General features: G+C 47.2%; 1 pseudogene; it reads left to right on the top strand.

Annotated features, from left to right (window-relative positions):
* The first annotated feature begins 34,745 nt into the window (after window positions 1-34,745).
* Window positions 34,746-60,378, top strand: LOC147673913 (uncharacterized; annotated as a pseudogene).
* Window positions 60,379-72,089: the final 11,711 nt, after the last annotated feature.

Raw genomic sequence — 72,089 nt, 5'->3', positions numbered from 1 at the left:
GGCGCTGTGAAAATATTTTGTAAGGGAGGGGTGAGTTTACGGAGTGACACTGACAAGCGCAGCTTCTCTGCAGCGGCAGTGTACGTCACAGGGTTCGCCCTGTGATTGGCTAACACACGTCACAGCGAGCACACTGATTGGTTCACATGATCAAGTTGAACTGTTAGCTGATTGGTCATTTCTGAAAACTGGTTTCTCATTGGTTGAGCAAGGTGGTGACGTAGCTTAACCTCATTGGCTTGTTGGTGAGTTTCGCGCACGGATTGGTCAGAATAGCGGAACAACAGAAAAATTATTTACGATCTTTTCTAAGCTTTACGAATTCATTTTTAAACCATGAGTTATTGGTATAAAGAAGAGAAAAAGCCTTCATGGGTTCAGAAAATTAAAAATGTATTTAATCCTGACAAGAAAATTAAAGCGCGTGGTGGAAAATTGCTTCATAAGTATAAAACACCCGCGGCATACATGGAAGGAGAATATGGATATCATACTGTTCTTTGGTTTGAGAATTGGATGCAATATACCAGAGGAGATGGTGTTTTAGCCTGGCCGGAGGATGGGTCATTTAATGTTAAAGTTTTAAGAAATTTGAGAGATAAAATGATGGCTCTTTCACCAAGACCCAGACCCACTCAATTTGAAGCATTAGTTGAATGGGAAATTGAAATGATGGAGCTTGAGCAAGAGAATTGGGGAACACCAAGGAGTTTATATAAAGAAACTCATCAGAAAAAAGTACGTCGTTGGAGGAAAGGAGATATGCAGGAAGGATTATGTCCAGTATTAGAAATGGTTTTAGAATCTGATCAAAAGAGTTCTCAAGAGAAAGGTAAATTAGATCAAGAATTTGATGCAGTTTTAGAGAATATGTTAAACAGTCCTCCGCCGTATCAACAACCAGGTTGTTAACATTCAACTCCAAGAAGTTTTTCAGGTGTTTCTCCTTCTGCACCTAGGGAGGAAATTGAGGAATCACCTAGATTCATGAGATTACCTGATAGAGAAAGGTCGAGAAGCAAAACAAGGTCCCCAAGAGAAAATCGGAATTCTAGAAATAATGTTCAGAAAAATGATAAGAAGACTCTGCCTGATAATCCAAATATAACAGATTATGTGAAGGCAAAAGGAGAATTAATTCAACAATTGACAAAAGGCATGGAAGCAGTGACAGTACCAGTTACAATTGGTCCTGTTGTACCAGTTTTTGATCAAAATGAGAGCAGGCAGTCGCTAATAGCAAATCCCTTGAATACAGAATTTCAGAAGGTGGCTGAAAATTTTCATTCTGAGTTAACAGAGATTCATAAAGATAAAACAATGCCAAATTTAACTTCAAATCAAAGTTTGTCAAATGTCACACCATCGGTTGCAGAATCAGATTCTGGCTCTGTAAATAGAACAGAATTAACACAAATTCCTGAATCGAGACAGCTTGATGTTGCTAAATTAAAAGCAGATTTAGAAGAATTAATTATTGGCACAATTGGTACTGATTGTTTGAAGCAATATCAGGATGATGAGTTGCTTTATATATGCAAGAGCATACAATGGAAAACTAAGAATAAATATGAACGGTTTGAAGAGGTGGCTGCTGAATTGGAAATAGATTTAACTCGTCAGAAATAATTACAAAAGCATTACAGATTGGATTTTTCTGAAAGGGATATAGAAAATCTTAATACTACAGGTAGAATAACTCATTTAAAAGAACTAATTATGTTTCTAAAAAGATTAGGTGACTTAAGTAAGTGGAGAGTTAAATGGACAAAGAAGAGAGAAGAAGAAAAGAGGGACATGGGAGAAGTTTTTGGTGAATTTCCAATGAGAGAAATAGCTGGTGGAGGTTATGTTCATGTTCTATGGACAAGACAGGATATATTATTATTTACGAATGATTTTCCCAGACTCAGAGAAAAGCCAGTGGAATGGTATCGCCAGGTAGACCGGTTTATTAAGGTTTCCAAAGTTCTGTGGATTGATCTTGATGTTTTCTTTGACATTGTTGTCCCGTCAGCTCTCTGGACAGAATGCAAAATTTCTGTGGGTTGGCCGAAGGAAGAACCACAAAGGCATAGAGTAACAGGTGCTCCTTCAGACACTGTTATGGATTATTATGATAAAGTAATTGTCTGGTTAAAAGACAAAATTCCTGCAAAAGAAGTGGATTGGGTTAAAATTGACAGAACTAACCAGGAACCAAAAGAATCAGTTCATTCTTATTATGAAATATTGCTGTTGGTATATAAACAATACAGTGGCTATGAGAAAGTAAGTGAAAGTGACATGAGCCACTTCATTTATAGATTTGTTTATGGCCTGAGACCTGAAATAGGGGACATGATTAGGACAGGAATTGTAGGCTGGCAAGCTCTTTCAGTTGATGACATCCTGAGAAAGGCAAAATATTGCAGTGATGAAATAGATGCTAAACAGAAGAAACTCAAGGAAAAGGCAATGTGGGCACAAGTGAAGGTAGCTGAGCAACAGATAGCAGCTTTAGAAAATAAAAGTTTTCAGCAGAATCAGAATCCTGGTAAGTTTAAAGGTAATTTTACAAATAAGCCAAAATTTAATATAAACATTGAAGAATTGAAACAAAAGCTACCCTGTTTTAATTGCGGGGAAATTGGACACTGGAAGCGAGAGTGTAAAAATCCGCCCAGAAATTTAAAGAATTCATCATTAAATTCACAGATGCAGAATGAGATAAATCAGCAGCAACAGCAACAGCTTCAGCGACAGTTAAATGAAATAAGTCAGCAGCAACAGCTACAGCGACAGTTAGTAAATCAGCAGCAGCAGAATCAATTCATTCAGCAAGGCCAAATTCCACAGCCACCTTTGCCAAATTGCAGCAATTCACAGAGATACAATCCGGAAACAGGTTTCTGCGGAGCTGAACAGGTAAAAAGATCACAAAATGTGTCAAATGTTTCTCAACAATTTTGGATTAAAGAGAATGAGAGCAGTGATTCGGAAGATTACTCATGACGGTGCCTGAGAGGGGAAGAAGAGTGTATAATTGGAGCCACTCTTGAGGTAGATCAGTCAGGTCCATTTGTAAATGGTAAAGTGAATGATAAAGATATCACTTTTCTTGTGGACACTGGTGCTACCCGTTCTACTGTTAGATCAGTGGAAATTGAAAATCTTCCTCTCTCGGGTGATGCAATCCAGGTTGTTGGTGTAGCTAACCAGCATATTAAAACTAGTCTGACAAATCCTGTAGATGTTGAAATAGGAAACTACAAAGACAAACACAGATTTATCGTCTGTAATAGCAGTCCTGTTAACCTATTAGGTCGGGATCTGTTATGTAAGATGAACTGTAAAATATACTGTTCACCTGAAGGTATTGAGCTTCAAACCTTGGAAGAAGATGGGTTGTACAAATTGACACTGTTAATGGTTGATGAAGAAAATAAAATGTTTCCTGCTTTTGATAAAAATAATTTACCAGAACTAAAAGAAACAGTGAATCCAAAAATTTGGCATCTGACAGGTGAAGAAATGGGTTTAATGAAACATGTAGACCCAGTTAAAATTACTGTAAGGCAGGGAATAGATTTTCCAAATGTTCCTCAGTACAAAATGAAACCTGAAACAATTGAAGGTGTAATTCCTGTTATTGAAAAATTCATTAACCCCTTCAGCGCGGCGCGAATTTTCGCGCTGTGCTGAAGGTTCTAATGAACCTATCGGCTCACGACGGAATGGTTCCGTCATGAGCACAGCTCAACCGACGCTCATGACGGAACCGTTCCGTCATGAGCATGGAAGGGGTTAAGCAAGGAGTTTTAAAAGAAATTGAGAGCAGCCTATGTAATTCACCGATTATGGGTATTAAAAAGCCAAATGGAACGTACAGAATAGTTCAGGCCCTGAGAAGAATTAATAAAATAGTTGTTCCTTGCTGTCCAGTTGTACCAAATCCAGCAGTTATTCTATATCAGATTCCACATGATGCAGAATGGTACACGGTCATTGACCTGTGCAATGCTTTCTTTACAGTTCCTTTACACCCAGATAGCCAGCAAATTTTTGCATTTCGGTTCCAGGATCGAATATTAGCATGGTGACTTATCCCTCAAGGGTATACAGAGAGTCCATCCATTTTTAATCAGCTGTTGAAAAAGTCCCTGGAAGATCTAAAATTGCCTGGAGAATCAACATTAGTTCAGTATATTGATGACCTTCTTGTCGCAGGAAAAACAAGAGAAAATTGTGTGACTGACACAATTACACTTCTGAATCGTTTGGCAGATGAAGGGCATAAAGTGTCGCCTGCAAAACTACAGTTTTGCAAGAGGTTAAATACCTAGTTCACAGGATTGCAAAGGGAATCAGACAAGTGACGATTGAGAGAATAAAAATGATTCGAGCAATACAGCCACCAACAACTCAGAGACAGATCAGAATGTTTCTAGGAATGGTTGGTTATTGTCGCCAATGGATTTGTGGGTTTTCAGTTATTGCAAAACCATTACAAAGATTAACAAAAGCAGACATTAAAGATCCAATTGTTTTGACAAAAACAGAATTAGAAGCTTTTGAAAAGCTAAAGAAAAGTCTTTGTGAAGCACCTGCATTGGGTATGCCAGATTATGACAAAGAATTTGAACTGTATTGCAGTGAAAGAGAAGGTTGTGCTTTGTCAGTTCTTATTCAGAATAATGGAAACATGAGAAAACCTATAGCTTACTTTTCAGCTGTCCTTGATCCTGCTGCAAAAGCTTTGCCAGGTTGCCTAAAAGCAGTGGCTGCAACAAGTGTAAGTCTTGAGCAAAGTGAAGGAATCATAATGGGGTTTCCTGTAAAAGTATATGTACCTCATTCAGTTGAAACACTTCTTACTAGAAGTAAAACACAACACCTGTCTAGCAATAGATTAACGAAATATGAAAAGGTTATTCTGGGATCAGATAATGTATCTATTGCGAGATGTCTGAATCTCAATCCAGCCACACTTTTACCAGATGTGACTCCTGATAATGATGATGATGTAGAACACAAATGCATGGATGTTCTAGAATACTGCACCAAACCTAGGGAGGACATTAAAGATGTGCCTTTACCAGAGTCAAATATTCTTTACTTTGTGGATGGCTCTTGTTTGAGAACAGATGAGGGTATCCTAAGAGCAGCATATGCAATCTGTACAGTTTCAGAAATAGTTGAAGGTTCAACTCTTGAAGGAATTCGTTCAGCACAAATAGCAGAATTGGTTGCTTTAATTCGTGCCTGTGAAAGAGCTAAAGGGAAAAAAGTTACCATAGTGACTGATAGTCAGTATGGATATGGAGTAGTCCATGATTATGGACAACTCTGGTCTCAAAGAGGTTATTTAACATCAGCAGGGACTCCGGTCAGAAATCCAAAATTGATTAAAAGATTAATTGATGGAATTCAATTACCAGAGAAAATAGCAGTAGTTAAATGTGGAGCGCATAAAAAAGGTCAGGATTACATCACTAAAGGAAATGCTTTCGCAGATGAGACTGCACGTTACTGTGCAAAGAACAATCTTTCACTTAATCGGGAAAAGAATAATGAACATGTAATGAATTCTCTCATGCTAATATCTGTGGTAGAAACATGGCAGGGAGTAAAAGATTTAGAAGATGAGGCTGAAGATGAGGAGAAAAATACTTGGCTCAAGGAAGATTGCAGACAGCGTGAGGAAGATGGAATTTGGGTTTACAAAGATGGAAGGCCTGCTATGCCTAATTGTATGATTGCTGACATGGCACGGATGTACCATGGACCAGGTCATTTAGGAAGAGACACAATGATCAGGCAGTTCAGAGAGACTTGGTATGATCCAAAATTCAGGGTTATTGCAGAGTCACTTTGCCAGCGATGTTTGATCTGTCAGCAAATCAATCCAAATAGAAAAACAGTGGTAAGCATGGGAACTATAGGTCTGGAGGGTGGTCCTTTTACCAGATTGCAAATGGATTTCATTGACATGCCTCAACACAATAAGCTCAGATACGTGCTTGTAATTGTCAGTTTGTTTTCAAGATGGGTAGAAGCTTTCCCAACTCGTCACAATGATTCAATCACTGTGGCAAAATTGCTTTTGAGGGAGATCATACCTAGATATGGTTTTCCAGTAACTATTGAAAGTGATCGTGGAAGACATTTTGAAAACAGATTAATTGAACTGATTTGTGAAGCATTTGGTATTAAGCAAAAACTACATTGTGCATACAGACCAGAAGCATCAGGTGTTGTAGAGCAGATAAATGGAACAATTAAAAACAGAATTTCAAAAATGTGTCTGGCTACAGGGATCAAGTGGACAGATGCTCTTCCACTTGTTTTGATGTCATTAAGAAGTACTCCAGACAAGAAAACAGGTCTTAGCCCTCATGATATACTTATGGGAAGAGTAATGAGACAGGCTTATGTCCCAGTTGGAAAGTTGCTAGCAATAAATGACAGTGCAATTTTGGACTACTGTAAGCAACTCTCTGACGTGGTAACCTCTGTATTCCATCAGGTGGGAACAGATGTGATTTCAAAAGAAAAGGAGCAAGCTCATGATCTTTTGCCAGGAAATTGGGTCAGAACAAAGGTTCATCGAAGAAGGAACTGTTTGGTACCCAGGTGGCAGAAAGAAAGGCAAGTAATTTTGGTGACAACCAATGCTGTCAAGTGCAAGGGATTGAAAAGGTGGGTGCATGCTAGTCATACTATTTGTGTACCAGCACCAGATAATCCTGAAGAAGACAGTGACGAGACTACATCAGATTCAGATTCTGAAGAAGAAGAAAATCCTGAAAATCCAGATTCTGAAGATCGACACGGAAGTCGACATCTGGAGAAATCAGATGCAAGACAAGCATCTAATGAAAAGGATCTAGACATCATTGTCGTTGATGCAGATAATGATGAAGATGTTCTAGAGAAAAGAACTGAAAAAGAAACTGTGTCAGAAGAGATTCAAGATCAGGAGAGTATTGAAAAGCAGATTGAAAGCTCTGAAAGCAGGAACGGTAATTCTGAAACTGGGAAGCTAGAAGTAATTCCGGAAGAAGACGAAGACGAATTACCAAGTACCAGCTACAGAGATGTTGTTCCTAACGGAGTGAAACTGCCGAGTAAAGAAGTTCCTAGATACAGTATTGAAATCTCTGAAACTGACTCAGAAGACAGTGATGAAGAATCAGAAATAAGAAAATTCAGAAAAAGAGCTTGGAAAGCTGAAAGTAATGAAATAGAGACGAAAAAGAAACTCTTGAGAAAGGGTGATGTTTGGCCTAAAGAAGATCTAAAATTCAAATTGGTCAACAAATCGAAAGAGCAAATAAATGAGATTACAAGTCAAAAGGGTGAAACAGACAAACAAGATCAAGTTGGAAGGGAAATTGAAGTAATAAACAGGAAAAGTAAAAGACCATTTAAGCCTAATCAAAAGTATAAATCTCCAGAGTGGGCCTATATAATTATCCCACCGATACTTGAAGTAAGCAGCAGTAGTCAGGAAGATTTGGAAGAAAACAGTGACAATGATTGAAGTTTAAATTTTAGTTAAGAATAGGTTGATTTTCCTTTCTGGCATAAGGCTGAAGAAATTGTGTTAGGTGACACAAGGTCGAAGAAATTTTGTTAGCTGAATACTTTTATGGACGCATGGTCGAAGAAAAGCTGTTAGAGGGTTACTAAAAAAAAAATTAAAAAATGTAAAAAGGGGAGGGTGTGTTATTTAGTTTAGTTATACAGTTTAGTTATACTTCTCAGTTATACATAAAAATTTAAAATTTTTGTTTTCTTATGTGAGCAAAAATGCCTAATGCTGATAACTCTAAGTGTGCGATTCTTAGAAGATGTTGCAAGATATCTTCTATTTGTGTTATTTTGATTATTTTAGTTTGGTTAATTTTAGCAGTCATTTTCCCTTTTGGAATTGACAAAGAGCATTTTAGAGCACATATAACAAGTACAGCTGAAGCAAAACAAGTTGATCATGATGTTGCAGGCAAAACTAATAGAATCATCGAGCATAAACCAGATGTCCATCAGGACAGATCAGTTGGGGATTTTTCTACTAACTCATTTTCCAGACTTCTTTCAGAATATGTTAGAGTCATGGATGTTAAAGACTGTTATGTGTGTTAAGCTTCCTACTTCTGTTTCTGAAGGGGTTAAGTACAATATGCTTCCTCTTACTTATGGAATTACCTGTAGTGTTATATCAAGCTTGTTCTATCAAACTGGTCATCTGGAATATTATTATTCAGACTATGACGAGACTTTTGCAAATTTGAAGGTTGTGAGCAGTCTGAACAAAGTTAAGCCTGCCAAACAAATGAGGGAATTCTTTCTGGTTACTAATGAACTAACGTATGAATATGCATTTAAGAATAACTTAACTTGCAAAATGAGGGATGAAGAAAAATCATTCCTTGATCAGGTTGAGGAGAGGAGGGCAATTTATAAGAGGAATAAAATGCTGAAACAGACTAAGTAAGTTTTGGCAGATAGAGGATGAAAAACCTAATGGTGAAAACAGATTTGCTGCCATCCATATTGATGAACCAGTTAGTGGAAAGCTTTGTATCAGAAGAGATAATACGCTCTATGATAACTATTTTGTTGGTGCTAGTCAATGTGAAGACACTTATCGAATTATTGGGGGCTGGGGATTTAAGGGTGGTAAAGAGCCAATTTTCCCAGGGATTTATTTTGTCTGTGAAAATAAAGCATATTTCAGTCTTCCTGACCATTGGTATGGCACATGTTACCTTGGTCTTGTTTTTCCAAAAATTGTTCATGTTGATAGAAATAATGAAGGATCATTCGAAATTGGCAAACACCTGAATAGGATGAAAAGGGAAAGTTTTTCAGAAATCATGGGAGATATATTTGGAGCAATAATTCCTATGGTGGGAATCTCCCTGAATGCAATAAAGATCAGAAAAGTTTCCACAATTGTTGATAGATTGTCCACTGATACAGCAAGTGGTTTCCAATTGGTCAATACAGAGCTTATTGCTACCAGAAGCATGGTTATGCAAAACCGGCTTGCCCATGATATCCTTTTAGCAAAAGAGGGAGGAGTCTGTGGGATTTTGCATGTTCAGCACTGCTGCACATATATCCCAGATAAAAGCCAGAACATTGAATCTTTAATTAAGAATATTACAGAATTTCACACTGAAATAGAACCTATGGAAGATGACAGTTTTTCTGAACGTTTGGCAAAAAGATTTGGGGCAATTAAGGAATGGTTTGCTGACATTGGCAGTTCAATCATTGGCAAAGTACTCTATCCTGTTATAGTTATTGTTATGGTGACACTTCTGTTGAAAATCAGTTGCATGATTCACAAAAGAAAAAAGCATGTGAGGGAAAAGAAGAGGATTTATAAGCTCAAAAAGGCTCAAGAGAAGGAGATTGAAATGGAGTTCCGTAGGACTCAAAATGATAGACCCAGACAGAGACAGACTGATGAGACAGGAGTTTTGAATTACTAATACTGAGAGAACTCATTATATGACATTTATAAAAGTAAAAATTTTAGTATACATTTTTGTGAGTTTTGTTTGGTGATTTTTAAATCACCAGAGGAGGGAGTTGATGGAGCGGACTTTCAGATTTATTTCTAAAAAGTTCGTGACAAATGAAACTCTTATGATTTTTATTTTTACTAATGTGTGTTGCATGATTTGCATGTTTTTTTACTCAACCTAGATTAATATACACCATCATGAACACGTGGGTTTAATCATTTGTGCTCTTGTTATGTTTGTCGTTTTGCTTTGAATAATACATTTACTTTGTCTTTTGTTTGTTATTTACTAACTGCAGCTGTTTTGGAAATAATAGCATGTGCATTCTTTTAAATGTGCTTTTGTTTATGTATTGTCATCTCATGTGTATGTCTTTGTTTTTTTGTTTGTGTGCAAAACTAGGTAACATAGCTAACGGGTTAGTATTAGTAGAGAGGATGGGTAACAGAATAATTATCATTACTTGAATTAATTATTGTCTTGGGTTTCTTTGCATACTAGACACCCTCATTGCATTGCATGCAAAAAGGCTTGAGGCCTACTTCTAAAATGGATGACAGAAAAGCCTGACCAGAGTGAGCCTTGCACAGCTACGCAGGAATGAAAAAAAATTATATCTTTCTACATTAATTCTTGGAGAGAGGCTTGCGAACAAAGGCTGTGTGAAAGCTTAGGACATTTGGTTCAATTTGTTCCTTGGTCAAGGCCGTACTTGTCGTTCGGCAGCGGAAAGACGGAAAAGCATGAGCGGACGAAGGAAGTTTTTGCCTTACTTAAATGTTACTTTCCTCGGAAGCTGCCGGTGTCATACTCATGAACAATAGTACTTTTGAAAAGTGACTCTGGCTATGTGAGAGACAGATGATGACCGCATCGAAAGACATTCAACAACCAATGAAATCCCGTTCTGCTCAAATATTTGTATTCATTTAGTTAACTTTAGATAGGAAAATACTATAAGAATTGCCCCCTTGCTAAGAGCACTGTTCGATCGATCCTGTGCTCCAGAGACGCTGCCAGTTTTCCCTTTCACGTAAGACTTATTATTTTTTTTTTAAAGACCTTTATTTTGATTGTCCATGGTACACAGATTCCAGCCTATAACCCCTTGGGCTGGCCACGCAGTACGTAACACGTGCATTGCTTCAGATATTACACAGCCCAAAGCCGTCATCCCGGGGGCACGGCGGCGTGGTAAAGTGCAGGTGTGTTCACTGTTCAGAGAAGGATAGTGTAGGTCTGATTTTCCATTTCTTATAGCCATAAACATGAGCGCACATTTCAAGAATACCGTAAAATGAACCCCAACAATCGAACAAACCCCCCACAACCCCACACGGTCATCTCGTCGAGCACGGTAAGTTCACCTCTGCACAGGCGATGCAATTGTACTTCCCAACTCTAAGCACCTGGAACCACAAGGTCGTTAGGATTCTTACAGATCTTCTGCGCGCGCCTGCGTGGTAGACGGAGGCTCGCAGATACCCCCCCTGTAATCGTTCCAGTTGGACCATACTTCCACCCATTTTCGGGGACACTCCCTCGCCACATACACAGTCTTTTCCTGTAGCATACACCAGTCCTTATCGCTATGCCATTCTGTTAGTGTAGGTGGATCCGGACTGCCCCAGAGTCTGGCAATGTTCCTTTTTGCTACCATTTGTCCGAGCATAACCCAGAGCCTCCCTTTCGGTGGCAGGTCTGTTGGCTCCCAGATATTAAGAAGACACCTCTTTGCCTCTGGGTGAATCTCCACCTCCCATACCTCCTGCATACACTGCACCACCCTTCTCCAATACCGTTGAATCTTGGGGCAGCCCCACAACACGTGAAAAAAGGTACCCGTGCCACCACATCCCCTCCTGCAGAGTACAGTATCAGCCCTCCCCATGAGGTGTAACCTTGTACAGGAGATATACACTCTATGGAGTACCTTCAGTTGGATTAGTCGCAGGCGGGCCGATATCGCTACCTCACGTGGTGAGGCCAAGGCATACATCCATTCCTCCTCGTCTATTTCAAGCCCATCAGCAACCCATTTCTCTCTAAGGGGTAGGAGCATGTCAGGGGGGTGATTAATAATTTTTTTGTATGTGAGTGATATGGCGTGTTCTGTCATGTGCCCATCGAGTATCCTATCCTCAAGTGGGGAGGATTGTGGTAGTGTAGTCTCTGGTGGGATATTTGCCTGTAAGGAGTGTCTCACCTGCAAGTATCGATAGTATTCAGTTTGCGCCAACTCGTATGCGTCCAGTAGGTGGGCGAACGCGTGGATCCCTTTGGCCCCCCAGATATCTTTGATTTGGGAGATTCCTATCAGGTCCCATTCGCGGAAGCCCTTAGTACGTCCGAGGTTGCCGAGTTGTTCAGAGGCCCAAAGTGGCGTGGCCATGGTGAGGACTCCTGACCATCCGAGCTTCTTCTGGGCAGCGTGCCACACCTGTACCGCATGTAGTGTAGGTCCAGTGAGTTGGCGTGCACCCCGTTTAGAGTAGAGTGCGATCTCGTAGTTCCCCCCGGGGAGCAACCATCTGTCCATACCGTAGGCGGGATCATTCCCCGTGCCGTACGTCCCCTGGTTGATTGCTGAGAGGTGGGCTGCCCAGTAATACTTGCGAATGTCTGGGAGGGCTATACCGCCATCATACCACCCCAGCGTCAATTTGGTCAGCGCGATTCTGGGTGACCCGGCCCAGAGGAGGTCGCGCTGTGCCGCCTCTATTGCTGCAAAGTATGTGTTAGGGACTAGGTCTGGATAGTTTTGTAGCGCGTAGAGGAAGAGCGGCAACGCTAGCATCTTAAATAGGGCTGCCCGGCCCAGTAGAGACAGTGGTAAGTGCTGCCAGGATTTGGCGTCCCTTTGGAGCCGACTTAACGGCGGTTTGAGGTTTAGATCGTATAGTAGGGTTTTGTTCGTGGTTATGTACACTCCCAGGTACTTGAATCCGTCCTCTGCTACCGTGATAGGGCAGGTGTCAGGGAGCCTCGGGGGGTCACCATGCAGGACGTAGAAATATGATTTGCTCCAGTTGACCCGGAAGCCAGAGTTGCGACCGAAGCTCGCAAATATATCAAGGGCTGCCACTATCGACCTGCGCGGTCTATATAGGTACAAGAGGATGTCGTCGGTGTAGAGGGATATTTTGTCCTCCCACCCTTCCGTCCAGACTATGCCTTTCAAGTAAACGTCTTGTCGTATCCAGGCTGCCAGCGGCTCAAGGGACAGGGCGAAGAGAAGAGGGGAGAGGGGGCAACCCTGTCTAGTCCCTCTCTCGAGTGTGAAAACCTCAGACACCTTGTTGTTTACACGTACCTGCGCCAGGGGTTCTGCATATAGGAGTCGCACCCATGCTATAAATTGAGGACCAAAGCCCAGTTTGCGCAGGACTGCGAACATATATGGCCACTCTAGGGTGTCGAATGCCATGGTGGCGTCCAGAGAAACCACCACTGCATCCTCCTGCAGCCTGTGGCGCTGCCCCAGAACGCCATGTAACCGTCTGATGTTGAGAGCCGTGTTGTGGTGGGGCATAAATCCCGATTGGTCAGGGTGGACCAACGTGGGAAGCATCGGCTGGAGCCTATTAGCGAGTGTTTTGGCCAGTATTTTGGGCTCCGCGTTGAGGAGCGAGATCGGCCTATATGAAGCACATAAGTCTGGGGGTTTCCCCTCCTTCGGTATCGCCACTATGGTCGCTATGCGCTGATCGCGAGGCAACACCCCTTTCTCCTTACTCTCGTCGAACATGGGTTTTAGGTACTTACTGGTGACATCGGGTTTAAGCTTGTAAAGCTCTATGGGAAGGCCATTGGGGCCTAGAGCCTTCCCAGGGTGGAGGTCTCCTATTGCACGTTGTAGTTCGGCCTCGGTAAGCGGGCTATCCAAGGCCTCCCGATCTTCATCCGATAAGGAAGGCATCAGAATATCGGTTAGGAGGTCTATAGAGTCCTTCTCCGGGCGATCTGATTCTTGCCGGTAGACCCTTTGGTAATGTCTAGCAAACTCTCTCACTATCTCCCGAGGTTCTGTGATTACGACCCCTGACTCAGTGCGTATTTCCGGCACCACCCTACTGGCCTGCTGTTTTTTTTCAAGCCAGGCTATAAGCTTCCCGGCTTTGTCGCCTTGATCATAGAGTCTACCCATCTTGTGCCGGGCCACATTTTGAGCTTCTTGGGTAACCAGTGCTCTGTATTCCGCTGTTTTCAACTGCAAGTTGTGACTAACTTCCCTGGTCTCAGTTTCTAGCGCCTCCCTTTGCAGGTCTTCGAGATCTGCCTCAAGTGTTGTGACCTGTCTGCGTTGCTCCTTCCGTCTAATCGAGATGGTTGAGAGCGCCTCCCCCCTGATCACGGGTTTAAATGCTTCCCACAAAGTGACGGGGGAGTCAACTGATCCCACATTGTTGTCAAAGTACTGTGTGATGGAGTTTGATATGTCCTTCCTGGTGTCCTCGTGTTTTAACTGCCATGCAGGTATTGGAGCTACGCAGCCCTCACAACTGTTCCCGATTGTTACGTGTGTTAGGACCGGTGAGTGGTCTGAGATGCCCCTGGGCAAAAGTGTCGCCTCCCGTAATGTCATGCCATGTTGTAGCACAGTAAGGATGTAATCTAAGCGCGAAAAGGAATGGTGCGACCCGGAGAAGAATGTAAAGTCTCTGCCTGCAGGATGGAGCAGGCGCCAGACGTCCGTGAGCCCGAAGGCCTCGAGGAAGTTCGGTAGCCACCCCTGTCCCTGGGGCAGATCTCTAGGGGGCTGCCGATCTAGGGTCTCTGACACCACTGCGTTAAAGTCCCCACCTAGCACCAATAGGCCATCAGGAAGGGAGAGGAGTAGTGTGCCCAGGTCCGTGAAGGCCTGAGTCTGGAGGCCTGGCGGGATGTAGACAGAAAGTAGGTTAAGTGTGCGGCCCTCCCACCGTCCAGACATAGCTGTGAAGCGTCCCTGTGGGTCAGATTTAGTGAGGTCTATTTGGAGGGGCAGTGAGCGACGCAGGAGGATCCCCACCCCACGGGAGCCGGAGGTGAAGCCGGAGTGAGCTGCTAGAGTGTATCCCCACCTGTTTAAGGCCTGACAAGGGTTCCCCAGCAGATGAGTTTCTTGAACTAGTACCACGTCCGGCTGGTGTCGTTTGATGAACTGTAGGACAATGGTGCGTTTGAGTTTGTCTCCTAACCCGTTTACATTCCAGCTAAGGACTTTAAGACTCTTTTCCCACCTCCTAGCCATAGCCGTTATTGTGTAGGGTGCCACGTCCCACCACCCCGGCGCTGCGGCTGACTACCCAGCAACATCTTCCGTGGGAACGTAAAGGACCCCCAACTCTCCACCCCTCCCCGGTTCCCCTTTGGTAGGTGTATGCAGTGCAGTTGATCAAGGATCTGCTAGACAATTGACTCCACTTTAGCGAGGCATTGTTCGCCTGTACTTTGGTGCCAGATCTGTACCTGACAGTGCGGACTACTCGTGACCGTGAAACTTCTTCAACACCCCTACCCTCCCAACATCCCCCCCAACATGAGCAATTCAGGCAAACGGTGCATAGCATTACAGTTGTAGAATCCACTAGCCCCTCCCTCCCCCCAAAGGCTCTAACAGTGCAGACAGTAACCTGAACATCCGACAGTTCCCCTGTCCTCCTCCCTGTATGGACCCCCACCATCCCGCCCACCTCTTCAAAAACAAACCCCTCCCTCCCTGCCCCCTGCTCCGTGGGTTTCAAACTACCCACCACCCCAATTAGCAGAGCGCCTGTCGCCCAACCCTACCCCGGTGAGACACCGAGGAACTTCTAACTCAGGATTACGTGGCCAGCTCAGTCCCGGCCGCCCTCCCGCAGCGTCCCAGGTCCCTCAGTCCCTCAGGCCATGGGTGTGCGAGTACTGTAGGGGAGCCCGGCCCTTAATCCATAGGCAGGCCTCGCTCTGTCCCCTCGGAGCGTCCAGGCATACAGATAATCACGCTTTATACATTACTGTCCGGCTTCTTCCGAGTCCTGTGCGCGTCGCTTCATCGCACTGTGTTTCCACCGGGTGAGTCCCAACGGGGACTGTTTGACCTCGAACGCCAGGATCGTTGACTCTGCCCACCAGCCTCAGCTCCCCCCGTCGCCGATCCCGGAGAGGGGTGCCCAGTGTCTCTCCACTGTCCGCCATTTTGAAGAGGGTGGGCCACTGCCAACGTTGCGTCAATCCACTCCTGTACCGTTGCTGGCGAGGTGAAGAAATGGGACTTGCCATCATGTATAATCTTTAGTTTTGCGGAAAAGAACATCATGTATCGAACTCCATGGTCACGGAGCGCCGCCTTGACCCCCTGGAAAGAGCGCCGCTCCTGTTGCACTTGGAGCGTAAAGTCAGGGAAAAAACGTACTATGGACCCCTCGTATTGCAGGTCCCCGTGTTGTCTGGCAGCCTGTAGTATCGCATCCCGGTCTCTGTAATTAAGAATTTTGGCGATAATTGTGCGCGGTGGGGCTCCAGGCTTGGGTTTCGGAATCGGGGCCCGGTGGGCCCGCTCAACCGTAAATATCTTGGAAAGCCTCTTGGGTTTAAGGTGGCGGAGTATCAGGTCCTCGAGAAATAGCTCCGTGCTGTCACCCTACAGTCCTTCCTCTACGCCCACCACGCGTATGGTGCTCCTTCGAGCCCTACCTTCCTGGTCATCGAGCCAAAGTGCCATCTGTCGGTGTTGGTGGACAAGCTCGCTGACCCTGCTTTCGAGCTTCTTTTCCGACTCCTGGAGGACCTTAATGTCCACCTCGTTGGTTTTCGAGCGGTCCGTGGTCTTCCCCAAGTCGGTGCGGAGCAGATTCACTTCGATAGTAATCTTGTCCATCTTCGTTTCAAGGCTAGTGCAGAGGGTCTGGATTGCCGCCATGATGGACGTTAGAGAGGGTTCCGCCTTCCCTGTGACTTCCCTCATCTCACCCCCGGACTGCGTCTGAGTCTTAGGCACTGTATATTGATCCAGTTTATTTGTTTGGGACACTAAACCCCCTTTAGGTCTCATGGTCGATCTGGTGCCCCTGGGGTCAGACTGTCCGTCGCCCACCTTCTTCCGGGCCGCAGCCAGTTCAGATCAGCTCCCCGGCTCCAACTGACCTCACCCAGAGACAGAGACTCTATCTTACTGCAACTACCGTCCAGGCGCTATAATAGCACGGGGCCCGCCGCCAGGGGTGTGCCCCGAGACTCTCCGTCGCGATCCGCGGCTTCCCAGGTCCGCTATCACTCCCAGCCGGTCCACCTGTCGCCAATGTCCCGGGACCAGCCTCTTCAACAGCCGTGGGTATGTGTCCGGCCTCCAGGGGGTGTTTGAATGTAGCGCTCAGGGGCAGCTGCTCCCTGGAAGGCTGTGAGCAGCAAAGGCCGGTCGTTTTTCCCTCACTCCCTGTGGTAGCAACGCTGTGTGTGGCAGCCCCCCTTACCGCTTGGGTAGGTGTTCACAGGAGTCCTCAAGTCCCTCTAGGTCCGGGGGGGTCTCGCTGGCCGCCCTGCCAGCCGACCCCGGCGCCTCGATGTTTTCGCGCCGGTGCGGAGGCCACGCCCCCGCCTTCGCGCCTCTCAGCCGCGGGCCGCGGCAGGCCGAAAGCCGGGACCTCAGGTGGCAGAGGTGGCCGCTCCCGGGCTCCAGGGGTGAGACGCAGGGTCGCCGCAGCCAGTCGCGGCCGTATTACGGAGCCTCCGAGGGTCCGCCCAGCCCGGGATTCGCACCGAGGGGTCACTCGACCTGAGGGAGCTGGGGACTGCCTTCTGAGAGCCTCACAGCCAGGATTTCGTGCGGATTTAGATGGGGACACTGACGGTCCCGGCGGAGCTAGGGATTCAGGCGGCCATTTCCTTCGGCGCCTGGCCACGCCCCCCCTCCACGTAAGACTTATTAATTTTTCTTTTCTTTCAGGTTTTCCTTAGTTAAGTTAGGGAAATAGGTTATGGAGAATTATAAATAACTGTTTGAGTTTAACTCATTGCTGATGTTGGTTCAAATTTACTGGTCGTTTGTGCCATTGATTAACTAAACTGCTTAAATAAAATTGCTAATAAAAAGAAATGCTTTGGCTTTGAAATAAAAATTAATAAAATAGATTTTGAAATGACAAGCTGGACTTGATCGTTTCTTTGTGTTACCTTAGTTGATTCATTGCCTTTAATGTGACTTAATTAAAGAGTATTTTAGTTTGGATTTAATTAGGTCATTTGATTCAGTAGGTCAAAATAAAAGTCTCAGTCAAGAATGGGCCTAGTGATAATTTTATAAATAATGGTGAGTATCCAGGTGTAGAGTTTACATATGAGACTGAATTTCTTTAGACCCGCTGGATCAGTATAAACAGGCGGAGAGATTTGTTAAAGTATCAAAGGTTTTGTTGAAGGATTTGGATGGTTTGTCTGATATAGTGGTACCCACAGATTTATGGACGGGGTGTAAGATTACAGTTGATTGGCCCACTAAGGAATATCCTAGAGATGCAAGAACAGGAGCACCTTCCGAGGAAGTAATGAAAAAGTATAATCAGGTTATTACTTTCCTGAAAGTGAAAATTCCCACTAAGGAAACAGATTGGGTTAAAATAGACAGAACAACGCAAGAACCTAAAGAGTCAGTGCATGCCTATTATGAAAGGTTACTGCAGGTGTTTAAACAGTATAGTGGATTTGAGAATATTGGTGATAAAGATATGGGACCTTTTTTATATATATTTGTCTATGGATTAGGATCAGAAATAAGTCAGATGATTCAGCAGCATATGCTTTGTTGGCAGAGCAAGCCGATCGATGACATTCTGACGAATGCCAAATACTGCAGTGATGACATTGATGCAATGCATAAAAAATTAAAGGAAAAAATGATGTTCAAGTGAAAATGGCAGAACATCAAGAAACAAATTCAAATTCCCAGATTGGCAATCAGATCAGTGGACAGAATCAGAGTGGTCAAGCGTTGAAAGAGAATAAAGGAAGTGGAAGAACTAGTAGAGAGGAGGTGAGAAAGAAATATCCTTTTCATGGTTGTGGAAAGCTTTGACATTGGAAGAATGAGTGTAGAAACCTTCAACAGAATAATGGGGAAAACCACATTTTAAATCCACAGATGCAAAATGGGGTGGTTGTGAACCAACAGCAACATCAGCAGATAGTTACTCCTCAGTTACAGGTGCCTCAAGCCCCTGTGCCCAACAATGTGAATGCTCAGGGGCAGAGATACAGTGTGAACACCAGATTCCCAGGAGAAAGTGGTAAGAATACACAGACTGTTCAACAATTTTGGATGCAGAGTGATGCAGATGAATTGGAGATGGCACAATGACGGTGCCTTAGGGGGGAAGGAGGAGTGCGTGCTTGGCGCATCCTTGGCGGTAGATCAGTCAGGTCCATTTATTGATGGGAAAGTCGAAGGCAATGATATTGCTTTCTTAGTGGACACTGGTGATACCTGTTCTACTGTGAGAACAGCAGAAATCCCAAACCTGCTTCTCTCTGGAGAAACTATCCAAGTTGTAAGAGTATCAAATAAGTAGATTAGGACCCCAATCACGAAACCAATAGAAGTAAATATTGGAAATTTCAAAGATATGCATTGATTTGTGGTATGTGATGCGAGTCCAGTAAACCTGTTAGGTAGGGACTTATTGTGTAAAATTAATTGCACCATATTCTGTACTCCCAATGGTGATCTTTTCAAGCCCCAGATGAAGATGTAGCATTGAAAATGATGCTAGCTAAACAAGGAAAAAAGTGGATGAGATGTTTTTCCTTCTTACTGAAAGAGACTTGCCTGATGAGGTAAGAGATACAATCAGATCAGATGTATGGGATTTTACGGGTAAAGAAATGAGTCTAATGGCTGAAGGAGACCCAGCCAAAGTTATGGTAAAGGAAGGTGCAGTATATCCAACACCCCACAATACAAAATGAGCCCTGAAGTGAAAGCAGGAGTAACCCAAGTGTGACAAGGGCGGACTGGCCATGAGCGGGACACAAAGAGGTAAGGCCGGATGTCATGAAAACAACACATTCTCTCCTTTTCTTTTCAAACATCAGGATAACTGGACTGACCCGGGTTTTCCACCCTATTCCAAGGACGGCGAAAAAGAACACTGTTTCTTTAATTGGGGAGAGCTCACTCTGAACCCCGCCCTGAACGATGGCGAGGAAGGAGCTGGGCCGTCAAAACCAGGAAGCCCGGAGAGAACAGGGTGTGTGTACACCGGAGGAGTTGGAGTAGGCAAGAGTGTGGAGAGCAGACCAAAACAGCCGGAATAAGGAGGAGAAGAGGAGCTTGGTGACGCGTCAGAGCCAGGAGGCCAACGTCCTCGTGGGTCGCCCAGCCACATTCTTGGAGGAGCGTGGCTAGCGCAGGGATGCGAATGTTTCATAGGTTGGGTGGGCAAAAGGGGAAGACCTCTGTGATAGACAACCCCGTTCCTTCTATCCCGGTATCCCCGCCCCGAGCACACACCTCACTTGTAGATACGGATGGCGCACTGAGTGTTTCCTCACTTACCCTCCCTCACCATAGTTTTAGCGTTGAGCACCATACTCAAACCGAGCCCTTTTGTTTTGTTTTCTTACATGCCTCCCCAAGACAGATCCTCGACCTGATGACACTGCACGGGATTGCAGAAGGAGAGGACGGATCTCGCCGAAGGACAGGGAGCCGCCCGAGAAGACATCTTAGGCCCCTCTACCCTATTACAGACCAGTGCCTTACTGAAAAAAGGGTGTTTAGGCCAATAAAAAACTTGTTAACCCCAAGTAAAGTCTCTGTGCTTTCTCCCGCCTTACCACAACTGGTGGAGAATGCCGGCAATCTGACCGCCATCTGCGACACCAAGATGGACACCCTAATACAACACCTGGTGAAGGGCCAGGAACAGCTCGGATGGGCAGTAGAGCAACAACTTACCTCTGACCAGGCAGATAGAGACAAGTTCAAAAATACCATCTCTACCCAAATCGAGGGCTTACATAAGATGATGCGAGACTCCTCCTACCCTGCACCTCCGGAACAGTGAAACCCCACCTCAGGGCCCTCTGGGTTTTCACTACAGAAATACGTGTCAGGGGAAGACCCTGACTCTTTCTTGTAAAATTTTGAACAAGCTGCCTGGGCCTGTGGATGGCCGTTGGAGAAATGGCCGTTCTTTCTAGCTCCCTTGTTAACGGGAGAGGCACAAGCCACATACCAGGTGGCCAACGCAAACGGAAACACCCCATATAACGAGATCAAAACGGTGATACTTGATCACCTAGGACTGGACGCAGAAGCATATCGGGTGCGTTTCTGCAGGGAGCGGGGCTTGACCGGGGAAAACCCCCAAACCCTCTTTATCTGCTTGAAGATGGCGGCGGATAAGTGGCTAACGCCAAACACAAGCAGCAAGGAAGAAATCATGAATAAAATCTAGCTTCAGCAGTATTTAGACGCTCTTCCTTTTAACACTCAGAAATGGTTGCGTCAGCACTCGCATCTTACCCCAGAACAATCCATTGACATGACCGCTACCTTTTCTTGAGCCCAGCCAAAACTATATGGAAGAGAACTTGAAAAACCAAATAAACCCCTAACCAGCAAATTTGAGAAGAATCCTAGCATGGCGACGGAAGTCATCAAACCAAGGGCAAACAGACCAGAAATCCCCTCGTTTAGAGGGCCCCAATGCTTTGAATGTGGGGCATGGGGACATATCGCCAGACTCTGCCCCCAGAGAAAACCAGCTGAAGAGCCAATGGAAGTGGGATACATACCCAAACCAATTCTTTACACCGGTGAGCTGGGGAACGCATACCACGTGAGTGTACGGGTGAATGGGAAAGAGATAAAAGCCCTTCTCGACTCAGGATGCTGGCAATCTGTAATACAGGGCGTGTTTATAAAACCCAGCCAGGTGGTCCCCGATTCCATGGTACATATTAGATGTGTTCATGGCGATGTCAAGCCCTATCCGGTTGCGTCCATTCCCCTAGACCTGTCAGATGGTAGGACTTATATCATACGGGTGGGGGTGATGGATATGTTGCCCGAAGAATTGATTATAGGGATGGACAATCCTAGATTTCTAGACCTATTCATACATACCTTACAGGGCCAGACTAAATCTCATCCCCGGGTTCCCTTGAGACAGAAATCCAACACCCCCATGCCAGCGCTTATAACCCCTGAACCCTGGACCCTTGACAAAAGTTTCAGATTCGCCCAAGCGAATGATGCTTCCTTATTCAAAGCATGGGAACAGGCCCATAGTACACAGACATGCACTAATCCTTTTTATCCCCGGTTTCTCATCAAGGATGGTCTCTTGTACTGTCAGGGCAATAAAGAGGAACCCATTCAGGTCCTAGTACCCTTGACATTCAGGGAACAAATCATGCTCTTTGCTCATTCACACTTAACAGCAGGACATGTGGGGAGAGAAAAAACTACTCAAAATGTCTTAAGACATTTTTTTGGGCCTGGGATATATAGGACTATAAAGACCCATTTCCAAGCATGTGACATCTGTCAGAAGAGAAACCCTCATGGCCCCCCAGCGGTACCTCTACAGCCTCTCCCCATAATAGGAACCCCATTCGAGAGAGTAGTGATGTACCTGATAGGACCCCTACCGAAGACAGGACGAGAAAACAAATATGCTCTGGTAATCATAGATTATGCCACTAGATTTCCAGAAGCATTTCCGCAGTGAGCACCAACTACGCAACTGATTTTCGAAAAAATCCTGGAGCTGTTCTCTCGAGTGGGGTTCCCCAAAGAGATCCTTACTGACCAGGGCACCCCTTTCGTGTCAAAACTAATGAGGGAAGTTTGTGTGTTGCTAAATCTTTGGCAGATAAGAATATCAGTCTACCACCCACAAACCGACGGCCTCGTCGAAAGATATAATGGGACCCTCAAGTCCACCCTTAGGAAAATGCTTGAAGTAAACGGGAGAGAGTGGGACCAACTGTTACCTCTCACCCTATATGTCATAAGAGGTCAAAAACAGAGTAGCTTAGTATGTTCGTCCTTTGAAATGCAGTATGGGCGCCAACCACGATCATTATTGGAAATGACTAAAGAAGCCTGGGAATGAGAGGAGAGAGAGGAGGAATGTGGTATGTTAGAATATACCCAGGTGCTTAAAGCAAAACTAGGAAAACTGAGAGACTTAGCATATTCCAATTTGGAGAAGAATCAAGGAAAACAGGAAACGTATAATGACCGAGGGAAGAAATGGAGAAAGTTGGGATTCAATGATTGGGTCCTGGTATTGTTACCATCAAGCAACAAGAAGTTCCAAGCTGAATGGATGGGACCCTACAAAGTCATCGGAACCATAGGGAAAACCAGTTATAAGATACAAGTGTCGGCACAGAAGATTCAGACACACCACGTAAACCTATTGAAAATGTGGTTGGGACCCCTTCCAAAAGCAAACCATCTCACCCTACCAACACTCCCACTCTCTTCATCTACCCTAGGCGACATAGTGATCAATGAAGACCTCGGAGAACATGAAAAGGAGGACCTACAGAATACCTTAAGACCATTTGCCTCATTGTTTATCAATACACCGGGAAAAACCACCATGATCGAACATCGGATTGAAACAGCCCCGGGAAAAATCATAAAACAACGCCCCTACCACATACCCGAGGCAAAGAGGGCAGCCATCAAGAAAGAGGTACAAGAGATGTTACACTTGGGTGTCATAAGACCATCAAGGAGCGAGTGGTCTTTCTGATCGTTATGGTGCCAAAACCAGACGGAAGCACCAGATTCTGTATGGACGTCCGCGCCCTGAATGACATATCCTCCTTTGACGCCTATCCTATCCTGAGGATAGATGAGCTCACAGAAAAACTAGGAGAAGCAAATTACATAACCACCTTGGACCTGACCAAAGGTTATTGGCAGGTACCCCTGAAAGAGGAAGACCGCTTTCGCCACCCCGGATGGGCTATTTGAATTTAATGTGCTCCCCTTCGGACTTCATGGGGCTCCGGCAACGTTTCAACGACTCATGAACACAATCATCCGGGAACATCAGTCATTCACATCAGCCTACTTGGACGACATAGTCGTGTTCAGCCCAGATTGGGAGACCCATATACGCCACCTCCAAACCATCTTGGGTGTATTAGAACAGGCCGGGTTACAGGTAAACTCAAAAAAATCGAGAGTTGCCTATCAAAAAGTTAAATACCTAGGCTACGTGTTAGGACACTGTATGATAGAGCCCCAGATTGAGAAAATCAGAGCCATTGCAGAAACCCCCTTCCCTGGCAGTAAAAGAGAAATGAGAGCATTTCTAGGTTTGATTGGGTACTATCGCCGTTTAATTCCCCAATTTTCAGAAGTAGCCGCCCCTCTGACAGACACTCTCAAACAAAACGTGAAAGCCCAGGTCCTCTTACATCCCACTCCGGAAATGTGGAAAGCATTTAATGTGTTAAAAAAGGTCATAACCACCAGTCCTGTGCTGTCCTCCCCTGACTTCAACCGGCCCTTCATACTCCACACTGACGCCTCAGACTATGGGATAGGGGCCATCCTGTCACAGCTTTCTCCTGAGGGTATAGACCATCCCATCCTATACATAAGCAGGAAGCTTTTTCCCCGAGAATTGAAATATCCTACGGTCGAGAAGGAGTGCCTGGCTATAAAATGGGCTGTAGACAAGCTACAATATTATCTCGAGGGTCACCCATTCACTCTATACACTGATCATGCGCCCCTCCAGTGGATGAGTAGAAACATCTCTCTGAATCCAAGAGTCCTTCGCTGGTTTCTTTCCCTTCAACCCTTCTCCTTCACGGTGAAACACCACAAAGGTACAGAAAACGGTAGTGCAGACTACCTCTCTAGGTTTCCTCTCCCCAATCGGGAGAATCCGGGGGGGGGGGGTGGTGTGTGACAAGGGCGGACTGGCCATGAGCGGGACACAAAGCGGTATGGCCGGATGTCATGAAAACAACACAGTCTCGCCTTTCCTTTTCCAACAGGATAACTGGACTGACCCGGGTTTTCCACCCTATTCCGAGGACGGCAAAAAAGAACACTGTTTCTTGAAGTGGGGAGACCTCACTCTGAATCCCGCCCTGAACGATGACAAGGACGGGGCTGGGCCAACAAAACCAGGAAGCCCGGAGAGAACAGGGTGTGTGTACACCGGAGGAGTTGGGGTAGGCGAGAGCGTGGAGAGCAGACCGAAACAGACGGAATACGGTGGAGGAGGAGAAGAGCTTGGAGACGTGTTGGAGCCAGGAGGCCAACGTCCCGTGGGTCGCCCAGCCACGTTCCAGGAGGAGCGTGGCTATCGCAGGTATGCGAACATTTCACGGGTTGGGTGGGCAAAGGGAAGACCTCCGCGATAGACAACCCCGTTCCTTCTATCCCGGTATCCCCGCCCCGAGCACACACCTCACTTGTAGATACGGACAGCGCACCAAGTGTTTCCTCACTTACCCTCCCTCACCATAGTTTGAGCGTTGAGCATCATAATCAAATCGAGTCCTTTTGTTTTGTTTTCTTACACGCCTCCCCAAGACGGATCCTCGACCTGACGACACTGCACGGGAGTGCAGAAGGAGAAGACGGATCTCGCCGAGGGACAGGGAGCCGCCCGAGAAGACATCGGAGCCCCCTCTACCCTATTACAGACCAGTGACTTACCGAAAAAGGGTGCTTAGGCCAATAAAACACTTGTTAACCCCAAGTAAAGTCCCTGTGCTTTCTCCCGCCTTACCACACCAAGTAATTGATCAAATGATTGATCAAGGAATATTAAAAGAAATATTAGGCAGTCCTTGTAAATCACCAATCATGGGAATCAAGAAGCCTAGTGGAAAATATAGAATAGTACAAGATTTGAGGAAAATTAATAAAATAGTGATACCCTGTTTTCCTGTAGTACCAAACCCAGCAGTGATTCTTTATCAGATACCATGGGATGCTCATTGGTATACTGTGATTGATTTGTGTCACGCATTCTTTTCAATTCCATTGCACCCGGATAGCCAGTATCGTTTTGCTTTCCGGTTTGAGGATCGTGTTTTGGCATGTGCTAACTTCCTCAAGAGTATACAGAAAGTCTATCGATATTCAATCACATTTTGAAAAAATGATTAGAGACTTGGTGATGCTAGGTAATTCTGTGTTGGTTCAGTACATTAATGAACTATTGGTGGCATCAAAGACAAGGGAAGTTTGTGTCACTGACAAAATAGCTTTACTGAACCATTTGGCAGAAGAAGGACACAAGGTAACCCCAGATACATTACAATTTTGCAAACAAGAAATTCAATATCTTGGACATAGGATAGAGAAGGGAGTCAGAAAAGTGACACCAGAGAGAATAAAAGTGGTTTGACAAATGAGTATGCCTAAAACTAAGAAAGAAGTACAAATGTTTTTGGGAGTGGTTGGATATGGTCGCCAATGGATAAGTGGATTTTTATTACTGACCAAACCTTTAATAAGGTTGACACGAAAAGAGATGACAGTTCCGGTTGAGTGAGATGATGAAAGTGAAAAGGTATTCATAAGCTAAAAAGTTGTTTGTTCCAGGCCCCAGACTTAGGAATCCCAGATTACACAAAAGAATTTGCATTATTTTGCTGTGAAAAAGAAGAGTGCGCACTCTCAGTCTCAACCCAGAGACATGGATTGTCTTGATGTCCTATAGCATACCTTTCTGCTACCATTGACCCAGTGGTTGCAACATTACCTGGGGGGTGGCCTGATCGAGCACCAAGATGGTGGCTTGATTACAGAACTCTTGAGCAGCCACGTTGAATGAGCTGCCTCAAGACGCACCAGCGCGGCGATCCGTGCCCCTGAGAGCAGCTGTAGTGGCCTGAGTTCCTCAGGCTGTGTGGAGGGCAGCGGAACCGGTAGATGTGCTCTGGACCTCCAGGCGCGACTTCATAGCGGCGGCGGCCTGACGTGGTCATCGGAGGCCCCGCAAAGTCAGGGGTTGCGGGTGAGCCTGAGGGCGGGGTCGCCTCCGCTGAGTGTTGACGCGGTACAAAATCGAGCCCAGGACTTGGAGGTCTACAGGGCGTGGCCGAGGGGTGCAGATTCTTATCTGGCTCAAAACTGGTGGTGGTGGTGAGTTTTGAAGCTGGCCGTAGACCCCCCTCACGTTGAACACTGAGTGAGCCTAGTGCGGAGGGCGGCTGTTTGCTAAAGCCAATCGTCATGTCTTTCCCTGGGGAGCACCTGATGGCTGTAACAAAGCTGCAGGAAGGACATGATGCCCATGATTTCCCTCTCTGCCCTTAATTGCAAATCACAGAGGGGTGATTTGCCTGGAGCCACAGCCAAGGCAGGATGGGAGCGGCCTGACTTATTTATTAGCGACATGGTTGAAGATGCAGTGAGCCGAATGCTCTTCCTACCACCTTCTGGGCGACCGGTCGGTGGGGCAGTTGAGCCTTCCCTGCTCCCTCCTTATTCTTCTAAACAGTGGCATGTTTGGAAACTTCTCCTCTTTAATATGCCTCCACACCTACTTAACCAACATGGGTCTGGGGGACCCTAAACAACGGCAACTTACCTTCGAGGCCGCAAAGACCCCCAGAAGGGGGACTTGGGCGGGGCAGGCGACCGCACGGAGGCCCCCCCCCCCCCGGGCGGTTTGGGAGGGCTGTGAGGGGTGGGCTTGCAGCCGTTGGGCTGGTTTTTATAATTGGGCTCCTTTTCCGCCCAAATGAAGCCCAGGCATAAATGCCTCGGGCTCCGCCTCCCGGCCACCATTTTAGGTTTGGTGACCTGGTGGCCGGGAGGTCTTGCAGTCAGGGAAATTTTTTCAAGGGAAACATTTTTTCTAGTTGTGTGTATTATAGTAGTCATGGCAGCCAAAGATTTTCGAGTATTAGAGGCTATCAGGCTGCTTAGTGAAGCGGGTAGATTGGACTTAGTATTAGGGGATGTCGCGGGCCCATCACGGCCCCACCGTCAAGCCTCTGCAGGAGTGGCGGCGGTGGTAGGGGCATGTCTCACACTGAAGCATGCTCGTTCCGAAATGGTAAGTGAGCGAGGCCGCTCGCGGGTTCGAAAGGCAGCCCCGACTGTCAAAGCGTGGCGTTTGGAGGTTGTGGAGATGGCGCGAGACGGGGGTTATGCTGCAGAGTCTCTGGGACAGTCTGAGGAGTTGATAGTGGACGTAATTGACCCGACGGAATTCTTGCCGGGTCAGGCGCTAACTGCGCGAGCTGTGTCAGCCCCCACACCGCGGGGGAAGCGCGGAGGAAAGCGCAGTGGTAAGAGGCGCTCTGCCTCGGTTTCAGCAGTGAGAACGTTTGAGGCGAGGTCGGGTGGGGGGCGGGGCCGGAGCATGTGTTGCGCTCGCAGGCCCTGTCTCTGTCTGAGGCTGTGTTTTTTGATAAGGAAACAACGGTTGTTTCTACTTCTGCCAAGCAGTTTGTTGGTGGTGTTATGTTAGGAGCAGGGGAGGGGGCTGCTTGTATTTCACCGTTTCCCCCTTCGAAGTCCATTAATCAGGGCACCAGGTTGGATTTGGAGTTTCAGGGGGTAGGGGAAGCTGCTGGTCGGGGGGTACCTGTTCCCTGTAGCCCGCTTCTGTTTTCTCCTCAGAGTTCCCATGGGGGTGATGTGGTGTCCGTACACAATGGTTCTGTGGGTGAGGGAGAGTGGGCTTAGACGGGGGGATGGGGGGTTTACCTTTGGAGGTTTCGGGTCATGAAGCAGTCTGCCTGCCCCCCCATCTCATACTTTGGCACCTGCTAGGTTTGTACAGGAGAATGCTGTTAGAAATTTTTCATTTTCTTCCTTTAGGGGTGATAATATTTCTCAGGGGGTGCGTACTAGGTCTTGGAAGGGGTTGGATGTATTTCCTTCCTGGTCTGAGGGGGTTCGTGAGGCTGGTTTCAATAAAGGTGTTACAGGGTTTGGTCCACAGGGTACTTTTCATGGCGCTTTGGAGTTTCCAGGTTTTAAAGTTAGGGGTGCTCGTAAGGAGAAGGGGGCTCAAGAAGGGGCCAGTACAGTAGGTGGGGAGGGGGACCGTCAGGAGTCTGGTCAGGCGTCTGTGGTGGTGCAAGCAAGGTTGGATTGGAGCAGTGGGGAGGAGTTGGGTGAGCCCTCCCCCCCACCTTGTAGTGTTTCTTTTAAGGCAAATGTTGTGGATTCTCGGAGGGGCTTGCAGGAGAAGGGTCTTTGGTCTGGGGGTAGAGTAGCAGGTGGGAGTGAGCAGTTCAACGTTCTTCATAGTAAGGGACCCGGCACATCAGTCCAGCCTTTTTCTTTTCAGGTTAGGGGTCGCCCTGGAGCAGCTGACTCGGTAGGGCAAAGTGCGGCCCATTGGCGCCGAGGAGAAGGGAGGGTGGAGCCTAGCGCGGCACAATCCGTACCGATGGGGGATCCCGGCACGGTCAGCAAATGGAGGTCTGGCGCGACCTCGCTGGCCCCAACATTTCCTCAACATCCACGGAAGGATCGGTCAACTGAACATCTGCATTTGAGTGGTCAACAGTGTGGGGAGTACCAGCGGGTACAGTCGTCTCCCCCGTCAAGTGGTGTAAAAAGGGTTGGTAAGGCCCATGTAGGTCTTGATGGTTCTGTGCTGGCTCAGGTGAGCCCTCCCCAGTTGGAAGAGTCTTGATTTTGGATTATGATGATGAGAGTCCGGAGGAAGGGGATCTACGTGATAATGAGACGGGGGGGGGGGGCAATCTCATGCTTCTCGTACTCTTTTACAGACACCAGTGGTTGTGCGTCCAAAGAAGGTGGTATCAGGACCAGGTCGAGAGCGCGGCCCCACAGTGAGGGTTCCTCGGACGGTCGATAATGTTGAACAGTTGGAATGGAAATCGGGGCCGGGGCAAGCCCCCTTGTTACAACCAGATGAGCGTCCTGTTCCACGGGCCAAACCAAAAATGGTGTCTGTGGGGACGGGGGGGGGGAACACCTGTTGAAGGAGTTGAAGGCAAATTGTATAAAGGACGTTATGTTAAAGATCAGGGTGTAGGCACAGGGGATGGTGATGGAACGCTGGGCGCCAAAATTGAAAGTAGCATGAACACTGACACAGTTGAATTAGTAACAGGTACTTTACACAGCAAAGAGCTGAAAATTAAGAAATTGCCCTATATGGGTGTCACAAAGCCTTTAGGTGCTCATTTAATGCTGTCCACAAAGGAGAGAATTTGAAAGGGTGAGTATGTCGAAATTTTGAAGTTATTGCATAGGGAGGTGCGTTCTAAGGAAGGATCAAAAGAGTAGGAGTATGAGTTAGCCAAGCGCCCAAAAGTCCCTCTCACAATCGAAAATTGGACGGCGGCCTTTTTAATATACGCTAGTGTATATTGTGAAAGGTTCCCAGAGCGCTGCGTTGCTATATTTAAGTATATGAATGTTATCAGAAAAGAGCAGATAACAGGTAGTGGTTTTGCGTGGGCCCATATATGATGAGGAGTTTAGGGCCCGGATGGCTTGGGATCCCGAGGCCAAGTGGGGGGAATTAGACATGGACTTATGGCAACACACAATGGGGGCATCGGCCGGTGGTAAGACAATCTTTACTACTAGTGGCTTACCGTTGGTTTACCGGCCCTTTCAGGGAAAGCCCACCAGGGGAGGGGTGGGAAGTACATCAGTCACACAGACTGGGGTGGGCACCTGCTGGGACTTTAACAAAGGTTTGTGTACCAGGGAGTTCTGTAAATATCGTCATGAGTGCTCACAATGTGGCAGGAGACACCCCATGGTTAAGTGTTGGGGGCCCCGAACTTCTGGTGGCCAGCAGTGGACCCAACAGAGTACCAGCGCTTCAGGTACACCCCAGCAGTCACAGACTACTAAGGGAGGGAAACACAATTCAGGGGTTGGGCCCAAAGGCTCATACTCCGGTTAAATCGGATCACTTAATGGAAGGTTTGCTGGTGTATGATGATTCTAGGGCAAGACAAATTTTGCTGACTGGTTTTCAAGAAGGGTTTCGGCTTGGTTACTCAGGGCTGCGGCGCTGGTCTAGGAATCTAAAATCGGCAGATGAGCACAGGGCAATAGTACAAGATAAATTGGACAAGGAAGTACGGGAGGGAAGGATGGCTGGTCCGTTTGATGACTGGTCTCTGGATAATTTGATCATTTCCCCAATTGGTGTTGTCCCTAAAAAGGAAGCAGGGCAGTTCTTAATAATCCAACCATTGTCTTGGCCGGAAGGGTCCTCAGTTAATGACTTTATTGATGAGGAGGCAGCTTCTGTGTCTTATTCTTCCGTTGATGTGGCTATGTCATGGTGGTGACTGCTGGCAATTCGGCTGAAATGGCAAAATGTGATATAAAATCTGCATTTCGATTGCTTCCAGTCCATCCTGAAGATTGGAATCTTCTGGGCATCCATGTCAATGGAAAATGGTACGTGGACAAGGCACTGCCCATGGGTTGCTCGATTTCTTGCTCTCTTTTTGGAACGTTCAGTACTTTTCTGCAATGGTTTTTTACACACAAGTCTGGACACCAGTTAGTGACACACTATTTAGATGACTTCTTTTTTGTCGGTTCTCAGGACTCATCAGAATGCCAGGCAGCTTTGGATACATTTCAGACCCTTATGGATTTTTGGGGAGTACCGTTAGCACCGGAAAAGACAATGGGTCCTTGCGCGACCATGTCTTTTTTGGGCATTGAGATTGATTCACAGGCAATGCAGGCTCGCTTGCCGTGGATAAGAAGGTGAAAATGCTGGAGCTATTGCAACTAATGTTGGCAAAAACAAAGGTCACAGTTAAGGAAGTGCAGGTGCTGTTGGGCCATCTGAATTTTGCTTGTAGGGTGGTCAGAGCTGGAAGAACGTTTTGCAGGCGTTTAGGTAGGTCCCTGTCCGGTTATCACTTGCCCCATCACCATGTGCGCTTGTCAGCAGGGGTCAAAGAAGACCTGCGCATGTGGGAAGCCTTTTTGCATTCCTTCAATGGTGTTCCTTTACACAGGGAGGATGATTGGGTTTGGGACAGATTTTCTTGGATGCAGCGGGCAGTGAGGGTTTTGGTCTGTACTGGCTAGGGAAGTGGTGTGCAGAAAAGTGGCCTGCGAGGTGGATGGAGGGTGGTAGGAGTATTGCCTTCCTGGAAATGTTTCCTGTGGTTGTGGCCTTGACATTGTGGGGACAGGAGTTGGCGCACAAGAAAGTTCTCTTTCGGATTGACAATTTGGCTGTGGTTAACATCATTAATAGGCAATCCGCCAGGGACACGCAGATTTGGAAATTGCTCCGAGTTTTTGTGTTAGGCTGCCTTAAGTATGACATTAGCTTTAAGGCCTTGCACATTCCTGGTGTGGACAATGACATTGCGGATGCTTTGTCTCGTTCGCAGTGGGAGAGATTCCATGGGCTGGCCTCAGAGGCGGACAGGACACCGACCCCCATGACGGAGCACCTCTGGGATGTAGGCGACACAGGGTCATACAGCTGGTGGTAGGTTTGTTGTCTTCGTCTACTCGGTCAGCATATGAACTGGCTTGGAGAGAATTTTTGGGGTCAGGGGCCTGCAGGCGTGATCCTGGATTGGTTGGAGACGGATAGAAGATGTTGTGCAGTTTATTCTTGATTTGATGGACAGGCAGTTATCCAAGGTTACCATCGCAGGCAAGTTAGCTGGCATTTCCTTTATGGGCAAGCTACTCTGGGGTTATTCTCCTTCTGCTGGGGAGTTGGGTAAGAGAATGATAGAAGGTTGGTCCCGGGAGCGGGGAGGGGAACAGGAGGTTCGGAGCCCCTTGTCCTGGCAAAATGTAGCTAGAGTTGTAGAAGTTTTGCCCCAGGTGTGCAGAGATGAGTTTGAAGCTTGCCTTTTTTCCACCCTTATGGTGTGGATATTTATCGGTGCTTTCAGAGTTTCGGAATTGTTAGGTTCTAAGTTACATGGGGGGGGTTGTTTGGGGGGATGTTCATTTGTCAGAAAGAGGTGTTCATTTATGGTTGGCCCACTCAAAGACTGACCAGAGAGGTAAAGGTAAAGGTGTTTGGCTGGAAGCGTCTTCCCCTCCTGGGACTTGCCCATTACATTGGGCGCGACGTTGGTGGTCTGTTTCTGGGGGGGCAATAGAGGTTTTTGTTTTTCAGCATGCTGACGGATCCAGGTTTACGGACTATCAATTGCGCATGGTGCTTTTTAAGGCCTTGCGGTACATTGGTTTAGATGATGAGAAATATGGCACTCATTCTTTTAGGATTGGGGCAGCTACGGAGGCACATAACAGGGGTTGGTCTGGCCAGGACATCATGCGCTTGGGGCGTTGGTCTTCAAAATGCTTTCAGCGCTATGTGCGAAATGAAACAGGAGAGGTGCTTGAGTCATCAGCTTTTTCTTCCATTTGATACTGCCTTTCTCGTTTCAGGTTCCGTGGCTGGCCCCCGGTCAGCAGTTCTGACCATTTGGATTGTGGGACATTCATTCGTGAAGCGGGCATCTGTGAAAGCTCGAGATAGATATTTTGGTCACATGCTGGGTTTCAATGAGCGTTTTTTCTCTGTAATCTGGAAGGGCAGGGGAGGGATGCTTTGGAAGGGTCTAATTCCTGCTCTTAATTCTTGGTTAGCCGGGGGCCACTGCCCAGATGTTCTTGTCATCTACTTGGGGAAAAATGATTTGTGCTCTGTTAAAGGTGTTGTCTTGTTGCGAGCCATGAAAAAAGACCTTTCTTTGTTGAAGCAGCAGTGGTCGGGATGCCATGTTTTTTAGACTGAATTGGTTCTGCGGAGGTCCTGGAGAGCTGCGATCAAGCCCAAAGCAATTGATAAGGAACGTAAGAAGATCAATCTAGAGGTTTCCAGATTTTGTAGAGGTTTGGGTTTCGGTCGAGTGACTCATGGTGACATTAGGTATGACACAGTAGAGTTTTTTCGTGGTGATGGTGTTCATCTGTCCAGGATTGGAATGGATTTATATCTTCTTGAGTTGAGAGAAGTGTTGTCTCGTTGTTTGAAGATTCTGCAGTTTGCGACGTCGATTTGAGTTCTTTTGCTGAGTTTGTTCTGCCGTTTTGGGGGGCAGAAAGGGGTGGTGTATTTCTCTCCCCCCCCTGTTTCTGGGTGGCGGGGTTTTCGGTGGTTTTGTCAGGATTGTCAAGATTTGGGTTGGCATGTGTTTAAGTTATGGCATTGTCAGGGGGATTTGGGCAGGATGATTTTTGGGTAGGTTCCATAGGTTGGGGGACATAGATTGGTTGGGGGGCAAATTGGGGAGTTGTGTTATGGTTTGGGGGTTTTTGATAAGTTGAAATGTTTATGCAGGGGGTTTGCATTGTTTGGAATTTGTAATTATGTAATGTGCGGGTGGGGGTGGGGTTGATGACGAAGAAAGGGGTGAATGAGTATTAATTGCGCTGGAGTATGATAATTGTAAGAATTTTCAATCTATCAGAAGCTCAAAGAATAGGGTTGCGTTCACCCACCAACAACCAAACTGGGTAATGTTAAACACAAAACCACATATAGACCATAAACAAAATATATCCTGAGCTAAGCAACAGTATATCAATACAGGTGAAGAAATTCCAAAAGAAGAGTAATCTTCAAATCTTCTGTTTATTAATTCCGTCTTTCTTCATAAATCACACTAGCCGCCAACACGTGTTTCGTCTTGGTATAGTCAACCATAGACTTCTTCAGGGCTATATCTAGAGTCAAATAGAACTCTCCATAGTTCATGAGAGCATATAAGAGTGATACTTTATTTCACTAAGGCTCCTAATTCTGAGTGGTCATCGCACTCAGAGGAGAGGACACGCTGTTGAGACCGTCCATGAACAACGCACCACATCCTAGCGCCAGCATCGTCTGGTATAAGCAACATATATCGAGAAGAAGTCTTCTAACTGTAATACCAACCATATTCATACCAGGAGCGCCCTCTTGTGTATCCTGTCTCGTGCCTCTCCTCAAGCATTTCCATACTGAATACATCACAGATCTACGGACCGATATTAATACACTTTTGGGGTGGGGGTGGTAATTGGGGGTTGAGGATATATCATATTTAGTGAGGATTAGTTTTGTAAGGCGTTGGCCGAGGTTTTAATTTGTTAATGTGCACCTGTTTCAATAAAGCGGCCTTTTTCACACACAACAGTTGTCTTTGGTCTGCTCACCCCCCCCCCAACCCTCCCTCCCAAGGGAGGGCGGTGACGATGCCCTACATGGCGATCCCCCGGAGCACGCTCATCCCCCGGATTCCAGCTGTCTGGCATTGGAGGGCCCTGCTGCCATAATGGCAGAGCTGCAAGATAGCTTCAAGGCCATAGATGAGGGCTTTGATGAACTGGGTGCACGGATGGACGTCATGCATGGCCGGCTGGAACAGCACGAGACCCACATAGACACTGCTGAAAAGCGCATTTTTGACATCGAGGATGCACAGGCAGCCATGTTTAAGTGCTTAGATCATGCAGAAGAGATTGTTTTTCTACCACTTTTGCAGTGGAACGGGCTCACAGATCCTTGGCCCCCAGGATTGGGTCCAGGCGCACCTCCGCGTCTTATTATAGCACAGTTATTTAACTATCATGCAAGAGACCCATTATGCCTCGACAGCGGACAACCATTTTGCTGCCGCCTTGGGTGGTACCTGATTTTTTGCTAGTTATAGTACCTACTCCCATTGAGTTTGTATTTTGATTCGTAAATCACTCCCCTTCATGACTCAGACGGTGATTAGGAATCCCAAGGGCCGCTACTTACTAGCGGTGGGAAACTTAGGCGCACAGCGTATACTTTTTATTAATGTGTACGCTCCTAATATGGTGCTTCGTATGATTCGCTGGGAACTTGACGCCACTGAGCTGGAGCTACGTAACCTGGGTGCCAGACATCGAAGGGTGTTGCCCCCTCTCTGTTGCATCAACGTGCTAAGATATTGGGAGAATTTCAGGAGCTGGCGCATCATGAAACCACTCATGTGGGGAAATATGCGCGCGTCCGTGTGTATGGGGAGGGAAAGAAGCCGGGACGCACTTTGGCCCGTTTGCTTACCCCTAGACACCAAGCCATCTATTTTACCCAGCTCCAGACAATAGACAGCACCTACACCACAGATGATGCTGATATTCAGTTGATCTTCTTGTCCTACTATACCTGCCTCCACACTATGTGTTCCCCACCGACTGGTGAAGCCCTTTCTGATTATTTAATCAAAATAGCGAAGGTGTGGATGGATAAAGGACAGCAACAATTCCTAGCCTCGCACATTGGCACGGACGAGATCATGAAGCTATTGACAGTCTGGATGGTTCACAGGCCCCTGGCACAGATGGCCTTACTGGCATGTTCTATAAAACTTATAAAGTGCGATTAGTCCCACATCTCCTGGAAGTTTATGCAGAGGCATTGGAGTCAGGTGATTGCCCCCACCATGCGAGAGGCGAATATACCATTGCTTCTTAAGCCGGGCAAGCTGCATGACAGATGTGCCTTATATAGGCCGCTGTCGCTTTTAAACCAAGATTACAAAATATTAGCAAAGGTACTGGCAACGCGTATTACGCTTTTAATTGGACAGATCATTTCCCCTCTCCAGGCGGGCTTTATGCCGTATAGTTCGACCTCTGTCAATTTACATGCATTTTTCGTGGTCATCGACCAAATCAACCCTGCTCTCCCGGCTGCGGCGATATTATTGGATGCGGAAAAAGTATTCTATTCTTTGGAGTGGACCTTTTTGCAAACGGCGCTCTGTAAACTTGGATTCCCCCAAATCTCTGCTCCTTAGTCTGCCTCCTTTACACCAACCCAGACACGCAGCTTCAGAAAAATGGGGCGTTGTCTAATATATTTGTATTTCCATGGGGCACGGGGCAAGGCTGCCCACTCTCACCTCTGTGTTTTATTATAGCGATTGACCCACTGGAGCGGCAACTGCAGGAAAGGCACCTCCAGCGAGAACTAGGGTTCCATCAGGGTCCCCTCCTGGTGTCCTTATATGCGGACGATATCCTTTTTTTCGTTCGAGAACCGGCCCTAAATCTCTCCCTGATAATGCGGGAGTTGGTGCGGTTTGGCGTTTTTTCTGAGTTGGTCATCAATTGGAACAAATCTGAAATATTCCCCCTAACAGACACTACCACACCATTCACACTGGATTTCCCCGTGCGGTGGTGTGAGGATCTCCCCAGATATCTCGGTGGAACTCTACACCGCGCAGCCTCAGAAGTTATCCAGCTTAATTATGGACCGGCCATAGACCGTCTCTCTGGACAGATAGACCGCTGGATAGCACTCTGATTGTCGGTGACCGGCGGCATTGCAATTATTAAGATGGTTGTCTTACCCAGGTTTTTTTTGATAAGCAGTTTTTATTGTTTTTAAAAAGACAAACAATTCAGCCAGTACACGGAAATCACAATCTTGAGTCCATGCGCAAAACCAATGGTCTTACCCAAGTTTTTAGGTTTTGCCTGGCGAAAAGATGCGCTCTGCGCATCTTTTTCGCGCAGGGGAAAACCTGATGAGAATAGTACGGGAGACAGGAACGCCCCCGTCTTTCATTGGCTAGCTCCATAAATGGAGGCTAGCCATTGGAAGACGGGCCTGTCCGTCAATGCCGGACCAGATTTGGGGGCGTTCCCGAGATTTTTTGGCTTTTGGCTACGTCACACTACGTCAGCCAAAAGCCCTCGGGAACGCCCCCGAATCTGGTCCGGCATTGAGCCGGCACCCGCCTTCCTGTGCCCCGTTCCCGCCCCCCTACCGCTGCCTCGGCTCCCGTTCCCGCCCCCCTACCGCTGCCTCGCTCTCCGTGTCTAGTTGCTAATTAAGCCGCTCTGTTCCCATAGACCGTGATAATATCTGTCACAGACATCTGCTCCGAGCACCTAGAGGACCTCCCATGCCAGGTACCACTACTGCGTCCCTGCTCCCATAGACCCTGGTCGTTTTACTCGCAGACATCTGCTCCGTGCGCCTAGAAGTCCATTCTTTCTAAATACCGGTACCCGTCTCTGTTCCTATAGGCCCGATTAGATGCACTTGCAAATGCCTGTTCCGTGCGCCTAGAAGTACATTCCTTTCAGGGACAGATACTAACTGCACCTCTGCTCCAAAAACCCTGTTATCTTGACTGGTGGACGCCCACTATCTTCTACCTCGAAGTCACTCTCTTCGAGGCACTTGCATAAGGTCCATGCTTCTGTAGATAGTCCTACTTATACTGACAGACACCTCTTCCGAGCGCCACGAAGTCCATCCCTTTAGGTCTGCTCCCATAGACTTTTCCAGCTGCGCTCGCAGACACCTGCTGCGCGCGCCTCACTTCCTTAGGGTGCCTTGACGTCACTATAATATCCTGACCAGTCCGCAGCCTTTTTTTTAGCCGGATCACCCCCCCTCCCACCTCACTCCGGAACGCTCTAAACCCCTGCGCTCACCCTTCTAACCCCAGAATGCCTAAATCCCCTCTCTTACCTATACCAGTCCAGCTGCACCCGCTCACTCTCGCTCCTGTAGCGCCCAGAAGCCTCTCGATTTCTTGAACCGTTTAATGCCACTTGATCACCCTCCAGCCGCAAAGCCTCATGCTCCTCTAACTTGCACCAGTCCAGTCTCAACTGCTTACCAACAACCGGCAGCGCCTGGAAGACCCTCGCTTCGCTTACCTGGACCAGTCCACCTCCTACGTGTTCACAGTCCTGTCCATCCCCAGCGGCTCGATCTCCTACCCGCACCAGTCCCGTTCCTCTCCCGCTCACCCACCACCTGTAGTACATGTAAGACACTCACCCGCGCCCCCACCCCAGCCGCAGCGCCTAGAAGCCCCTCGCTTCGCTTACCTGTCCCAGTCTAGTCCCGCTTGCTGACAGTCCATCCCCAACGCCTCGAGCTCACCTTACCCGCACAAATCCCGTTCCTCTCCCGCTCACCCATCCGCTGCAGTCCCTGGAAGACATTCTCCAGCGTCGCATCCCACCCACAGGGCCTAGAAGCCCCTCGCTTCTCTTACCTGTCCCAGTCCAGTCCCACTTGCTCACAGTCATCCCCAACGCCTCGAGCTCCTCTAACCCGCACCATCCCGTTCCTCCCCCGCTCACCCACCCCACCACCTGCAGTCCCTGGAAGATGCTCTCCCTCGCACCACCCGCAGCGCCTAGAAGCCTCTCTTACCTGTACCAGTCCAACCCCTTCTCGTAGCCGCGGTCGAAGAAGTGGGGTTCGGCCCCCAGCGCCCGCACCTCCGGGTGGATCCGCAGGAACTCGAGCAGCGCGCACGTGCCCCCCTTCTTTACCCCCACAATGATGGCCTGGGGGTAGCGCCTGGTGCCGGGGCCGCTGAACACCGGCAGCGGGGCGCTTTCCTCAGAGTCCTCCTCGTCGTCCTCCGTCCCGGGCGCTCCTCCCCCGAGGGGCCCTCCCCCAGGGGCCCGGGGGTCGCAGCAGGGGCCACTGAGGCAATAGAAGAAGTAGCTGCAGAGAATGATCATGCTGAGCAGGAGGGGCCCCCGAGGAGGGGCCCTCAGCAGCACCCCCAGCTGGGGGGCTCCTCCCATGAGGGCCGAGGACAGGTCCCCGGGAGCTGGGGCCGCATGCTCCCCCCTGAGGAGGACGCTGCCTCCTCTTGTGCTCCTGTGCCAACCTCCTCTGCGCGGCTGCGCCTCAGGTGCCGGCAGAGCCCTGCCACCCGGGGTGCCCCGTACCAGGAGTAGGACCGGCAGCGCTCCCGCGAGGGTTACCAGCCGGTGCCAACCTGTCCAACTCGCCCACTCGGACCAGCTCTGAAGTGCACACACTTTAATTCCTGGCCAATTATGCCCACAGTCTTGAAATGGGACAGGCTCTGTCCACAAACCTTGAAATTGGACAGTCTCCGCCGATACTCCTGAAAACGGGCCAGTCTTTGCCCACAGTCCTTCAAATGGGACAGTGTCCGCCGACAATCCTTGACATTGGACACTCCCTGTCCTGTCCTTAAAGTTGCCACTTCTCGACCCACGTGCTTCCACACGAATCGACTCTGTCTTGGAAACAAAGCCTCGTGGCACTGGGTCCACTCTGTCCACAGCCCTTACTGTTGGAGCACTCTGTCCACTTTTCTGATAGAAGGACAAGGTCTGCCCCCTGCCCTTAAAGCGGGGTCAACTTAGTCCGCACTTTCTCCGGGAGTCAGCTCTGTTTACTGTCCTGAAAATGGAACATGCTGCGTCCTCTCTGCGTCGCCACTCTGTCCACATTCCTCATCTGGGATCGATTCTGTCCTCCTGTGAGATCCGCTCTGTCCTCTGAGATCAGCTCTGTCCACACTCCTCTGAGATCAGCTCTGTCCACACTCTTCTGAGATCAGCTCTGTCCACACTCTGAGATCAGCTCTGTCCACAGTCGGCCTCCGAGGTCAGCTCTGTCCTCACTCCTCCACCTTGATGAGCTCTATCCACTGCTGAAAGCGGGGCGCGCGTTGTCCACCCTTCACCAGTGGATCTGTCCTGTGCACTCCTCTGGGATCCGGTGGTACAGTCCTCCGCCCCTCCGTGTAAAGTTGGTGCCTTCTTGCTTATTGGTGGAATTTTGTTCTCCTTCTCCTTCTTCGTGGGTCTCCTTCTTCGTGGCTAAGGAGTTTCAGGTAAGCGATGTTGCACCCTAGCAGCTCTTCTCCATCTTGCGCGACGTCCTTTCCTGAGCCCTGATACCGATTCGCTCTGCTAGGAGCCCCCTAATGGCCACCAAGTTCCACGTTGACACAATCTATGCCTACCTCCTTTAGTGCCTATTCACCACGAGTGCTGTTGCTACATGTATGACTCCTTATTTTTTGTTCTCTTTGCATCGGAGGCCTAATCTCCGCATGGTACCGCAGTTATTCTTTCCTTCCCCTTATTGTTGAGGGCCACTGTCTGGGCGGCACCCCACGTCCTCACCCTCGTGTCGGCAGTTCCGCCCACAAGCCCTCGTCCGCCCCCCTACCCAACACCCTTGCCCCCTGTCCTGCCAAGCTACCCTCGCGCTCCCGACCACGCATCCACTATCCTCCCCTGCGCCCCCCCCATGGGCGTAGGAACTGTGGGGGACGAGGGGGATATATCCCCCCCAGATTTTGGAGTGGGGGGGACACGGGGGACAAGACATTAGCACGCGAAGGCGAGAACAAAGGCCCTGCACAGGCTGTACTTGACCTTTGACTTGCTCCCAGTTACCTGTGATCAGGCTGCACGCCTGATGAGGCGAAAAGGGATTTAGCCACCCCCACCCTCCGTCATCGTGTCAGCCCGGGCTGCTTGACTTGCTGGGGCAGGGCAGTGTCTGGAGTCTTTTCTCCAGAGGGCTCGAGCTTTTCACAAGTCTTTTAAAGGCCATTTACATCCCGCTTGCAACTCGTTAAGGAGGTTTTGTTGTTTTGTTCACTGGTTCGTACCCCCTGTGTCTCCACTCAGCCTATTCCTGTACTTTGTATTTAGTTTTTACTGCCACAGTGGGAGAATGCATTCAGTGAAAAGGCATCTCACAAGTAGGGATGCCACCTTTCCCCCCAAAAAACGGCCATTTGTTGTGTTCTCCTTTACAGAGTCTGCAAGAGAACTTTAATAATATATTGTTACTTCATTTTTAAAATACACAACTCTCATGAATCAACACATTTGTACAAAGGCACCCACAGAATACTGGCTCTTTCGGTAGTATTAGATGCCTACTTTATTCCATCTGCAGCAATGGGGCTGGGGCAAGAGGGGAGAGTTGACTGAGAATGTGGAATGGCACGAGGAGGGAGACTAGGGCGGAGGCTTTAGGGTATGGTGCTGGATTGAAGAACATGTGACAGCTTCAGTCATTCCTGGCTTTCCATTCACCACAATGCTTCATCTTGAGACATGCAGTTTTATTTCTTACATTGCAAGTTGGGTCTCAAAAACCCCAAAATGTAAAGTGCTATTTGATGAAATCCATAGTTGCCAAAGAAGTCAAACATTTCATAAGGTCAGCTGGATGCTGTGATACCACATGTTAGAATGTGGATTCATTAATTTCCAATACTGAAACTGCTTGATCAATTAGTGAAACCAAACATAAGCCCCACACAGCTATTTTAAGAAGTGCATTTTTCATTCACATCATACTTGTAACAAACATTGTCAAGGCAATATAATATTATTTTGAATAACATATAGAGAATCTGTTTTTTATTAAATTTCACTAAAAGGCAAGGCAGGTAAAGCAGAAACAACAGGGCAAGCTTTTCTAACACAATAAAAGCAAATTTACTAAATGAATTGTGAGTGGCAGTGTGTGTGTGAGTGTCACGGAGTACAAAGGTACAAAAGAGTGCAAGAGATATAGTGAGAATGTGTGTGTGGGTGTATGTTTGTTATGCATGCAAGTGTGCTGCTGGTCTGGCATACTGGAGGTTATTCTTGCCTTATGGACATGGGTACTAACAGCATATGGATGGGAGGTGTGCCCTATGGCCATCTGCAGGCCTTGACATGCTTCTATGAAGGCACCGTCAGTGGCTGTGGGGTCTCAAACTGTCTAACTGAGAAAGCTGATAACCCATTCATACCCATCAGCAGGGACACAGAACACCCACCACCACCACACCTGGCTGAAGGTCCTGATATGATGCACATAATTTTTAGCACATGGGCTGGATCCATAGCAAAATGTTGGAACTGATATTTGAGATAACTGTTGTCATAAGATGTCCAGTACTCATTTTATAAATGGGTTGTTGATGGCAAAATTCTGACTCTTGTATACAGAGGGAATTTTTAAAGGTACCCATGACTGTGGCTGCAGTAACCATGGGTACATTCTGGCACTGTCATATGGAATGTAGTCATTGGCCTAAGTGTCTCACCCATGAAAAATGTGGATCTTGGTATAGTGGAAGTTATTTCTGTCTTAAGACATTTAAAAAAATCAGATTTAATCCTAGGAAACCAGGCTTCCAAGGTGCACCATGAATACTGGAATATTTCATGAATGCCCTCTGAGGGTCTACTGCGTTTTCGAAATTTGATCCCAAAATGTTTTAACAATTCTCCCTAGTTGATGTCTATTATCCCTTAAATCATGTACAAGAAATGTGTTAAATCATTTTGCTTGCTGCAATTACATAGATCTTTTTCCTCCTATAATGGCTATGAGGTTAGCTCTGACCCCACTTCTGTAATTGTTTGTCCTACCCCATTGCTGGGAGTAGGACTGGCTTTAAGGCGGTGCAAACGGTACAACAGCATCTGGCATGGACTTTGGTGGGGGCACTGTGTTTAAAAATAATTTTTGGTTTAGAAGTAAATTAACTTCCTTGGGCATCAGGCAGTTTTCAGGCAACAATAAAAATGTCAAGTTAACTCTGGAGATTAATGTTCCTACTAATAAGCGTTCGAAATTTTGTCTAATGGAAATGTTGGCTCATCGTAAAGTAGTGTGGGGGGTTAATGTGCCTGCTTCAAAGAACGTGTACCTTGCAGATCATAGAACTGAGTGAACTATGAGTAGCACTAAAAAAGTATACATGATTTTTCCACATTTGTCTAATTACAGTGTGAATAGAAATAACAATAAAGCATGCTTACAAACTGTGACTACATGCCTGTCTTTCTCAATGTTTCACTTTAAAACTATCTGATTGTATAAACGGGCGTACGGTCTCATGCAACAGGCAATTTCTATAGGGTCACTGGAAAGACCACACGGTTGTCCCTGTCCCCCCCAGAAATGTAGTGTCTCCTACGCCCCTGGCCCCCCCAACACTTTACAAGCAGGCACCCTTTCCCGGGCGACACTCCCTGCGCACCTGTCCCGAGGCCCACTTCTCCCATCCTTCACACCTACTCTCATGCACTCGGTCTCGCCCCTCTGCTGTTATTATTGTTACCCGAGCACCAATAGCAATCCTGCCCCATTCCGACGTGCGCCACTCCAAATGCCGACCTTTTCCCAAAAGTAATGACACCAATCTTGTCAATTCCAATCCATCCATGAAACCTGGGCACCCCCATTATCAGGGTGACGCAACACTTAATTAACCAACCCGCACCCTCTGAGCAACCCTCATTTGTATCCATGCGGTGGAATCCAGGACGCTATACCTGTTCTTTGTATGGGCAGTAGAGGCCTTCTTACATCGTGTTCTGTTGCTGGCTTTTCCCTGCCTTTCCTTCTCATTGACATCGCGCGTGCTTCCCGCTCAGAAGCCCTTTCGTAACCAAAACCCCACGAGCCCGCCAGCCGGGGTGGCCTGTGCGCGGATGAGGTAGGTAGCAGAGGATCTCCCTTTCGGCTAATTAAGCTGGAATATGCATCCAAGCAGCCTATTAGCATGGCACGCTCAAAGATGTATCAAGGCCTTTAGAGTAGTATGTCGGGGAGGGCATGTGATGAGCCCCCCGCCGTCACCACCGCCCCCCAATCCCTCGGTGCCATTGGCCTTTATTTTTAATTTATTTATTTCTTTATTTTTTGATGTGACGATGTTTTTCTCGCTGCCTAGTAACCCTCAACCTTTATGTAACTCATGTAATCCCTAGTCCTTATGTTTGCAACTAGTTCTTATGTAAAGTGCTCTGACACTTCGGGTAAAGTTCGCGCTATAGAAAATCGCATCAAATAAGTAAATTATGGCCAGGCAGTTCTGTCTGTTGTCTCATTCATTAACCTCCGCAAGCACAGGAGGGGTGGGGCAGCTCCCTGGTGTCGACCCACCATGCTCTCGTCCCAGCCGCACCCTCCTCCTCCCCTCCTTCTGTTGTCCTGCCCCTCCCCAACGCATTCACTGCATCGGGCAATTTCTGAATGGCGCCAACTGGTCATCCCTCGCCCGCTCGGATATCCTTATCTCTATCCATTCATTCTCCTGGACAGCCCCCCTACCCCCAGCCTAGTTCCTCCCTCCTTTACCCTGCAATCCGACCCGACGCTGCCTCTTCCTTGGTCCCTACTTAGTGCCTTTGGCAGGCTTTTTAGGTTTTGACTGGCGATGCGTACTTCACCAGCGACTTTCCCGCATACTTGTAGCGCCATCCAGAACACTGCCCATTACAAAACGCAGAACGTCAACACACCCTGGACACGTCAAATCTGGGTCAGATTCTTGAGAACCATAAAGGGGCGCGAAAGTGCACCCCAAACATTCTTCTGTCAGTCAGTCAGTCAGTTTATCATTATTGACAACCCAGATGCACGTGCGTCTCTAGATTAACTTTTAACTGTGGCCCAGCAAGGCAACGGACCACTCACTGCTCCTGGGGAGTAAACGAGATTGCGCTGCTTGAGAGTATCCACAGGCGAGCCCAAGGAAATAACATGCGTCGGCTCTCTCTAGTGCCTCCAAGGCAGTCGTCCTCAAACTTCTTAATGCTGCTGCACCCCGGGGAAAAAAATCCCCACCCCCCTCAATGTTTTCAGTTATTCTGCTAATTGTGCAATGTTCAAATATGTCTAAACATATATAAACATTGCAGTTCTGCTCGGTTACCCATTTTTACACATACTCCCAAGTCAGGAAGTAAATGCCAAACGTTGTTAGCGACGGCCCATTACAAGGTGTCCTCCTGCCGCTCATGCTTTTAACACGTGATGCTTCTCTTGGCCAGAGACTGGCGCCCACTCGGATATCACTCAAGCCACCCCAGGGGGTCCCGCCCCCCAGTTTGAAGACCTCTGTCCTACGGAGATGGCTCTACGGTAGTAACATCCTCTGGGCATCCTTAAGGAAACTACCACAGGAAGTAATGGGGCTCAAACAATGGTATCTAATGGGCCACAACATGTCTGTTGGGATTAGGACCCCTCTGGGATTCTACATGAATTACAGTGACGTGTTACAAATCTCATCTACTTTGGACCAGGCATAGCCATACTGCCACATTGACTGCAAGCTGTGAGGCGGCCTTCAGAGCAGAACCCCGCCACCACTTAATACTCGCAGCTAGTGGTGGGCTGGTAGCAACACTTTTTCCTGGGCTGATTCTGGTTTGCAGTTCGGCCCGGGTGGTCCCGTTAACGCTAATACCCCCTCTGCAGAACATCTTGAGCACAATAGCGGCCTTGGCGCCAAAATTCCTTCAACAACCCACTGTGACCGTGACAACGAAGGCCACAGGACAGGCGACAGTCGGTGGCATGGTGTAACCATCCCCATGGCAACCGCCTCCAAGTTTGGACTGCTGCGGTACAATGATGTAATCACGAGGGAATGCCGCGGGCAAACTGGAAGGGTGAGGCGTGCCCGCTTGCAAAACTGCACCTAAAAGCTCTTATCTACTCTGCCAACATTTTCTCCGGACGCGGTTACTATAATTGCACTTTCACATTTCAATGAGTTGCACCTAAATCCGCGGCCCTCGCACCACAGACGTCTCCTGGATGCCTTCTAGTTCTTTGCCCCTATAGGAAGCAAGGGGCAGCCTTCCTCCCTCCCCAGTAAGACACAGGCCTGTTTGTTTTAGGACGCGCAGCGGGGGTGGAATCCACGGTGCTTCCAGTGCCAGAAACAGCATGTCGGCCACTTCAGTTACACATCCATGCCGGGAGCCAGTCTCCGCTGGAAAGTTCTGAACGTGTAGCGCTCCTCCCCGTGAGCGCCAACGGGGTGCTCCAGAATCATTTGGCCACCGATCACAGTAGAACAATCGGTACAAAGTAGTGAACAGCAGCACTGTGTGAAGGAGAGATGCATGCCAAAGGCTCGATGTATTTATCCTGGGCATTTCAGGCCTCTACATCCATAGTCGGGCCGCCGTTAAGCAGAGGCCCACACATACACGCCCTACTACAGGTAAACACAGAAGGCGTGTGTAAGACAGCAGCCTTGCGCTACGGTTCAATTTTCAGCATGTGTATACCGCCTTTTGCTATTTGTAAGGCACTGTAGCGCTTTATTAATCAGGGTGCCCTTTTCGACAAGTTCGGAGATGTAATTGATTGTGTGGTTGTTTTTAGCCTTGTAGAGTTCGAGTATAGTTAAATGTCTTTTTGTTTATCGTTGTGTAGGTTAACGTTAAAGTAAAACGAGGTCCAGCCTACTCAAGATTTTTGCTCCAATACATTTTTTCATCCATATAGCGCTTCCCAACCTCTGCAAGACATGAGGCGCTTTAGGATGCTTGTGATTAGTGGCGGGTGAGCGTATGTATGAGTTGTATGAGGGAACAGATCTGTTGGGTGCTACGCCAGGGTTGGCGATGGTGCACCCCCCTCTGCTTGAAGTGGGGGAAAGAACAATTGTGGGAGGAATTGAAGCTATCGTTAATACTACCACACCAAGTATGGGGTCAGGATGGTCCACCGAGGCAAGCTGGAGGTGCAGCCCCGGGATTAACCACGACGAAGGTGATGTACCAGAGGCAAAGGCACCACACTGACACCGCTGTGGGATATGAGGATCCCCATGAAGCTGCGGGTGTCCGAGCCAAGAACAGTCACAGATACCGCAGGTCAGGGGTCACCACGCAAAAGCAATGAAGACAATCCAGACACCAGAGGGACTCGAGGCCAGCGGCCAAGGCACAAGTCGAGGATATTCAGACACGCGAGGGGCGGGGGTTGATGCACCAACCCGCGGGGAGGCCGCACCTCACCAAGGTAGGTGAGATTCCTGAAACAAACTGCACAGTCCCCTCTACAAGCCACCGACAGGCTTTAGTGACTTGCTTGCGGTGGGCATAGAAGGGCTGCCCTTTCGACACTCTCACCCGAGGCATCATACCAAACTATTGCGTTATTCTTTGCCTACAGAGGGCTCATCTCCAGCGGGGACAGGCAGAACCCGAGCAGCAGGTCGGCGGAGGTCAGGCGTTTCCAGTGCTTGGAGTGTGACCACGAACGAGCCCTTCCGGTATGCGTGCACGCGCGCATTCGTCACCGTTACACCAGGGGCGCCTGCGCAGAAGGGGCTCTGGAATGTGCCTCTTACTGCCCAGGAACAGCTTCTGCGTGTTTATAGGGACTCACTCTCGGGCAGTTCAACGAAGGGAAGGGAAACGAGACTGATCCACCCCCCCCCGTAAAAATAAAGACACCAAACTTCTTGGCCCCTCCCTGAAATTTGTGGAATCCCATGCAAGGGAAATTCACTCAATGGCAAGTGAAGAGGAAATTCAAGAATAACCAGATGTTCAGGAAAGACAAGCCTGCAAATATACCGGGCCCGTGGGAATAAGGAACAACATGTCCAGTAATAAGCCGGGCAAACACGAACTATGTACAGAGCTTGGTGTCAATCTCTCGGCTCGCAATGCTTCAAATAAAAGGAAACTGAAATTCAATGTTTCCTCACAATAGTGCCAACAATAAAAATAATGTCAAGAGCAATGCCAATAGCTCTAACTTTAACAAAGGCAAAACCATTGCATTGTAAATGATTGTTACTATCTTTTACAGTGGCCTTGAAGGGGCGTTCTCGCGCATCCAATACTCACTCAGCACTTTTACCCGAGCAAGTTACCTCTATCTATCCATCGACATTATAACGCTATGCATGAAACATACTACAGGACCCAGTGAGGTGTCTTATCTACCCGGTGTTCCTGCACCTTTGCCTATCTTAATCGGCACTTAATGAGTGATAATAGTCAAGAGGTGAAATCGCCCTCTTATTCAAATTCCGTTACCAACCAGTGTAAAGCAGCAACCGAGGCATATATCCACATCTCACGCATATGCATCCCAATCCCCTTAAACAGCCTTTTTTGCATTTTCGTATTTTTGTCTAGGAGTAGACCCCACCCCACCGTGACTTGCTACCACCTCTGCGTGCTCCCGACCCCCCACCCCCCTCCACCCCTGTATTCCTTCACTTTCCTTGCACCCCCACAGTCTGGGACACCCTCACCCCACCGGCGCACACCCTGCCCCCATCCCCCCATGTCCTTCAGACATCTGAGCCCCCAGCTCCAAGCATAGCCCCCGTCTTGTCACGCCACATCCTCTGCTTTTGAGCCCCAGCCCCGTCTCCGCAACCCTTAACGAGCCTCTAACCATTCGCCAGCGCCCCCCCTTTTCCGACCACCTGTTGTTAATGTCAGCAACAGAAAAACTGTAAATTGAACTGCAGTCTAGATTAGAAGTGGATGCTACAAACTGGCCGAATACAATATACTAACTGAGAATGTGTGGCATGCTAGTGAAAATCAAATAATAAAGAAAACATAACACAGCGTGCTAACCGAAATGCACTATTCTGTAGTTTTGTCAAAAAACAAGTGTTGCGAGTAGCCAACTCAAAGGTATGCTTTCTTTGAAATCTAAAGGAACTAAGGAAAAATGCCCTCAGTTTTGTTAAGCGCCGACTTTCATCTTGCAATCACGTAGTAAATAAAGTCAGTTACTAACGGCAGCCCGCGTTGAACACCATCTGACATGTGAAGGGTATAGAGTGAACGGTCCTAGGTAGTTTACTAATTCGGAAGCAGTTTAGTTCAACTTGCAGAAAGTCGCGTTGTATTTCACCAGCACATCCAGGTTACACATAGGGTGCACACGCCCTCCGTACATGCCTTTCTTACACTGCTAACTCTGAAGTGATCCTTTGGACTTCACACAATCTGATCTGTCATGTGCACTTTCGTTGTACTATATATAAAGTATTCTGGTACCCAATCTTTTCCTTAACTGAGAACGTAATTTGTGCACTCCTCCACCCATCTCCTGCCATCCTGTCTCCCTCCGTTCCCAGCATGCCCACCCCGAAATGCAAACGTACTCCTCTGCATTACTCTTGCCACTGTCATAACCGCCGCCAATACACCCTTCCTGAAAACCATTCTTCGGACTTTAATTTGTTGTTCATTGCGCTCTCACTGCCGGGAGAAGGAGTGGGATCTTGGGTGGTAAATAAAAAAAATATTGCACCAATTTATCCGGAAGCATTGTTTGGAGGGTACGTGTAAAAATACTGTAAAACGTAAGATTAAAGTCTGATGCGGTTTCCGATAGTAATGACTCATTGTAGCAAGCCGACTAGCAATCGTGATGGGCGTGTGAGGCCATTGAAAAGGAGCGCTGCATTTACTTCTGCCTTAGTAACGCGTTGGACGGTGACGTCTTCTTAAAGCCCCAGCCATGTACTGGTGTCCATCCCCGTTGTATTGAAAAACGTGTTGCTATAGCTCGTCAAGTTTACTGTGTATGAAGTGGCATGTTTTCGATGTGTTATGTCTTAAATCACTTTTAAATGCTCGAACTCCGTCCAGATCGTGGGTTCTGGTAGCAAGGTGAATGTAATGCATTTTGGTCCAGTAGCCCCAGCACCATTTTGGTCACTTTGTATCACATCTTAATGCCAAACAATACCAGGCGCACACACGGAGCATGCGTAATAACACATTATAATCTTACACATGACGTGTCATTTTGACAAAATTACTCATTTTAAGTACCTTATACTTGGGGGGGCTTTGTGTGGCTGTGTGTGTGGGGGCTTTGTGTGGCTGTGTGTGTGGGGGGCTTTGTGTGGCTGTGTGTGTGGGGGGCTCTGTGTGGCTGTGTGTGTGGGGGGCTCTGTGTGGCTGTGTGTGTGGGGGGCGCTGTGTGGGTGTGGGTGTGTGTGTGGGGGGGCTCTGTGTGTGTTTGGGGGGCTTTCTGTTGGTGTTTGTGTGTGTCATTTGCGAGATAAAGCTAGTGGCATTGTAAATGACAATGCCATTTATTTATGTAAAAAAAACATAAATAAAAATAATGTCAAGAGCAATGCCAATAGCTCTAACTTTAACAAAGGCAAAACCATTGCATTGTAAATGCTTGTTATATTTGTTTTTAAAAATCCCAATCCTGCTCACAGTCTCCTTTTTTAATACCCTCTGGGGGATGCTGATGCAAGTGATCTGGGCAGGGGGACAGGTGCGGGTGGGCTGGCAGACGCTCACTCAGCCCTTCGAAAGAAGAGGGTTCGGAGTACCAGACTTTTACTTGTATTGTTTGGTGGTGTAGGCGCATTATGCCTACTTCTGGTACCACCCGGATGCGCGATTACAAATCCTGAAACCCGAACACACCCAGGCCCATCCCGCTTGGGTTTAGGAGAATACCGGCTGAGATTCACACACTGCAAACCACAAGTTGGGCTTGGGAACGCCTACGTAGGTACCTAAAGGTGAGCCATTTGTATTCCCCGTATTTTCTGATTCTGAATAATCCTTGGATATCCCTACGATTGAAGATCTGATGCAGCATACACTCACTCACTCGTTGTCAGATACAACCATAGGCGTTCTGCTTAGAGACGGACACTTGTGTACAATGACAGACTTGACAAATGATCAGGATATAACCACATCAGACCGGTTTCTTGTGCACAGAACGCGAATGACTACACCTTGAGACCGATGAACCCCCCACGAGTTCCTCCCGCTCACTACACTCTTTACCACACCGGACAGCACACATCTAGTTTCCAGACTGTACCATCAATCGCAGGCACTCTGACCAATGATGGGTGGTGGGGCCTGCACGGTCTGGGGGGGAGACATGGCACAGTCCAAGACAGACAAGGTGCGGACCTATTGCTGTGAGTAGACACGTCTGGTGTCTAATACTATAAACATTTACATTTTAAGTACCTGCATAGAATCTATATCACCCCTGTGATGCTTGCAAAAATGGACCGCACAAGGTCGAAGAACTGTCAGAGTTGAACGATGGCGCCAGGCCCGGACTGGCCGTTGCGGGCACCGGGCAATTCCCCGGTGCGCCGCACGGGTAGGGGCTGGTTTTGGGCCCCTGGGGGCCGATTTTGTTAGAGGGCTGTTTTTTTGCATCATAGCTGCAAAATTGGCCCTGTAACCAGGCGCACAACACCTATTGAACTCATCGGGCTTCAGCCCCCCCCCCCCCCGTCGTGTGTGGCAGCCCGGGATGAGACAGATCCCGGGCACACACAGAGCCGCACCGAACGTTTCACAGGTCTTTAAAAGACCATTTGAATGTTAATTAGGCCTTGCAGTTGTTTCACCCTTTATAAGACCCCCTGCAGCTCCACTCTGCCTACTGATTAAAGGTTCAGCCCCCCCCCCCCCCCCCCAAAATTTTTTCTTAGCCCCCCCCCGAAATTTGGCTCTAGTTTCGCCTCTGCCTGTAACAAAATCGGCCGAAAACCGGCCCTGGAAAAAAGCTCGGCGGCACCCCCAACCCCCGGAGGGGAGGCTGGGGCCGGCCGAGCACTTTGCCAGGGCCGGTTTTGGTTCCCAGTATGGCCCTGGATGGCGCATGCTGATTTCATTCACTTGGCGGTGTTCGGACATTTAGAAGTAATGGTTAAGACTGAGCTCTCTCATACACCCTTACTGGCATTGCTAGGGTACGTACTCCCTTTGAGACCTGAGATTAGGCATTTTACAGCAATTGCATTACTGCTAGCCAAGAGGCAGATTTCTCTAAACTGGGGTGTAGCTGCATCGCCGTTGGTGAAGTCCTGGCTGGGGGATTTAATATATTGAGACACTACTAGTGATGTCTATGCGTCTCAGTTGCCACTCACTTCCCGCCCCAAAAATATCTGTCAGCCACCCCGTTCTTATTTGTTACTTCACCCTGAACTCACTGACTGAAATCTAACTCATGGTAACATAATTGTTGGGTTAGCCGGCTGGTATCATGTATCAAATTTATCAAAAATATCATTACTGTATGAGCCTGTATTGTTGTTTTGATGTTGATGTTTAAAAAATTACTGCCTACATATGAAGGGGCAGATTTATGAGGCCGTTGCGCCGCAATTGCGTCACTTTATTTGACGCAACTGCGGCGCAAAGAATGCGCCCTATTTACAACGTGACCCATCTAGGAGATGCGTCACGTTGTAAAGCACTGCGCCATAAGGAGGCGTTCCTGCGTAGGGGGGGGGGCGTTCCTGCGCAGGAACGCCTCCTGAAAGTGGCTGAGTGAAATCTATGAGATTTCACTCAGTCACTTTCAGGGCATTGCTGCGTCAAAACCCTGCGCCTGCTTGAAGCAGGCGTAGGTCTTGACGCAGCATTGTGCAGATGGTATACCCCCGAGCCTTGCTGGAGCTGCGTCGCGCTTGCGACGCAACTCCAGCAATGCGCCACATTTCCGGCACGGATGCGTCACGCATCTGTGCCGTTTTTGCACCATGGTGCGCCGCATTATAAATGCGGCGCACCATGGGTGGCGGAGCTGTGGCGCACTGTGGCGCACGTTAACTGGCGCATCCCTGGGGATGCGCCAGTTAACATAAATCTGCCCCGAAGTTTCTTGGTCAACGATTAGTATGTTCGCATTGTATGTGCAGTAAATTGTATTTTTTTTTTTAAACTGCAATAAAAACAAGTAAAATAAATAAATACAACATAAAAGCAATTAAACCAAAATGCTAGAAAATAATACTTCTATATTGCAATTATAGCAAAATACATATACACAATAAAATATAACATCTACCACGCGAAAATAAAAGAAATATCATATTTATAATCGGAGGCACAAGTAAATCACTACAACAGTCATATCATTTGAATCCTTAAGGATGACAGCCACCCCAATGGTTTTAGAGCAGAATGAGCTTGTGGTAGCCCTGAGTGAAAAGGAGTTTGTACTTCACATCTTTATTTCGTATTTAAATAAATGCATGACAAGTACATACCATCATTGTGGTGTAATATGCATCATATAAAACAATGGACCAGCTTTAGTGACTGCTGAAAAAGGTGATGCTTAATTCAGTCTAAATCTGGTCAATACAAAACGCTGACTGATATTCATGACAAATGAAATGTAGGATAAAGTGCCGCTGCTCAGAATAGGTGATGCAAAGTATGAATTGATATCACAGTAATTTTGTATTGATTTTGTTGCCACCGATATGAGTTACATTTGTTAAAAATAGTTCTTGTAGGCGCGATTTCGAAAAGGATGTGCACTCGGACGGTGAGTAGAACAAATGCTCCAGGTCTAATATTGTAAAGGACTGGTTCACGTAAGCAAGCCAGCGAACCGAAGAAGCTCAGTCCGGAATTAAGATGTACCTTAGCACTAAATGGCTCAAAGGGACCGATTCTCTTTTCCAAATTGAAAGCCCGGCTCAGGGGCGGCTCTAGGCTCATGGCAGCCCTGGGCAGGGAGCGTAGGTAGGGGGCCCCAGAAGAGGGGGTCCGGGCAGGGTGGAGTGCGGAGACCAGTGAAGAGGGGGGGTCAGGGTGTTTGGAAGTGGAACAGAGCCGGAGACCACCAAATCCCTGCCAGGGGCCGCCAGGCAAATATGTATCCATCCTCAGAGGATTATTATATTAAGGATATATATTGGCGAGGTGGCCCCTGGGGTTTGGTGGCCCTGTGCAGGCGCACAGCTTGCACATGCCTAAGGTCGCCCCTGCCCGGCTAGAAGGAGAGCTATTTTCATGTTATCGGAAATAAACTGGAAGTCTAGTTCCTTGTGGAGTAATGCTTGGGCATGATGTAGGGTAGCTAGTAGTCTCTTTAAAAGTGTATCTTCTATTACTTGTAAGGAGTTAATATCTGCAATTCCCCAAACAGCTGCACCAGATCTTGTTTTTGCATAATACATTTCTAACATTTCTTTTACTGGTTTATTTCCTATTTTTGCGGCAAACTTTCAAATACCCGCTATACTTTCGGACATCAAGAGCAGCCTGTTCCCCACCATGGTGGAGCAATTTAATTTATCATCGAAGAAAATTCCCAGGTACATAAAATGGTCCACTCTATCCAGTTTTCTGCTGTTAATATGAAAGCCCATTATTTTCTGCTTCTTCAACCTGCCCACGGCCATCATGTAAGTTTTTGTTTTATTAACATGTAGGCCTAGGTCTGCCATGTGGAGTATGTCTCAATCAAAAGCTGTAAGACCATTGGGGTTCTGGCTAGAAGGGCGGCGTCAGCTGCATAGAGCATGATGGGTACAAGAAATGAACCTACCACTGGGACGTCCGTACATTTTTCAGTCAGGGCTTCAGAACGTTTGTTTGTATAAATGGAGAAAGGAAGGGAGCAAGAACACAGCCCTGCCTTACCCTTTATCAATCCTAAAAGGTTTTGTACACTCCCCGTTTTTCTTGTACCAGACTACTGCCTCTGCATGTCTACACAAGTCTCTGATGAATAAGATTGTGGGTGGGTCCACGGCCAGAGACTCCATGATAAACCACAGTTTATTGTGGCTCACACAGTCGAAGGCCTCAGACAAATCCATAAATGTCAAAAATAGCTGCCCCTAGTGGTGTTATCCAACAAAGAAATCGGGTGGTAATTAGCTGGGTCTGCGCCACTCCCCTTCTTATGGATTGGGACTATGACGGACTGTCTGCCGGACGGCAGAGGACTGACTTTCGCTATGGCTTTAAATGCAGTTGTTTAAACACATTTTTGTGGGTAAATACATTTTGGGTAAATGGTCCCTCATGGACAGAGGGGAAACTGCTTCTCTTATCCTGCTTAACCTCTTTGGGGCCTTAGACGTTGTCTCATCTAGAACCCTCATCGGAAGACTTCAAGGGACCGCCCTGAGATGGATCGCCTCCTTCCTTTCCAACAGAACTCAATGAGTCCACATTAACATCAAGAAGACCTTTGTAATGGTGGCAGGTAAAGGGAGAAAACGGCCCAGGGATATATCCCTTAACAACCAAAAACTTGAAGTGACGGCCCAGTATCCCTATTTAGGCATTACAATAGATGAAAAACTGAACTGGAAAGCGGCAGTTGAGGCCAGAAAGCATTGTTTTAAGAGGGCAATAGCCGCCCTGATGTCCTTCTCACATAAACTGGGCAAACGGTCGCCTGTAGAACTACTGGAACTACTGAAAATCTACAATGCTAAATGCCAGACAACAGCTTTGTATGGGACTGGCGTCTGGGGGCATGTGGATGTCAGTGCTCTACAGGTGGCAGAAAACTCATTTTTAAGATTCCTCCTTGCGGCACCAAGACGAATTTCTACATACGCATCCCACATTGAATTAGGTATACCACATATAGAGGACCTGGCAAAAATCCAATCATTGCTACTGTGGCGGCGTATTTGGACCTCCGATAAAAACACATTAACTAAAGGGATTGTGGCAGATTCAATGGCACTAGATCATTCGGCAAAAATAAGATGGCTTGTCTACATCAGAAACTTTCTCACTGACTTAGGCTTGGAGATATACTACACTACACCAGCAAAGATCAGTGAGATATCCAAGAAGGACCTGAAAGTAATGGCTCTGAGCCATTTAGATGGACTAAGGCTTGTCAGCGAAATAGGGAAACCCTCTGTTCACCATGCAATCATGGTTCAGTCCACCGCTACAATCCAGCCTTACCTAACGCTTGAAATTGGTATCTTTGAACGGTTTTTACTAACCAGTTTTAGATTAAACCTTTTCCACCGGTTAGTAGCCTTTCCCATGAGAAACACTTGGGAGCCAACCTTAGGTTTCTGTCCCTGCGATGACACATCAGTCCAGACAACTATACATACAGTACTGTTCTGCAAGTATTATTATGTTCATCGCATAATTTGGCTGCTACCATTGCTGAAACTGTGGGGTTTTAGACAGTGCCGCCCTGCCATGTTGCGTCTCCAACTTTTAGACTCTGAATCTACTTGTTATCATGTTGCTAATTTTCTGAAATGTATTTTTAAGCAAAGAAATAATTTGCGAGGATGATGCGTATAACATAGAACAATGAACCTAATGTAATGAGAACTGATTCATTTTTAACCATTCTTCTTTAGTTTTATTGTAAAATTGATTTTATCTTTTGTAATAATATGGATAACATTGCTTTTATGGATTTCTATTATGAAATACCGAATAAAGAAATGTAATACTCTAATAACTCAATAAGTCAGACTCCCCCCTTACTCCTCTGAACACAAAAAGCTGATCTGCAAAGTTCCCCCAGGAATCCTCCCTCAGCCCAACCCTGTTCAATATATACATGGGTCCCTCTGTATCATCCTAGACAACAAACTCATGAGAAATAAACAGGTCAATGCTGTGACCACATCCTGCTGTCTCATTCTCAGATTGCTTCACAAGATTTTATAATTGCTTCCCACACACACACGACACACAGTCACCCATGCTTTCAAAACCTGCAGACTTGACTACGACAATGTGCTCTTCTTTGGCATCGCCAACCATTACACACAAAGACCCCAGACCATCTAAAACACTGTTGCAGGCTCTTCCTAGATGCCCCAGAAGTACTCATATCACTCCCTACCTCATTGAAGTACACTGGCTACCCATCCAGAAACGTTGCCAATTCAAGCTGCTCATCCACGCCTATAAAGCCATCTACAACACCTGACCAGCATACCTCAACGAACAACTTCAACTCTACCAACCTTCCAGACAGCTACGCTCTAAGGGGTTTGGTGGTCCGACTGCCCGAGAACTGCATCCAAGTTGTCTACGACACAGCTGCACTGGCGATCTACTGTCTGCCGTATTAGAAGTTGTGCTATCTGAAATGCCGACTGCGGCCACAGCGGTTTATCAGGTGGGACCGCAGAGGTCTGCAATGTCAGGGATGCGTCCTCCAACGCCGCCAGATCTGCGGTCTAACCGCTGAGCATATTACATTTACAAAATCGTGCTTGCAGTCTCACAGCGGTGCTCAACAAATGGCAGTTACCCAACGGCGGATCACCGCCACGGTACACGCCCTAAAAAATGAACAACGCAACAGTAACCATTGAATGGGTTTAAAAACGACACACTTCATGTGCTTTGGTTTGTGGACAGACATGTAAATCACACTATAAAATGCACCTCATCCCTGACCAGCACACTCTGCTTCCAAAGTGCAGCACAGCAAGACAGTCACCACCATTTACTGCATTGTTATATAAGGCACCCTTTTCATCTTCCCATTTCATCTACCCCACCTGAAATTTTAGTTTTGCACCTTTTCCTTCTATCACTTGTTTGTTTTTCATTCATATACTCACTCACATATTTGTTTTCACCATGCCTGGGAAAAAAATAAGCTTCACTAAGCAAGAGCTGACAGTCATGGTGGAGAAAATCATTAGAGTAGAGCCACACATTTTTGGAGCCCAAGTCCAGTAGACTCCTCTCGGTATGAAAATAGAAATGTGGGGCAGGATAGTCAACAGAGTGAATGATGTTGGAACCAACCTGTGCACACAGGGCAACATTAGGAAGAGAGGGAATGGCCTCAGGCTGAGGGTTCGTACCAAGTACAATGGCCACCAACTGGAGGTTCAGAGGACTGGCGGTGGCCCTTCCAGTGCGCCATTATAACTCTTACCCTGAGAGGAGAAGGTCTTGGCCATCCTGCATACTGAGGGCATGACAAAAATAGAGGGGGGGGGAATGGCTCTGGTAAGTTACACTGCTAAAACTGCCACAGTATCACAATGTCCTGTTTGTTCTCAACTCTGCTTTTGCTATTGTGTTCTCTATCTACTTTCCTAACATGCAATAGTCAAAGTATCTGCCATATTGGTTTGTCTTGGTGAACAACCTTTACAACGAAACTTTTACAACGCACTACCATTACAACGCGGTCATTACAATGCAAATCATTACAACGCATTGCGCTGGGGGGCCCTCTAGGATAGGGAATAAGTTTAATTTACTATCCAACACCTTCCCTAGTGTCCACGGGGACTGGTGTTGGAATAGTAAATTAAACTTTTCACTATCCAGCACCCCAAAGCGCTATGCGTTGTAATGGATTGCGATGTAAAAACCGCGTTGTAAAGGCAGGCGTTGTAATAGCCTGCGTTGTAACGTCATACATCCGTTTGTCTTTGGCAATATGTATTGCTGCATATAAGAGCACATGTATCCAACTCCATGACATGCCACATGTTGTAATGCTGTCTGTATGTGCATTTCCATCAAAATATCAATGCAGGATACATGATATGCATTAAAGTGTAAATGGATGGTCCATCCCAAATATATGTTGCCATCAGCTATGGTGCAGTAGTAATTTGTCGAGTGTTGCTAAAGTGACATTGAAGTGCCTACAACTACCATGAGGTCTTGTGACTGTAACTCTCACCAAGATGCAAGACTCCTTTTGCACCTTCCCAATTGTCTTCCATGTTACTACTGATCACGTGCTGGAAAGTAGAGATAGAAAAGCTACCACTACTACCATGAGGCTTTGTCATTCAAATTCTAACCAAGATGCCACACTCATTTACCTCCTTTTTACTTGCCTGACATGTTACTACTGATTTACACTAGTCAGGCAGCTTACCAGTGCTCAAGTGTTGCTAACGTGACATTGAACTGACTACAAGTATCATGAGGTCTTGTCACTGCAACTCAAACCAAGATGCTTGACTCCTTTTTCCCCTTCCCTCTTGTCTGCCATGTTACTACTGGTCTACACTAGTCAGGCAGCTTACCATTTTTCAAGTGTTGCTAAAGTGACATTAAACTGACGACAACTACCATGAGGCCTTGTGACTGAAATTCTCACCAAGATGCTACACTTCTTTTGCACCTTCACACTTATCTGCCATGGTACTACTGCTCTACACTGGTCAGGCACGGTGCAATGTACAGCCAATCCTCAATTCAGATATACATCTGAATAATTTGCTTGATCGGGTCCTTGACTCATCAAGTCAAACTAATGATGGCATGAGTGACACCAGAACAACAGTGTACCCCTACTATATGTCAGCCATGAAGGAAACTTAGCTGATGAGCAGTGCCAGGTGTCCCTTTGACTCTGCATTTCTCACATGCTGAAGAATGCTAAATACACAACCAAGCTGGGTGTTTGCATGTATTATACAGAACTAGGCCTTGGAATGGGCAAATACACGTTATGACTACATTGTGTTTGTAGCAGAGTTTGGAGATGTCATGTCTATCCCTAAAGCCAAAATGGCACATATTTGCACATCTAATGAGCTGATGAAATTTACTACATCCGTTGAATGTATACAAATGTCTAGTAACCATCTTCTACTTCACACAAATTGATGAAAATACTAATCTCTATCTATTTTGTTCCATTCTAAGTCCCCATTTACTTTGAAACAAACAAAGTGGATGTAGATACACCACTTCTACAATAAACAACGTTCTCTTTCTCTCAAAAGGTTGATCCACCACTGCACATACACAGAGGTTTGAAACTGAACAGAGCTCCTCTCCACCGCAGGACAAAGCCCTTAGTGATGACAACGCTTCTGAAGAGGTAGACCTGGATGACGGTCCCGGACCATCTGGTTAGCCTGGGCAGACTCCAACAGTGAAGCTCACTGTGCCCTCTACAACACCTCCCACTACCCCTGCAACATCCCAGCCAACCACTGCCACCCCAACCTGTGCACTTCGCACAGTCAGTACCATCCTGTGCACCCCAGTCCTGAATTCTTCGACGGCTATCACCACCCCATTCACAGAGGAACAAGGACCAGATGGGAGGGTGCACTCTGTGTCAACAGCACAGGGCCATGGGGGTAGGCATAGTGGGAGGGCAACTGTGGGCCAGGAGAGTGAGCCCACTGAGGCCAGGACACCCAAAGTATCATGGGCCAGGTATTGTCCGAAACCTGGGAAATTAAGGAGTTACAGAGCGACACATACTGGGAGGTTGCTGACCTCTACACCGAGGTGGCTGGCATCCACACCAAGGTGGCTTGCATCCACACTGAGGTGACCAACATCCACAATGAGGTGGCCTAATATTTTTAGCTGCTGCAGGATATTACCACCACCCTCGGAAGGACTTTCCCACCTGTATCTATCCCTTCCTGTGGTCCAAGTGCATCCAAACCATCAACATTTGCTGCAGCCACAGCAAGGAAGGCCCTGCCAGAGTATGACACACATGCATGCTCCCCTGTCTCAGCAGCTCCAGATCCCCCTTCTGTCAGAGCGAGTGGACGTCCATGCAAAAACCAAGGAGCACAGGATGGCAAGACATCCACCACCAACAGTAAGAGACCTCGACCCTGATTTCCTCCTGTGTTTGCTACATATTCACTTTGAAGGACTATTCCTGCCCACTTTTCCACATCTGATGGGAGAAGTATGGTGGACTTTAGACCCCTGAACATTTGGACTCTACTACAATGGTTTCATCCACCATGACCGAAGACTTTGCTTTTTGTTTGCACTGTTGAATTTTAAAGTTAATTTCTTGGTCTTATCCTTTTCCACTTAATTTAAAACATACATCCCCAAAGCATTGTCTTCTGTTGTAATTCTCACATATAACAATGTGAATTTACTACCAGGTGAACTTTACAATGTCAAAACTAGGGACATCTGGAAGCATGCTGTATGTAAACAGTGCTCAACTTAACATCACTGCCATGCCACAACAACACATACAGACAAGTGAGGAATTAGTGAATATGAAGGGAGGATAGCATTGATTTGGCACAACACAACATTGTGTTGGATTACATAATGGCACACATATTGCATTAGGACCAACACACCACAAGTAACAAGTTCAATGGAAGCCACTTAACTTCCATTCTATCGCTGTCCAAGCTGTCTTAGTATTGGCTCTGTACACCCAAACTCTGTGACAGACATTTTCAGGACCAATCAATGTCCACTTTGTACGTATAAACAGCATCATATACCTGCTAATGTCACAACTTTGAAATGTCCAAATGAAGATGACGCGGTGAAGGTGAACAACCTTTACAACGCAACTTTTACCACGCAGTGCCTTTACGACGCAACTTTTACAACGCAAACCATTACAACGCATTGCGCTGGGGGGCGCTCTAGGATAGGGAATAGATTTAATTTACTATCCAACACCTTCCCTACTATCCACGGGGACTGGAGTTGGAATAGTAAATTAAACAATTCACTATCCAACACCCAAAAGCACTATGCGTTGTAATGGTATGCGATGTAAACCGCGTTGTAAAGGCATGCGTGGTAAAAGCATGCGTTGTAATGTCATACATCCTGCGGTGAAAGTACCTAAAACAGACCAACACAGAGAGATTAGCTAAGGAAACATACATATGAAACACATCGCATTGTCAACTTCTAGAGAACACAGAAGACAGCATTCACAACTGAAAAGATCTACACTTACAATACAAACACCTTTCTACAGGTATTTCCAGACCCATATATTACTAGTATGTTGCATTAACATCCTCATCACAATATAGGAGTTGCAAAACTAGTCAAAGTTAACATATCTTACAGAATACATACACTCAGGAGCAGTAGTTCTGGATGCGATCCTGACTCAAGTCAGCTCCTTCCTCTTCACTATCATCATCTTCATTTGGCACTTTAAGATCCTCACCCAGTGGGTCTTCATGGCCAGCATCCTCTGAGATGTATGTTCCATCGCAGGGCAATGTTGTGGAGCATGCAACCGGCCACTTTGATCTTACACACCTTCCCGGGTGAGTAGAGGAGAGCTTCACCAGTTTAGTCCACATATCTGAATCTGGCTTTCAGGAGCTCAAAAGCCCACTCCACTGGCCACTGTGTTCTTCCATTGGCCTTGTTGAAGCTGACTTCCCCTGGCATTATAGGATTCCTCCACGGTGCCAATGACTATGGCCAGTTGGGATACACTGAGTCTCCTAGATGGAAGATAGGCATAAGTGCAACAATGAGTTACACACTTTTAGATCTTACTACCTGACATTTCCCACACTAAGTTAGGACAGATCACAATGACCTACATGCCAGGCCCCCTCTGGTAGTAGTTGTGACATCAGCTGGGTTATGGTGCTGTTCCACAGTGCGCATGAGTAATGTGCAGATCCTGGGAACTGGGCACAAGCTGTAGAGATGTACAAATCCGGTAAGCAGAAACGTGCAAGTTGATAGAATGCAAGAGCTCCCTGTTCTGGTAGACTTGCTCCCTGGTATGTGGTGGTACTAAGCCAATATTGGTGCCATCAGTAGATCCAATTACATGTGGGATGTGACCAAATCCATAGAAATTTGCCTTCACAAAGGCTTAATCATCACGTCTGAGAAACTGGATGTAGCTGCTAGCACCTCTGTGAAGACCCTACGGAACATGATGATGTGTCATTCTTCCAGGGTGTGTAGGTCTGGAAATGGGTGGTTCACAGGAGGCTGGCGTCTCACCACTCTCCCAGGGTACCTATGGAAGAAGAAACTCAAAAATGTACTGTGGTAACAGTGTGCAGAATAGCATATGTGAAGAGTAAGGCAAAAGTAATGTTTCTGAACATCAGTGCTTCATGAAGCAGTACACTTTTCACATTATCGTTGTAAAATCTTGAACATCCACTTGTCATCCCCAAGGTGGCCTTCACAGGTCTGTAATAGATCTGTGCACATCATCAATTCAGAGATTTTAAATTGCCACCATAGTGAGGGTGGCATAACATGTATTACTGATAACCAAGGTGTACAGTGTGGCACACACATTTTGCCGATGTACAGTTTTCCCAACCACTAATATGGCTGATGCCTTATCTCGCTAATAGGACATGTTGAAAGTACGCTTCTTAGAATTGGGTGTCTCTAGTTGGCAAGGGTTTGCGCCGTTGTCCAAGTAGAGACCCTTCCTTCTAGTCAGGATAAAATAACCCCTGCTCATTCCCTTGGCAGCTTGGCACGAGCAGTCAGGCTTATCTTAAAGGCAGTGTATAAAGCATTTGCACATAACCAACAGTCATACAGTGAAAGCACTACAAAAGAACACCACACCAGTTTAGAAAAATATCCAATGTTTTTATATATCCAAAACAACACCAAAAACGATAAAAATCCACCAAACAGTTCTCAGAAATCTTCAATAATCAAAATAGACTTGGAATACAGTTCCTTGAAGTCGATAGCACCGTCTGGGTCTATCACGGCAATGTGAACAACAAATCCAAACAGTTCTGGCTGACCGGGGCATTGTGTGCCAGCAACAGTGTTGGGAAGACCCTCAAAATAGTACCTTTAGAAATGTAGGGCATCGGCGACCTCTCAATAAACCCCGTAAGGCCGGCGTCTGCAGGCGTCGATTCTGGAGGTCTGTGCAGGAGTCATTGGGTCCTCGAAATCACACGTGTGCTGATCGAACTCCTTGCGGCTGAAGTCAGGAGTGCCGGCATCGCCAGGCATTGGGGCTGCGATGCGAAGTGCAGCAGTGTGGCATGAGGTGCCCTCAGGTCGTGGTGCAGGCAGCGACTCGGTGACAGTCGTCCAGCGGCTTTGGTGAGACCAGGGCTGTGGTGCGAAGTGATGCAGTGCTCGTCTCGGTGCAGGCAGGTCACAGTGCAAGCAGCAGCGTTGTCATTGCTGAAGCGTTGTCGTCGGCTGACAAACTAGAGTCGATGGCACTGGCGTTGGTAGGCCAATGCGGTGCGGGATAAGTATGGTGCATCATGTAACTTATGAACGGTGCCCTCGAACCACGGTGCAAGCAGTGATGTCGATGTCAGCATGGAGCGCCGTTGTCGAAGATACCAAGGCGGCATCGTTAAGCAAGGCGGTACGAAGTGCTATGCTCACAGGTCACAGTGCAAGCAGTGGCGGCGTCGGGTGGCGGCGCCGGTGAGACCAGGGTTGCGGTGCGGCGTGCGGCAGTGCCTTCAGGACACAGAGTCGCCAGCGGCATCGTAGGCGGCGTCAGGTTGCTTTTTCTTCTGTTGCAGCACATAATACACAGTCCCCAGTGCTGGTAACAGATGAACTTTCTGTTCCTGAGACTTCTTGAACAGGGGGCATGCTCTACCTCAAGACCTTGGAGAAACTCACAAAAAGGACGTTGCAGAAAGTTCAGTCCAGTACTTTCACTGCCCAAGACAGAAACAGCTACTGCAGGCCAACACAACAAAGCACACAGCAAAATGGTAGTCTCTCCTCACAGCTTCTCAAGCTCTTCTTCTTGGCAGTCCTCTTGGTTCCAAAATAGTTCTAAAGTTCTGGAGTCTGGGCCCCAGTATTTATACCCAAAATTCCTTTGTTCTCTCAGCAGAGAGTGGCTGTGATTAGTCCAAACCAATTCTGTCCTGTCTGGCCCAGCTTACAGTCAGGGGTGGAGACAGCATTGTGGAAGGCAGACCAGGCCCATTCAAGTGCAAGGAAATCTCCTCCCACTACTCTAAATGCAGCCCAGGTCTATTCAGCCCAGTCCTTACTCATCTAGACTCTCTGGGGCCACTGCACATCCCCAGCCCCTGTCACTCCATAGCCCGACAGTCAATACACATCCTAGCAGAGGCACACAGGATGGCTAAGCAAGAAAATACCTACTTTCTAAAAGTGGTATTTTCAAACACAAAATGTAAAAATCACCTGTACTTAAAGATGCATCTTTAGATCAGGCCTACTAAACTTCACTTTCCCATCTGGTCCGATGGGAAGTTATATTTATAAGATGTTATAAATTAACTCCCATGCTTTCCTTTGGGCCAGATAGCCTTTCAATAGTGAACAACAAAATTGTCAGTATTCTACAATCAGGACATGCTACACATATCAGGGCATGTCCTACCTGTCACATATGCTGCACAGTGCCCATAGGGGTACCTTGGGCCTACCTTAGAGGTGACTCACATGTAAGAAAAGGGGAGGTTAGGGCCTTGCAAGTGAGTGCACTTGCCAATTTGACATGGCAGTACTAGCCTGCACACAGACACTGCAGTGGCAGGTCTGAGTTACCTTTGAAGGACTGCTTGTGTGGGTGGCACAACCAGTGCTGCAAGTCCACTAGCAGCATTTGGTTTACAGGGACTGGGCACACACAGTGAACTGTACTAGGGACCGACTAGTAAATCAAATGACCAATCATGGAATCACAAATCCATAACAACAATTCACAACAGGAGCACTTGCACTTTAACACTGAACAGCTGTGAGAAAGTACACAGAGACACTAAACCAGAAAAAACAGAGTAAAAACCTGGAGGTCAGAAATCAAAAAGACAGGGGAAACATGCCAAAAGATGCCAAGTATAACACATGTCCCCTCCAGCTGAAAGTAGGGAGAAATACCCAACCTCCTGGGAGTTCTCTTCACTAAGGCGGAAGAACCTGGACAGACCATCTACTTCGGTGTGTTCTGTGCCAGGGCGGTGTTCCACCGTAAAGTCAATTCCCTGTAGGGAGTTGGACCACCTCAACAGTTTTAGGTTTTCAATCCTCATTTGCATCAACCATCTGAGGGGCCTGTGGTCTGTCTGAACTTGGAAGTGAGTCCCAAACAGGTAGGGTCTTACCTTCTTCAGTGCCCAGACCACATCAAACACTTCCCTTTCTGTGGCACTCCACCTCTGTTCCCTGGGGAGTAGTCTCCTGCTAAGGAAGACTGCAGGGTGGTCTAGGCCCTCATCGTTCAGTTGTGAGAGCACTGCTCCCACACCATGCTCTGAAGCGTCAGTATGATGTACGAATTCCTTAGAGAAGTTGGGTGCCTCGAGCACGAGCGCCATGCACATGGCTGCCTTCAGGGCATTAAAAGCTTTCTGGCAGGCATCAGTCAGCTCTGTTAAGGGGCAACAATGGTTCCATAGCCATTAACAAATCTATTGTAGTAAACAGTGAGACCTAAAAAGCTTCTCACCTCTGTCTCAGTCTTGAGGGGGCTCCCAAGCAGAATAGTGTCAATCTTGGGCTGCAGGGGTACCACCTGGCCGCTTCCTACCTGGTGTCCCAAGTACACCAAAGAACCCAGCCCGATCTGGCACTTACTGGCCATGACTGTGAGGCTTGCCCTCTGCAGAGCCGTCAACACATCCCAGAGGGGCTGCAAGTGTTCTTCCAAGCTGGAATTGAACACTGCAATGTCATCAGGTAGGGGGCACTGAAATCCTCCAGTCCAGCCAACACCTGGTTGACCAACCTCTGAAAGGTTGTACGGGCATTCTTCAATCCAAAGGGCATCACTCGGAATTGGTAATACCGAGAATGCTTTACAGTTCGGCGAGGGGTTATTCGTTTTCAGAAATTAGATGGCGCACGACATGTAGTGGTTAGGTAGTATCAGAAGGGTGGTTGTGGATGGTGCTGCTTGTTCAGAGGGAACCCTAAAACTCTGAGAATAAAGGGTCTATGGACTAGCCCTTATAAACGTTAAACAGCAAGTCAAGCGCACACAACAAATGTAATGTTCTGGGTATTCAAGGTATGATGTTCAAGGATAAGATCACACACGATGTTCTTTCTGTTGTGGTTTTAATGGGTATGTGAGTGGTCCTCCTTTCAAAGGAGATACCACCTAGAAAGCGAACCAGCCGACACGTGTTTCGTCAGTTAGGGTGTTAACCCATTGACTCTTCAGGGCTGAAAACGTGTGATATATCTTTGTATCGGGGGACCGGGGATAATTCCGACCCGGTCATGATCGGGTGTTTTAGTAACTTGTGCAACTCGGCACAAAGTGTATTGCGTACGGGGTACACAAGGGCTCGACTGTGAAGAAGGCGGGTAATGCCTGTAGTTAGGAAGACGGGCGGCGGTATGTTGCCGGGTAGTGACGAGGGTGTTGCCGGATACAGGAAAACCACCCTCGAGTTGCACAAGTTACTAAAACACCCGGTATCACCAAGGAGAGTGTATGTGTACAGTCACAGAGGCCATTCCAATTCGCGGTCAGGTGCCTGTGGAGCCTTGTCCCGTACTGACAAATGTGGGCCATCAGGCTGGCAGTGCCCCCTTGCATGTCAGCGCATCCACAGTGGTGTTGCAGTTGAGGTTACTTCCAACCTTTACTGTCCTATTTCCACTGAAACTAAGAGAACACTGAGTTAATTTCATTGCTATCCTAGAGTGTGTGTTTTAGTTTCTGTTCATGTATGTTTGCATCCCATATTTGCTGACATTGTCCTATAGGTTATCAAGTCCTAAAGGGCTACTTGTCCCTTCCATTTTACAATGATATGGCTCTACATATGAATGTGACTCCTGTATGTCATCTGTCATTGGCAAATACTGATCCTGTACTACATTGGGATGATGGTTGAGTTACCCCTAAAATACCTCGGTCTATTATCCTTTTTTTTCTCTCCACTTTGGCTAATCTCTCTTATGACCTGTTTCCTTCAGTCTTGATATCTGATCTCTTTCTCTAGTCTATCTGTCAAGGTCAGTAGTACTTCAGAGATGGTATCAAATCTTGTTGTTTTAACTTGCCCAGTAATGGAGCTAAGATGTGTTTGTTGAAGCTGTGCTTTTATTCTATATAAAAAAGGAGGTGCAAAAGATAGTGAATAAAGGCTTGGAAATATCTCTTTAGGGTGATGCAATTTATCCACTGCAGCAAAGTGGGGGACGAGTGTGCATACATAACAACTGGTGTTAGTTGTAGATTTGCCTATACTATGCATGTGCTGGTACCGTGAAACAACACTTACAACGCAACTTTTACAACGCACTACCTTTACAACTAAACTTTTACAACGCAACATCCATTACAACACATACCATTACAACGCAACCATTACAACGCATGTCACTACAACGCATACCACTACAACGCATGTCATTACAATGCAGTCATTACAACGCATACCTACACTATCCAACACTTACCCTACTGTTGCACCCCCTGGAGTTAGAATAGTAATTTTTACCCCTACACTATCCAATACTTACCCTACTGTTGCACCCCCTGGAGTTAGAATAGTAATGTTTACCCCTACACTATCCAACACTTACCCTACTGCTGCACCACCTGGAGTTAGAATAGTAATTTTTACCCCTACACTATCCAATACTTACCATACATGCAATGTAATGGTATGCGTTGTAATGGTATGCCTTGTAAATGTAGTATGAGTTGTACTGGAATGCTTTGTAAAGGTAGTTTCAAAGAATTTGCTGTAATGGCATGCCTTGTAATGGAATGTGTTGTAATGGATGTTGCGGTGTAAAAAATGCGTTGTAAAGGTATGCGTTGTAAAAGTATGCGTTGTAACAAAATACATCCGCTGGTACCTAGTACCACAAATCTTCAAGACAAAGCAGTGTGGAGAGGATGATGGTCAGTATCCTTATCAGCTGCTCTGTGTATGTGTATTATAGTTGATGTAGAATAAAAGAAATAGAAGAAAATACCCATAGACAAGGGCTAAAAAAGCATCAGTATTAGCGCAGTGATAAGGAAAAATAGAATTAAAGCACATAACTTAAAATAAGTGTCTCTTGTTGAAGTGGTGGAGGTAGGCTTTGTTCCGGTTGCTTCTCCTGCTCGGTGTCCAAAGGGATGGATGGCACAGCTAGGGCGAGACAGATGTTGGATTGAGAATGAAATCTATTGATTGTTGCTGCAAATTTTTCACTGCACGTAACTGTGTTGTCAGAATGGTGGTCGAGGGGGTAGAGTAGTGGCAGGATGTGTCTGATGGGCTCTGTTGGACTTGACCCTTTTTGCAGGGTCATCCCTGAACTTTTTGCTTTTGTCCTGTATTTTGTCTGACCTGTTTTTGTTGGTTTTATGACTCTGGGCACTTTACCACTGCTGATCAGTGCTAAAATGCATATGCTCTCCCTATTGTAAATTGATGTATGGATCAGTGACTCCACGATTGGATTATTTCATTTATTGTCAGACCCTAGTACAGTGCACTTCGGGTGCCCTAGGGCTGGTAAATCAAATGCCGCTGGTGGGCTTGCAGCACTGGTTGTGCCACCCACAGAAGCAGCCTGTAAAGTGTGTCTCAGTTCTGTCATTGCAGAACCTGTATGCAGTCTGGTACTGCCATGTTGACTGGCAAGTGCAACCACTTGCCAGCCCCTAAACAGTCCCTTTTCTGCATATTAGTCACCCCTATGGTAGGCCCAAGGGCAGTGTGCATTGTAGGTAAAAGGTAGGACATGCCCTGGTGTGTGTGTGGCATGTCCTAATAGTGAATTACAGCCCTTTTTGTTTTTCAGTATTGCAAGGCTAACGGTTACCCATAGGCCAGAATGGACAGTTTGATTATAACATCTTCTAATCCCAACTGACTCAGGGCACCAGGTAAAAATTCGAGTTTAGTATGCCTGAACTCAGAATTATAAAATACATCTTTTAGTGAAGGTGGTTTTAACATTCTGTGTTTGAAAATACCACTTTTAGAATGTAGGTATTTTCTTGCCTAACTGTCCAAGCCTGCCTCTGCTAGGTTGTGTATGCCTTGTCTGGACATTGAGTGACAGGGGCGGAGGGATTCCAGGAGACAGGGTGAGTCCACAAAGGGCTGAATAGAGCAGTGGCGGACGGTGACATTTGCAACTGGTGGGGCGTAAAATGATTGTTCTCTCAGTAGAGGCCTGCTGTTAGATGCCTCTTGGCAGGGAGACCAGCTGCAGGTTTATTTTGTGAGAGAAGACCTGGTGCTGGGAGACTTCCATAGCAGACGCCATTTATCGGATGCTTTAAGAGCCCTTAGTTGTTTGTATAGACCTTCTGCTCCAGCATTCCAATGTAACTTTTTCTGTATTGTATTTGCATTTATATAGTGCTTACTAACCCTGGCGAGGCGTCATAGCGCTTTTTAAAAAATTTAGAACATTCTTCCCACAGTGAGTGCAATGGTGTAACTAGCATTATATCCTTTCTCCTATAGGCTCATAACCAGGGCCACTGGACTTATAATAAGACAGCTGTGATTTTCGCATAATTATAGATTGGCACAGACATTTGCCACATAAGCCATCATCTGCCGCATAATCTGCAGACTTTAACAAAAGAATGTGTTTCTAGCTCAAACAATTCCAAAGTTACTAAAAATGAATTGATGTGTTGTTGCGCACTAAAAGGCACAGTGCAAAACTGGACTGGTCACCCTTTTGTTGCTTAATGCTATATTTGGGTATTCCCAGTGACAATGCCCATAACTCTGAGCTTTAACGGCCAAGCCGTCGACAGCTGGCTGTAACGTAAAATGCAGTCCTGCTTGTTTTTTTAAAGCAATAGATAGCGCTGGCACCGCGTGATAACTAAGGCACTGTAATTTCGAGGAATGACTTCCTGCCGTGTGCCTTATGCCCGGGTGTTTTGATAGTGGGTTTTTATTACTGTTAGCAAGGATCTGCTTGGGTTGGCTCTGAGAATCCGCTACTGGGTGAGGTGTGAGATCTTCAAGGACCGCTATCTGCTAATGGAGGGTGCCTTGCTGGAGGCCTACTGACGCACGTACAGTATGAGGACACTTAAGCAGCGTTTTGTCACCATATGTACAGCCCGACATCGGCACCCAGCATCAACTCTTACCCAACTGAGTCTGCATCGGTGTAACAAGGAAAGCCCACGTTGTTTATGTCACACGGCCGGCATCAACCGTGCCAAACACCTAGAAGTTTTTATAGAGCAAAGGTCACGTATGGTACATAACTCAGCTGCACGTTCTGTTTTAGTGCCTGCTACACGATTAATGCTCCCGGGGCACCATCTTCCTCTATACAGCTGATTATTTATTTGATTAAACACTAATGGCTTTGCAGAGTGCACTCTGAAAACATAATTACCTCTTGGCGCTATTTATAGAGTTGCCTTACGAGAGTAAAATGTGCTACCTGCCGTATCTCTCAACTCCAAATGGCATGCATTATATACATTTTCAGAATGTTCTTCAAGAGTTCGGCTATTGAACAGACCGTGATCCAGGTTTGTTGAGATAAGAGGGGGCGCTCGCACAACACAAATCAACGTTCACGACGTGAAGCCATGCACAAGGAAACATTGCACCTAGCCTAGGCCCTAGATGTCCCTCACGCAGTGCCAACTACAAAACCTACACAGCGGCGGCCGAAATGCTCGTAGTGGGGGGGGGGGGAGATGGGGGGGTCGCGACCTGCGGGTGGAGAATACAAATTTATAAGCATTAAAAATGGTAAAAGTACACATACCTGAGGGCTAGGATACAACCTCCGCTCTGGCCTGTTCTGGTGGGCCCACGACGCTTGTTCCTGCTGCAGGAAGCAGCCAGCAGGCAGCTTCCCTCCCCTACGCAACGCAAGGGTAGCAGCGCCGGCCAATCACTCAGTACATGGAGCAGGGCTAATACTGCCCATAATGAGACCCGGCTCCCCCGGGTCTCTGCCTGTGTGGATGCAAGGAGAGGAGGAGGAGGGAAGGGGCTACTGCGTGTGTGCGCATGCGTGGGCAAGTCATAAAAATGACTTGTCCTAAATGCGCACACACTTCTACTGCCCCTGCCCTCCCTGCCACGCTGCTGCCTGCTATCTGCTAGCCCAGCCTGCCGTCTGCCACTCACTGCCGCAGGGCAGGCCCGCCCCCCACACCCTTCCGCGATGACGTCACTATAGTTAGTGGCTCTGACCGACGGGGACCTCATAGCAAATAGATTATCATGAATCGGTAATCGTATGTATGCAGTAACGGTCGTCCATGGCTAGTGGGGCAACGCCCCAACGCCCCCAATGGACGAACCGCCACTGGAATAGAGCTATCTGCATGTAGATGGGTGGGAGGAGTGCACCTGCAGCTGTTGTCGTCGCATCACCGGAGAAGAGTGTCGCCGTCGCAGTAGACGCCGTCGCATCACCAGAGAAGCGTGCCGCCGCTGCCGCTGTCGCCATCGCATCACCGGAAGCGCCTCGCATCACCAGAGAAGAGTGTCGCCGTCGCAGAAGACGCCATTGCATCACTGGAGAAGCGTGTCGCAGGGCCTGTCAGGGCTCAGAAGAACCGTTGAGTCGCTGCACGGCCGTCGGGCATGCACGCATCGTGTCGCATCAGCAAGAAGACGCCATTTTGTTTTATT

The sequence above is a fragment of the Lissotriton vulgaris genome, chromosome 12 (assembly GCF_964263255.1).
Source record: "Lissotriton vulgaris chromosome 12, aLisVul1.2, whole genome shotgun sequence".
NCBI classification, from domain to species: domain Eukaryota; kingdom Metazoa; phylum Chordata; class Amphibia; order Caudata; family Salamandridae; genus Lissotriton; species Lissotriton vulgaris.
The sequence above is the reverse complement of the archived record's forward strand: the minus strand, read 5'-3'. Positions and strand labels throughout refer to the sequence as shown.